The sequence below is a fragment of the Tachysurus fulvidraco genome, chromosome 4, assembly GCF_022655615.1.
Source record: "Tachysurus fulvidraco isolate hzauxx_2018 chromosome 4, HZAU_PFXX_2.0, whole genome shotgun sequence".
NCBI classification, from domain to species: Eukaryota; Metazoa; Chordata; class Actinopteri; order Siluriformes; family Bagridae; genus Tachysurus; species Tachysurus fulvidraco.
In genome coordinates, this window is record NC_062521.1 from 24,560,615 (window position 1) to 24,621,562 (window position 60,948).

Consider the following 60,948-nt stretch of genomic DNA (forward strand, 5'->3'; position numbering starts at 1 on the left):
TCCTTCTTTCCTTCTGACACGCTCACACACACTCACACTCACACTCACACTGAGACATACACACACACACACACTCACAATCTCTTCATCTCTGAAGTCAGTTTTAGTCACAGGCTGACTTCCAGTTATTTCCAATAACGTATGCTTGGTGGTCCATCGCTGTGAACACACCCGTTACTGACTTTGATGTGACTCGAAGAGCACACGCTGTTCAAAATACAACTTTCCTTTTTTTATCTTCCCCAGATTTCCGTAGGCCGACATGTGCGATCCATTTCCAGGCATATGAAGCAGGTGATTTGACACGTGTATCACAGCAGGCCACGAGTCCAAGACGTGAAGACTCAGGAAACTGGCCGAGGCATCCGCTGAATTCACAGTACTTCTCCTGGAATCAGGATGTGGTTCTGATTAAGTAAACTGGTTCGCTTCCAACGTTGATGACCAGTCCCCTAATTTATTTTCCACAAATGAGAGAAAACAGACTTGTGGCTAAAACATTCGCTTGACTTCAATAACTTATTCTTTTCATAAAGGTTCTGATAAGAATCAATGGTACTTAGATATGGGCAAATGCGAAAGAGAATTGTTTTAACTCTTGCCAAGTATAAAATAATAGCTGAAATTCAGGGCGTTTATTTGTAATTCATAAACAAAAGCATACATGTTTCAAAGAGAAGGTTTGTATTATTAACATTTCCTGCTAAGCCATTTCCTCCATGAAGTATTTTTTTTTTCTTTGTTTATTTCTCCTAAGTTACAAAATCCAACACCAGGCAATTGTAATGAATTCTGAGAATGATTTCAAGTTAATGTGAAGCACAAAAACACACCAAACAAGCCACAAATTACAGGCTGAGAAGAAGAAGACCATACAGTAACTAAGCCCAAGCGCAAATCTGAAGTCATGTTCTACAGCCCAGGGACAGCGTGTGACTATTCGGCTTTTATAAACTATGCCTTTGACATGTCTTTGGACATAGGAAGTGTGAATCAAAAGGCCATTGTTCTTTTGACATGTCAGAAACTACATACATGTCTATCCGATCTGGGGCACAGCCATTGTGGTCTTCCATTGTTAAAGCTTAAATTTGAATACGCCAGCTGGCTACTGAGGCCTGTCTGTTCCCTATTCAGTGTTGCTCATTGACTGGACTGGAAGAAGACGATGGCCCTAGAAAGGATTAGCACCTCGTGGCCTTTAATTGGTCTCGCTGTCTCAATTCCTTGAAAGATGGATCGCATACAAGTCAAGCTGCGGTCGAGGCATGAATGCCTCAAGTGACAAACCTTCTGAATGACTCAGATCATCCATGCGATAAGACTGACCTCTCTCGAGACAAGTAATGACCACATGAAAGGAGGTTTGGGGTCATCAAAGATCCCTGAAGGCGTTGTCTCGCCCCAGACTCACACTCCTGGATGGATCTGCTCTTTGTGACTGTGCCTATTCACTCAGGACGAAGACTATGGTGGGTGTTGGACATCTATTCCTCATGGTACGTGGAGCTTTGTGAACTCACTTCTCCACAAGGTGCGGTTTTACACAGCACAGTTTTTTTTCTCATCACACCTCTTGGCATCCTCCTTCAGGAATAATAGTTTGATTACTGCCAAAAGGTCACTAAAGCTTTACTTGAAGCTAAATTTAGAAATTAGAAGAAGAAATGCCAATGTTTCTTGCTTTGCCTGGGGCATGACATTTTCAAAACAACTAATTTCACAATGGTATATTTGTTAGGTGTAATACAATAACCTCGTCTGTTTTGTCATGCAAATGTCCATACCTATATTCCAGTTAAAATCTTAAGAGGGCTTGGCTTAAACTTGAAATTTAACCTAAAATGAACCTTATGTAGAAGTAGAAATACCAGTCATGTCAGCATGCTGTGTGAATTCTGGCTCTGGCAGTTAGTTCCTCGACCTCAGTTCCATCTTTCAAGTTCATAACCAGGTTTGTTAGAGATATGCCCGGGACTGTTTCTGTAAAACAGTAACATTTTGTAACTATGATATTACCTGACAAATTTACTTTACAAAAAGTCTGTCGTGAACGAGTACACTAATTTTAACCAGTATTACCCTGAATAGAAATTTACAAAAGATGATGTTAAGTGGGGGCTCGGTGGCTTAGTGGTTAGCACGTTGGCCTCACGCCTCCAGGGTTGGGGGTTCGATTCCCACCTCCGCCTTGTGTGTGTGGAGTTTGCATGTTCTCCCCGTGCCACGGGGGTTTCCTCCGAGTACTCCGGTTTCCTCCCCCGGTCCAAAGACATGCATGGTAGGTTGATTGGCATCTCTGGAAAATTGTCCGCAGTGTGTGATTGTGTGAGTGAATGAGAGTGTGTGTGTGCCCTGCAATGGGTTGGCACTCCGTCCAGGGTGTATCCTGCCTTGATGCCCGATGACGCCTGAGATAGTTCGGATAAGCGGTAGAAAACGAATGAATGAATGAATGAATGAATGAATGAATGATGTTAAGTTATCAAACAGCACTGTCCGGTCATCACACATGCTTTCTGTTCCTCACGCTTCCTGTCTGGCAACTCGCTCACTCTTTCCATTTATTTGCTGTTGCATCCCACATACTGTTATTGCTGTCCTTTGGCTGCTCCCTGTTTGGGGTCGCTACAGCAAATCACCCGATCCATACGATTTGATCTTTGCACAGGTTTTTATGCTGAATGCCCACACTGTATGCTTCCCACAGGACCCCAGTCCCGAATACAGTGCCTTCTATAGGTATTTAGAATGCATTTTCTGTGCATGCTAAATAAAGCATTGTAAGGTTTTATACTGAAATTCTCCTTCCGTTTGAAAAGATTCGCATCTGCTCATAATTGTATCTAAATTTACAATCGAGCAGCTCGGTGACACTGGGATTTGAACTCACACCCTGAAGAGAAGACACCCAAAGCCTTAACCACTAAAACACCACTTCCCAAAAACCCTTTCTATGCATCTCAAAATATACAGCATTATAATACATGCTGGTCTGACAGCCCTGTTTGATTTACTCCTAGCTTCTCTCTTGCTCTCATGATCAATGTGATTCTTGCTTAATAACTCCCCTGCATCCAAGTATAGTCGGCGATGAAGCACGATAATGCATCCCTTGTGGTATGTTAATGGCAGGTTCAAAATGTAACAGCATGCCAAGAGGGGAAGTGTAATTTTTATTTATTTATTTATTTATTTATTTTTTGCTGTGGAGGTATCATTTCAATTGTTGAGAGGATCTGACAGTCATGAGCTTTTAATGGGAGACAGGCATATAGGACGGATGAAGTTTTTAGTAATTAATGTTCACACATCAGTTTTCACATCCATTTGTAGCATTATGTGCCTCTCCAGATGTTTGCACTTGAACTATGCCTCACATTTATTAAACACATGGCTTTGGTATCTGGACACTGATTTTGTTTTATCTCCTCAAGAATGGAGAAGAGCATCAATGGTTTTGTTTGCAATCGCTCACGGTGCTACTCTTTACTTGATGACAAGGCACGGTTTAAACTGTTCCAGTTGTGTTAGCAACATGTAAAAACCCCGGTCAGACTCTGCACTCTTCTATTAAGAAATAAAATAGCTCTTTAAGAGCACATTGAATATTTAAGGGTTTTTAGCTTCATAAGGATGTACTTCTTGGTACCATCTCTGTTTCATACTGTGTTATCGGGTCCTATATATAAGTTTTATGGCTTTCCCCAGAGTGACAGCCTTATTATTAAGTCTTCCATGAAAGTACTTTATAGTCATGGGTTTTTCTAGTCACAGTGACTGAACAGTAAAGAAATGTTAGGTATTTATCATGTTCTCTGCATGTTCTCTGGTTTCCACCTAAACCATGCTGGTCGGGGGATCGGATACACAAAATTACCCCTAGGAATCCCAACCAGGGAGTATTCCTGCTCAATCCCAGTGTTCCTGAGATAAGCCCCAGGTCCACTATGCTCATGTGTTTAAATTCCCCCAAACTTCCATTTACAGCATTTAGCAGACACCCTTAACCAGAGCGACTTACATTTTTATCTAATTTTTTGTATACAACTGAGCAATTGAGGGTTAAGGGCCTTGCTCAGGGGTCCAGCAGTGGCAGCTTGGTGGACGTAGGAATCGAACTCACAACCTTCCTTTTGGTAGCTCAACACCTTATCCACTAGGCTACCACATCCAACATAAGCAGGAGACAGGGTTTTTCCTCTTGGAATGTTTACATTTACAGCATTTAGCAGACACCCTTTTCCAGAGTGACTTACATTTTTATACAACTGAGAGTTAAGGGCCTTGCTCAGGGACCCAGCTTGGTGATGTCCCCATGAACAAGACCCTTAACCCTCTCTGCTCAGTTGTATCAATGAGATAAATGTAAATCCCTCTGGATAAAGGCATCTGCTGCTAAATGTCTTAAATGTTAATGAAAATGAATGAATGATAAACAAACACTGATTTACATTAAATCATTGTAAATATTGTGGGGTTCATTTCAATGCGGTATATTTCCATTAACACTACTATTGGGTCCAGCTTGAGAAGCATGAAGTGGTAAATACAGGGCTACAATTCTCAACTGTAAATGCAAGCGTGTTGGGCACCAACGGCCCATCGATATATAAAGGGCAGTGAAGGTTATCCCTTCTGGTCTGAACCAACAGAAGGGCTACTGTGTCAGATCACAACAATCACAGGAACTTGTAATGATGGTTTCGGGAGAAATGTGTTACAAGACGATGCACCACACCCTGCTGTGTATGTATCAGAGTGCCCATAGAGCAATGCCTACAGTGGGCATGAGACTGTTGGAACTGGATCTTGGAGCAATGGACGAATTTTGTTTGATGTGATAAGTCTGATTTTCTTTTACATCATGTGAACAGCCAGGTGTATGTTCATTATTTACCTCTGTGATCTCAGTACCCTGCCACACTGCACACAAATTATGAGAATATACTTTGTGGCAAAAATCTCAGGTCTTAATTCAACCAAGCATCTGTAGGATGTGCTGGATCTGCAGCGGCTTCAGGGGCGGTTTTAGAGGCGGGGCCACAGGGGCCCTGGCCCATGCTAAAATCTGATTGCCCCCTGATTGGCCACCATTCCATCAATCGTCGACAAGAGAGCAACTGGAGAATTTTTCACAACGATCACAGATGCAATTCCACCCCCAAATAATTGGCGGCACTTGAGTATTTGAAGAAGGAACGACTGCCGAAATGTATTTGCAGCATACTGAATAAATTATTTTGTGTGCTTGAATGTACCCTGTACTTGGCCCCTGAATGTAATATGTGGCCCCTTAATGGCCCCTGTTACAGAAAAATCCTAGAACCGCCACTGAGCGGCTTCAAGATCTGCTATATATGTCCCGGTTTCAGATACCACAAGGCACCTTCAGAGGTCTTGTCGAGTCCTAGCCTGTGCAGTTTAGAGCTGTTTAGCTTGAACGTGGAGGGCCAACAGCACATTAGGCAGATGGTCATAATATTTGGACTCATTGTTGTCTTAATACTTAAATAATGCTTTCTCAATGGTGGAAAAAGCTTAGCACATCAGGAAATAATAAAGCATAAGAATAAAGACTCTGAATCTTAAATAAATAGCCATTATGCAGTAATCATAGTATATAAGTAATAACATTCTGTTAGGCTACATTTTGAACAACATTCTGTAATTTATTCTATTTGAATTAATATACATTTTTATGACACAGTATTATTAAAGATAATCAAAATGGTCTTTTTTTATATGCAGTGTAGGTTAACCACAACCGTGGCTTATATAAAAAAACTTCACATGATCCAAATCAAACCATTTAATGAGTATGGTGTTATAACATTGGGTATGATGGAGGTTAATCCTTTCATAAACGCACAGTAAGGACTGCGTTTAATAAAAGGAGTTTAAAAAAGCCCGAACTTACATTTGTCTCCGATGTGATTTTAGACCACTCCAAAGTCAAATATGCATATTTCATTTTCATTTTGAATTCATTCTGTTATGGTTTAATTTAATATTGCATGCACTGGAAATCTCAAACTTATATTACAGCCTATAATTTGGGTTAACCAAACTGATTCTTCAAAATGTAAATGATTTCCACATGAAGCCTTCATTCCGATATTTTTCTTATTGAAGAATATAATTTTATTTTTATTTATTTATTTTTTAACATTTTCAGTGAACTCAAAATATTCCTTATTTACCTTGACAAAAAAAAAAAAGGCTCTGTATAGGTGCAAGTATCACAAAAAAGGGGCCAGTATAAAACGGCAGAAGGGGCCATGGCTTCCACAGAATTTCAGTTAATATTGGAGAGTGACACATGCAGTTGGTGTATGCAGGCCCTACCCCAAAACCCCACCACCCAAACCCCCACACTTTCCTTCCTGCATATCCCAGAGTTTAAATACTCTCTCAGTTATTTTCTACCGCTTATCCGAACTACCTCGGGTCACGGGGAGCCTGTGCCTATCTCAGGCATTATTGGGCATCAAGGCAGGATACACCCTGGACGGAGTGCCAACTCATCGCAGGGCACACACACACTCTCATTCACTCACACACACACACACATTACGGACAATTTTCCAGAGATGCCAATCAACCTATCATGCATGTCTTTGGACCGGGTAAGAAAACCAGAGTGCTCAGAGGAAATCCCCGAGGCACGGGGAGAACATGCAAACTCCGCACACACAAGGTGGAGGCGGGAATCGAACCCCGACCCTGATGGTATGAGGCAAATATGGTTTAAAAGACAATATTATTAATAATCAACCATGTCCTATTCCTAGTCCTATATGTTTTATAACTTCCTGATGTAAATATTAGTAAATGTATTAATTCATCCTTAGTTAATAATAATAATAATAATAATAATAATAATAATAATAATAATAATGCCTTCTATAAATTAGAACAAATACCTCAATTCAGTAAAAGTTGTATATTTTTTTTATCTTTTCTAATCTCCCCTAAAGTCTTGAGTGATCTTACTCAATCCAGGCCCAGATCAGGTACTCCTTTGTTCATTTCTGGCTAAGCGGTTGCAGTGACATCATTATTTTTATGTGATCACTCACTGTCAAAGCTAGCGCACCACACTGGATTGAATGGCTACCACACAATGCCCCATTGTCCCCAAAGCTGTGATGTAGACACAGTGGGAAAAGTGTGGGGTGAGAGCCACATATACTGATTTCCAGTGTCAGTTTCAATCACCGTCCCTTTGCCTACCCGAAACCTCAAGACAAAGGAAGCACTTCACAGATCAAATGTATAAAGCAGAAAGTGCAAAGAAAAGCAGTTTTCAAGTCAAAAACACCTTGTGTGTCTCCAAGCCAGTGCACACGGAGATGACCCATCTCAGACACTCAGGTCAGAAGTTCACGGATTGTGTTCTCTGTGATGGGAGCCATTAGCAGATGCCTCTGGCTACATGTTGTTCGGGAATGGAAAGAGAAGTGTAAGCAACAGCCAGCTTCTGTAAGGTGCTGACATGCTGTTTAGGTGATAGCTGATTCCAAAAAGCCCTCTGGGTATTACAGGATGAACTGAGAATAAATTTCATATGTACCACATTTCAATACACCATCGGCATTAGGTGTTAGCGAGAACCATCTTGCTATTGCGCTTCTTGATCTTCTAGAATCGGTCAGGCATGGGTCTCAAGGGCTACTCGGTAAAGCTCAGAATAGTTGAGGTTTGAATGACTGGAAATATATTCCAACCTGCTGTACAATAAGCTAGTACGACAGTATCATTCACACGCCTACACATTAGCGTCTTGATGAGCAAGCATGCATTCATGAGGACAAAACATTTTTAACAGACAGTAAAACAATTATGTAGCTACTCACAAAACTTGGCAAGAGGTTCAAACAGTGAATATCCTTTCCTACAGGGTGGATTTGTGTATGCAGTGCATGTTGTGAATAATTATTTTTTCTCTTTTAAAGATTAAAAAAAAGGATTCGGTTGACTCACAGGAATCGAAGTAAAAGCGACATCATTTCGAAAGCATCTACACAGACATCAAAGGCAACTTTTCCAGAAACAGGTCTGGTTTGACGTGGATTAAATGCTCCATTTCAATTTTCTTTGGAAACTCTTTATAAAATTGTTGGACTAGGTGTAATCTTTATCCAGGAAAGCTGCTCTGTAGATTCAAACGTGATTAACAACCACATGCTTGAAACACCTGTAGCTAAATGTTGCCTAAGCCACAAAAACACCTTGGAAATAATGTAATTATTTGGACTCCAAACAATCATAACTAAAGTATCGATACAACCGCCTTTATCGCATGAATGCCAGAGCACATTGAAAACGTATCATCATATTCCATCTGAAATCCTGCTGAAAGGGAGGAACGTGGCGCAACAGAGATTATCGCAAAAACAGCCGTGTTTTGACATTTCCATTCCTTTGTTATTGTGACTCCATAAGGTTTGAGGTGTTTAGTTAAACCTTGAAAAATCTGATTTGTCTTCATTCACTCAGAGAGCCGACTTTAAAGGACTTTCAAACCGAAGTCTGCACAGGCCCAGATATGTTTTCAATTTTGCCACAGATGACTTGAAACCTAAGCAATTTGTCCGTCAGAACAGTGACGATGAAGATCAGAGAGTCCGATTGTAGATGTTTCTATAGGAACCTTTCTTCCTTTAAGGTGTAACAGGCAATCGGGTGTTCTGTGGTCACAAAAGTTGATCCAGAGTGCGGTATAAATCATAAGTGGATAAAGCAGCCATTATGTCAGGGGCTAAAACGAAAAGATGCACGATGTCATGGCATGGTTACAAAGTTGTCCTATATAGCTCCAGTTTATATTGTCAGCATTATTCATTTACAGAATAAATTACACATCCGTTTAGCAAAACTGTTGGAGTTCACTCTGGATATTGTATGACATGTGAATAATATAAATCGACTGTTTTGGTGAGTAACCTCAGTTTTCCGAAGAGATAAAAGAGACCACAGTTCCCATAGCTGTTCACTTACTTTCAGTTAAAGCCAATATGGCAGAGTGTTGTGTGACCTTGATCTTTCAGAGAGCTGATATGTCACACTGCGAGCATTTAGGCAATGTATTTTTTGGGGGGGGCTTGCGAGGTGGGAGGTGTTTGGGTTGGTGGTTGTGGTGAAAGGATAATAAATTGTACTATTCGCTACGCCAGTGGGATGTCAGCGGGATTCTTGGGACACCTTTTATACCTTTGCTAAAAGCTACAATGTGAAGAGCACCTTGAAAAGAAAACAAAGTCTACCTTTATATTGTTTGTACCTGTAGACTACCTTGGTCAGGTGTGGAGAAACTCATCAGCTAGCCCACTGGGCAAATACAAACTCTACAGTGCTGCTAGGATAAAAATGGCTAGTTATGTATTAAATACACAATGTACACGCATCGATACAGACACAAACAAGTGTTTAGGTGTCTGTGTAGTGAACAACTTGACCATGACTACATCCTTTTGTAAGAAAGTGTCTGAGGTATGGAAAAGGTACAAAAGGTGATCTTGAATCAAACATTAAAGATGGTATTTAAGTCTGGTGAGCAGCATCCTAGTGGTCCAGTGTCAGGACCCTGCAATCTTAATGCTGTGGCCTGGGATCGATTCCTGGGCAGGGAGCTACTGTAGTCCAGCCACTGTAGAGCTTGCCCCAAGTCTGGATAAAATGGAAGGGTAGCATCAGGAAGGGCTTCTGGCATAAAACCTGTGCCAAAACAAATATGCAGGCCACGTGATCTGCTGTGATGACCCTGAACAGGGAGCAGCAAAAAAGTCCAACATTCAAGTCTAAAGAGGATCTTAATTTTTGTCATCGTGCTAGCAAGAGAGTTCCTGCATATAACAGATATCTACGGTTTTGCCCTATTGTAGGTTTTTTTTAGTTTCTGATTCTGATCCATTCATGCTAGTAATAGCTAGGTAGTAAATTCCACCCAGATCACACCTAGGGTACTGTATATGTGTAGAGAATTCGAAATGAGACACTTGTGCTGCAGACAAAGTGTCAAGGTACACTGTAGACAGTGCAGTGCAGACAATAATCTGCCTGTCCCTTGTGCTCAAGTTACTGGTTTGCCCTCCCTGAAAGTTACTTAACATACATTTGATTATCAATTTTCCTTTAACTTAATCGTTTGCTTATTTTATGTTGGCCCTTTGTTACAAGCAACCATATACTAAGGGTAGATTGCTTAGGGGTAGATATCAGAACTGCCAAAACCTGGAAGAACTAACAAAGTGCTACAAACTACTGTCTACTAGTGATTTGTATTCTTTTAAATACATCTAAGGTGTAGGTTCTCAAACAGGTTGCAGGATTTTTTATTTTTTTTTTTTCAATTGTAAGCAATGATTCATTTCAAATGATTTCAGATTGTGTATACATTCGTAGTAAAATAGTAATATGTACAATAGGTTCACTGACTGATAAAAGGTTAAGATCCCATGGTCTAAGGGTAGGAGTTTTCATCAAATTCTCAAACAAAGACACAATTTTATTTTCTACCTCCAGCACAGGTAACCAATTAACACCTCCAACGTAGTTGCAGGCAGGAAAAAAAGAAAAGAAAATTACAGCACCAAATGACATGAAAGACAGACTTTACACTAGCTTCACAAAATGAAACCCATATGCACCTAGAATGCGCAGCATCACACACTGACAAGAGTTAGCAAGCCACACAGGGTTTCTATTCGATCTAATACAATCCATCTGGAGTCACATCTCGGCTGATTCTTCACACCGAAGACTGATTAGGTATAAACGGACACAGGTAGATTCACGAGACTGCCGCAAACACGCTCATGCAGAGATCTCGCCCACAACGCTGGAGCTACATACGCCAGGATTTCGTTTTCATTATCACCAGAACCACAAGCTTTCGAGGGATAAAAAAGCCTAAGCGAGGATTTGCAAAGACAGAGAAATGTGATGAGTGAAACCTGTAGTGTGGACGGATTTGCACAGCAGATGTTCCACTTCGCGGAGGTCTGAGAGCAACTTCAGGAGATCGTTTAATTGCGGTATCGACCCCACCCACAAACAAAGCAGCAATCCCCAAACAACGGCTATGGACTAGAGCGGAGGTTTAGATAACGAATACCACACAGTGGTAGGAGATGTGAAAAAGTCAGCAGAGGCCATTTATCTTCTTCTTTCAGAGGTCTGGTTCTGATGCACAGCCACATTTGTTCTGGTGGTTTACATCTCAGACACATAGAGAAAGTCTTGGAAATATCTCGGATGTCACGGCGACCGCACGTCCCAGGGGTGCGGTTAGAGGGGACAGATGAAGCACAGGGAGGATGTTCCTGCTACACACTCGCCCTGTTATAAGGCCTCGGCAGGAATTTCGCCAGCAGAAAGCGAACAAAGTGTCTGTGGTTAAGCAGGGAAGTCCAACATTCCCAGCTTCATGAAAGGGAAAGAAAGACAGAGAGGAGGCAAGAAACAAAAAGACAGGGTGAAAATCAGAAAGAAAAAGACAAGAGATTCCCTGGGGGCAGTGGCATCACTCATTCTCAGAACTTTCTAAACATTTTCCAGAAATGAAACACTTCATTATAATCTTTGTGGTCAAGAAAAGTTTAGCAGAAAGAAAAATCAAAGCAGGTATTGTATGCTCCAAGCCATGTAACACAAAACAAGAATAGTAAGGCTTGTTCTTCTGGATTGTGTAGATAACAAACTTTGGCTTTCTCCTACTAGCATACCATCTGCATATGCTTTAGTGTTGCTCTGTCCGTGACCAATTACCAGCCTTTCTGTCTGTTTCAAAAAGCAGTCAAGGTAGCACAGTACATAATGCATATGACAGTCAAACTCAACCGCAGACCAGACGCTGAGTGATACCTAGTGTCTGGACAGTGTGCCTTTGTTAGCGGAGGCCAGAACTGTCTGGCCTTGCTTCTCTCTTCTCACCGTCCCGCACTCAACACTCACTTTTTACATCGGTCACACTCCACCGAAACAATGTGCACTGTGGACGGATGTGCGAGTGCTTAACTTTTCTTTATCGTAACGTATTAACGCTAAAAGCCGTCCGTCGACGTTGCAAGAAGCGCAAAGACAGATCGAATACCAATAGTTTTCCAAGATATTCAGTTTCATTAAAATGAACCGAGGGCAGTTTGTAGGCTAAAGCAAATCCCTGATTGATGCTCCCACTGGGAATATCTTTATGAATCCATTCCTATTTTAACTTGAAACTGTTTTCCAATCTTACCGTCTTTCCAGTTCTATTTTATTGCATGGAAGCACTGATGGAAAAGCCAGGGTGCAGAATTTAATGCGTACAGAAAGTCAATAAGATAACTTCAAGTAAAACTTTGGTTTTTATATCCCAGGGTTTCACCAGTCAGTTCAACCGTATATCAAATATGTAAAAATAATCATTTATTTATCTTCAGTAGCTCAGGTCATGGGTGCAGCTCTTAGGCACGTGGAGTCTATCCTGTAGCAAAAGTGGGAATACTCCCATGATGAAGCGATCATTACTGGTCGTACATATAGTAAGGCACCATAAACACACATTAACACACTCATTTAAAAGTTGAGGGGGGAAGTTGTGGCCTAATGGTTAGAGAGTTTGACTCCTAACCCTAAGGTTATGGGTTCAAGGCAATACCACGGCTGAGGTACCCTTGAGCAAGGCACCGAACCCCACCCGACCGGCCCCCCGGGCACCGCATCATAAATGGCTGCCCACTGCTCCGGGTGTGTGTTCACGGCGTGTGTGTGTGTGTGTTCACTGCTGTGTGTGTGCATTTTGGATGGGCTAAATACAGAGAACGAATTCTGACTATGGGTCACCGTACTTAGCCGTATGTCACGTCACTGTCACTAATTTACTTCCAGTGGCAATTTAAAATCACCACTCTATCTACAGTATATGCCAGTTTTTGGGGGGTTGGAAAATCTCTGAGAAAATCCACACAAACCCAAATTCAGGATTGTACTGGCAACGTTGCAGCAACACTACACTCTCTGGAATAAATGCAGTGTTTATGTGTAGTTTAGTATCTTTATTTCTTGCACCGCTTTGACCATAATTGACACTTGACTAAGAATAAGAGCACTAAGAGCATGGCCTTGAATTAATTAAGTAATCAAGCGTTCATGGAGCACCACACATCGCTTATGTGTACATTAGCAAGAGACTCAGAACAGGATGTGCATCAAAAAGTAAACAAAGTGCGTGAGAAGGGGTGCTTATAAGGGGACCAACTGTTGGCCTACAGTATATAGAAGTTTTCAATTATATGAAATGATAAAAAAATGAATTATTCATATGCGATTTTTGACTGTTCCATTCAAAACTGATGTGTAGCGTCTACCCAGTTCCTGTAGCCTAAATCTTTTTATATGACATAAACACAATTATAGGCTTGAGAATGAGGGAAGTAATCAATAGAAAAGGTAAAAAAAAAAAAAAAACACTCATACGTGAGAGTGTGCTTTCCAATAAATGGAAAAAAAAATATTCTTGGCACATATTTGGCTATTTGATGAATAACAAATCAAAAGATCATGCACTTGCACGCTTGATCATTAGGTCTACACTAAGAGTGCTCATGCTGAACACATCTGGAGTCTCTCCTGTCTTGGCTGGATCATGCGAAAGTGAAATTGGAGATGTTTACAGGAGATGTTTAAAATATATGTAAGAAGTCTCCAGTTTTAGCATTTTGTAACAGTCAGTACCGTTATAACAGTGTGGTTCAAACTTTCTGGTTTCTCCATATAAAGACGTGATGCTACTTTTAATTTTCTTTGAAGAAATGTGGTATCTGGGGGGGCACGGTGGCTTAGTGGTTAGCACCTTCGCTTCACACCTCCAGGGTTGGGGGTTCGATTCCCGCCTCCGCCTTGCGTGTGTGGAGTTTGCATGTTCTCCCCGTGCATCGGGGGTTTCCTCCGGGTACTCCGGTTTCCTCCCCCGGTCCAAAGACATGCATGGTAGGTTGATTGGCATCTCTGGAAAATTGTCCGTAGTGTGTGATTGCGTGAGTGAATGAGTGTGTGTGTGCCTTGTGATGGGTTGGATGGCATTTGATCATCTAACCCTAAACATAGTTTTTGGTTGTTTATTTGTTTTCACAAATAGCTTAACTGTAAGATAATAAAGACTAATAGACACAAAATATAAAATCTACCTGTATGACGGTTTTGACCTTCATTATCCATCGTAGGTATGCTCTTTTTTTTTTTTTTTTGAAAGAGGGCGTTTTTCCAAGACCTCCAGAAACACACCCACTTTACATCATGGTAACGACACCCCTGGAATTTAGTGAATGCTGGCACTGCTGGGACCCTGAGTAAGGCCCTTAACCCTCAATTACTCAGCTGTATATAATGAGATAAAAATGTAAGTTGCTCAGGATAAGAGAGTCTGCCAAATGCCATAAATGATTTCTAGAGTAGCTAGAAGTGCTTCAGTAGCATAACTTCTTTAGCTGACATGATGCAAATGATACCAGGAAGTCATTTGAAGTCATGTCATGGACATTAAATATAACTACATATGAGTCGAAAGCATGAAGCCTCATTCGTTAAATACCTAACTGCAATCCTTGGCAAAACCCTTCGATGTACATAAGAACACTACATGTCACAGTACATACTGTATTCTTACCTGCCACTCTGGTAAGGATTTCCTGCCAGTATTCGGTTTGGCCCTGAAGCTTGCAAGAACACATTTAAGTGTTAAATAATAAGAGGGAAAGTGCCAATAAAGCCACAGATCATCTTTTAGCCCACAGAGCTCACTTGGTTAAACCCTGGATTACCTGAGCTCCAGGGTGGCTTTACAAGCAAAGCATGAAATAGACCCTAATGTATTTCTCATGGCAGGAATATCTTTATGAGGAGATTGGAGAAGATCCAGTCTACCGTTCAAAATCTTTAAAAATCATGAAGTCATTGATATGTGCGCCATGTGTTTGGTTTTAATAAAGATTTGGGGTCAAATTTACAAGGCGAAGCTTTTTCTTTTGGCCTTACTGTGTATATCCAACTATTTTAGGTCCTTTGAGTTCACATTAAGTGGAATACACACACACACAAAACAACAACAACAACAACAACAACAGAGATGTTCTAATTGAGCAGTTCTCTTCTTCCAACTATTGTTGCTCATGGGTCGATTAACCCTAACAGTTCATTCAGCCGAAATAAACAAAGTACAATCAAAGTACACAGAAGTTGTAAACATAAAGCATTGACTGGAAAAAACCTCCATTCATTCAGTAAATTCAGAGAGGGAAGAGTTAACCATGATTTAACCCAACTAAATGAATCATACTTGTTTTAAATCCCTAATTTCTTCCGTTTTCTCCTGAAGTTTATAAATGAACAAATCCTCCTCATTCACCTCTCAGGTGTTCTCCATCTGTTTATTTTTATTTAGTGAAGTTAGGATGAAAGGATGGAAAGGGAAGAAGGAGGGGGAAGAAAAAAAAAAGCACCCTGCTTCTATTTCACCCGATTCATTTACACATCCGGCCTCATTCACTGAGCTGAAAGAGGGAAGTACAATGCCTGCAAAGTGCATTGTTGACGAAAACCATAAAGGAGGCATTTAATTGGGCTATTTATCCTGCGCTTAGCTCCTGTGCTGTGCACTCTCTTGTTGGGGGAGTGTGTTTCACACACACACACACACACACACACACACACACACACACACACACACACACACACACACACACACACACACACACACACACACACACACACACACAGCTTCTCTTATTGCACTAGTTGTGTCCTGTGCAGTGTACAGGCTCGAATAATTACCTCAATTTACCATCAAAGCCAGAACAATGTCCAAGACAAATACAATCAAGGCATCGAATAGCGCCGTGTCTGATGATGCATGGGAATTCGAGATTGCCAACCAGGTGCCAGCCAGGTGCTCTGCCAAGAACCAGGGTTTAAGAAATACATCCGTAAATGACAGATGATATATTAGTGAACAGTTTGGATTAATTCAGATGACAAGCATTATATTGTCCAGGTGACATGAATTTGTGTGTTTGTTTTTTTTTTGATGCATTATCATGATTATCAAATATACTGTACAATAAGAACAACTTACAATGAGCTGAAACTCAAATGAGTTTCTTTTCAATGGTTAGGTCATGATTTTTCCCTCTTTCACTATTTCTTTCACTATTTCTAATATTTGGCATAACAGAAGGCAGATTGGCACAAAATTTCATTGTTTTTATTTTCTGAACAAAAAATTTCCAATACTGAAGAGACCGGATGCAAATTATTTATTTGAGCAAATAATATATTTAGCCATGTCTGTATTGGGTGTGTGTGTGTGTGTCCTGCGATGGGTTGGCACTCCGTCCAGGGTGTATCCTGCCTTGATTCCCGATGACGCCTGAGATAGGCACAGGCTCCCCGTGACCCGAGGTAGTTCGGATAAGCGGTAGAAAATGAGTGAGAGTGAGTGAGAGTGTATTGGGGGTCAAAAGACAGGCAGACATAGCATTAAACCAAGACTATCCATTATCACAATCAGAAAAGCATGCAAACACTTAAACACTAGAAACACAACGTAAGGCTTTGTTAAGATAAATTGACACAAAATGGTGTAAATAGACTCATCGAGAACTAAACACGGAACAGGTAGACACAATAGGACTACAACAGGGCAATGACAGGACTGGGGCAGAGACGGTATCAAAAGAGTAGCACAAGCACCTGACGTGTTTGCACATGTCTCTGTAAACAAAAGCACATGACGTGAAAGCAGCACTTGTCTTTCTGGGAACTAGGAAGAATTTGTGATACCCTTTATGTAAAGAAATAATACTTTCATGAACTCCAGCAATAAACATTCATTGAAGGACTTCTAAAACTTGTATTTTTTTACTTATATAGTTCATAATTAAGCTGAAAGCGTGAATATATAAGAGATTTGACAGCAGAGGGTAGAATATATACAGTACTTATCCATAACCAGTGTATAACTAGGTACAGATGTTATTGGCTCCATCCTTTTAATATTGAACCATTTTTAATGCAGATTTTATGCCTGATGCATTAATGTTGGTAGAAAATTTCCAAAATCCATCGTTAAAGGGAAATGTTTGTGTTTTGTTACATAATGGACCATATTAAGAAAAAACCCACATTTATGAGTTAAAAATAAAACGACGTGAATGTGAATTTAAGTGAATTAACGTAGTTCTAAACACGAAGAGGAGTTATGGTTTGTTTTAGTTACTCACTGCCAGTTTTAATATTTACTCAATCTAAACTCAATATACTCAATTTAAAGTATTTATCATTTTATACATAAACACCGTGTGACTCCGTGCTACAGCTGGGCATTGCTCCGGGGTCGGATAAATCGGTTGGATAAAATGACATAAAAACATCGGAGAAATATTCATGCATGTTATTCATGCATCTCAACCTAAAGCATTTACTGACTGTAATGGTTATAGTTTTAAACTTATTATATAGCTACAGATTTAAGATTTTCATTAAGGATGAAGAAAATGTCCCTTCAAAAGCTCCCGGTATGAGTAAGATTTGATTTGATCGTTAGTGTAGGTGGTAATTATGTTGCTTTGTAGAAGCCAACATTCTGTTTTCCTATTTAAGCTTAGACAAAAATTTATCAAGAGTAACTCCTCCTAGGGCTTTCGAGCCACATGCACCAAATTGGGATATGCTGTAGACCCCGGTGTGAAGTTTTTTTGCTATTACTTTTCTAAGCGATCCGAGTACCGGTACTTCTGGTACCGGGTCTCAAAGTGGCCTTTTTTCCCATAGACTCCCATTATAAACTTTGGAGGTTTATAACTCAGCAAGCTTTCGAACCATCTACACTAAACTCGGCCGGCTCCTTTAGGGTGATACTCTAATACATTGGTGTACCGACTGGCCTTTCGGTTGTGCCGCAGCCCCGCCCCCATAATATGCAAAATCAAAAAACTTTTTACAACATGGACTTGTGACTTATCAAAACACTCGGCACAATGAGGAGAATTTCCTCAAGAGTATTCGGATGACATCACATGCTCGACTCCACTTACCTCCAAATGTTTTGGCACCCTAGCTTTCTGTCTACTTGTTTCCAAAAGTAACACTGACCCTTATGTCCACTCGCCTCCAAAAAGCACCGGCCTTTGCGAATACTTGCATCGTCAAAGCCAACATCAAAGTTTGTCGCGACGAACTTTACAAATCTAGTTATGTAATAAAATAATATGTTAAAGACACTATGAACAAAGATTAGCTTTAGCTATCGGATTGAAAAGGAAAGGAAAGGAAAGGAAAGGAAAGGAAAGGAAAGGAAAGAAATCTTGTAAATGAAGACTGTCATTTTGCATCAGAAGTTTCTCCTTTGAAGCCCCAGTTCAGACAAAATAAATACAGTGTGAACCCCAGCATATGGAGGGCAGCTCCAGAATCTCCATTTCTCCCTTCATTTCCACAAGAGTTGACAATGGCGAAGGGCTTGTAAACTCCTCAGGCGGATAAAGAGGCAACATTTACTTGCAAAAATGAAGCCTAATAAAAATGTTTAAAGCAAGGCTTTAGGTTTCAGTGCTGACAGACTCGTCATACCCACTTAATAAGTAACAATATATCCGTAGAATGCCTTACTGAATATTTCATTCGGTTTCCACACTATATAAACACCAAGTCTGCCAATAGCACACTTACTAACCAGCTGATTGTGCATTAGAGTATATGCGTTCACCTCAGCATGATATGGTTAGCCATAGTTTCTACACTAAGTCTGTGTGTGTCTGAGTGTTTATGTTGAGAGACTCTCCTCGAGGGTGGTCCACAATCACTGGCCGAAAGCAAATAAACCATGGGATTAGTGAATATTGATACTCCGCAGGCTTGGAGATAGCATCGCTGCTTCCCATTTCCGTAATAACAAGATAAAAGGTATGTTTGCTTACCCTGATGTAAGAGTCACAGCCACGCAGGTTGCATTATTTGAATAGGTCAAAATGTCAGCACAATATGACGTTCCAAACTGCCTTATGTCATCAGTGGCACATTTGTCCTGACATGTGTTGAGATTTATCTCAGAGAGTGCTGACAGCCTTCTCTTAATGACGTGTGTGCATACGTGATCTGCTGGTATTTACACATACTTACAAAAGAATGATTCCTTCCTAAATTATTTTTAGATGTTGCACTGTAATACTTGCAGGCTTTACATTTAGATGGATTCATATTTTTCTAGCATGGACTGACAACAGGCCAAGGCTCCTTTGGTAGCAAGCTGCAAATGAGAGCACTGGGCTTTCTGTAAGGTTTGATTTATTTATTTATTTATTTATTTATCCACAGTAAATTGTATTCTGCTCAGAGTTTTTGTGGATCCAGAGCCTATCCCAGGAGCATGAGCCATAAGGAAATGATGATGCAGGATTAGTAGGACACCTGTCAATCTGAGTTCACCATGGGGGGGGAAGTCGCGGCATAATGGTTAGAGAGTTTGACTCCTAACCCAAAGGTTGTGGGTTTGAGTCTCGGGCCGGCAATACCAAGACTGAGGTGCCCATGAGCAAGCAAGGCACCGAACCCCCCACAACTTCTCCCCGGGCGCCGCAGCATAAATGGCTGCCCACTGCTCCGGGTGTGTGTTCACGGTGTTTGTGTTCACTGCTGGGTGTGTGCACCTTTGGGTTAAATCCAGAGAACGAATTCTGAGTATGTGTCACCGTACTTAGCTGTATGTCATGTCACTTTCACTTACATAGATTTGTAGCCATTCCACCCAATGGCATGTTTTTGGGAAGTGTGACGAAGCTCAAGAAAGGAAAGCCATGCAGACTACGGGGACCTTGGCTACCTTAGGTCAGGTTTGAACTAGAGTCTATCGGTGACTCTGCACCACTGTATCGCAATCACTACATCATTCATTCATTCATTCATTCATTCATTCATTTTCTACCGCTTATCCGAACTTCTCGGGTCACGGGGAGCCTGTGCCTACGTATCTCAGGCGACATCGGGCATCAACCTACCGTGCATGTCTTTGGTCCGGGGGAGGAAACCGGAGTACACGTAGGAAACGATCTTATTAATTATATACTTTCTGTGCATTTCATGTACACTTGCTAGCAGTGTACTAACTGAATGCATCATACACCATTTGAAATGACTACATTTGCAAATTTAATGGGTTTTCATTTTGTTCCTCTGAAAGGTTCTACCTTGCAGGAGATTTCCTTTTTATGTAAGGGCCCATGTGCAAGCCCTTTAAGAAACCAGAACCTTTTACCATGAAACCAGGAAATCCTGAGGTGCATTGCAGTTCCTTAATGCACCACATGATCATGAAATCATTTAGATCTAGGTTGACAGTTAATCACTACCCATCATACCCATTCACCATTGGGGGGAAGCCCGAATGGTTAGAGAGTCTGACTCGTAACCCTAAGGTTGTGGGTTCGAGTCTCAGGCCGGCCACGACTGAGGTGCCCTTGAGCAAGGCACCGAACCCCCCAACTGCTCCCTGGGCACCGCAGCATAAATGGCTGCCCACTGCTTCACGGTGTGTGTGTGTGTGTGTTCACTGCTGTGTGTGTGCGCACTTTGGATGGGTCAAATGCAGAGGACAAATTCTGAGTATGGGTCACTATACTTAGCCGTATGTCACGTCACTTGTCACTTGTCATCACCCACACACTTGACTATTAAAAAAGTGGTTACAGCATTAGGTGGTTGTGAATTCAAATCCCAAAACCAGGACAAAAAGCTGCTTCTGCTGGGCCTTTAACTCTCAAACGCTGAGTTTTATAAATGAGGGAAATTGTACGTTGGATGTCAGGGCCTTAAGGATCTAAAACTTCAATACAATTGTCAGAGAAGCTTAATTACTGTCACACAGGCCTTTGCAGTCTGTAAGGATAAACTTACCTTCAACTTACTTATGATTACTACTGAATATTAACGTACACCAGAATTAATTAATGTACGCTTAGATAACATGCTTAAACCTGCAAGTGAAACACTGCCTGTGCCATCGAAACAGAAGATGTCAAAAACAATCCATTCAATGATGCATAAAAAGACAAGACTTCCCTCCAGCAATGATTATGTAAGATTCTGTGACCAAGACTTGGCTGATCTAGCATGCAATCACCTAATCTTTCTTCTGGAGCTTTACCAACATGCCAAATTTTAGGCCTAACATACACCTGATCTAGTTAATCAAGGCCATTAAGACTGTCAAAAGTGATAGAAGTTGAGATTGCAACTCAACTCCACAGGGTAGAACATCCCCAGAAGCAAGCAGGGTTGGACAAGTGGGAAGATGCGCCAAGAAATCCTACCCTGCTCCAAGGAGAAACCTCACATATAACTAGCATCTATCCACAACGAGCCCTTGTAATCAAGCATCCAGGTAGGTGGCATTGTGCCGGAACACTGGCACCGTGTGATGTCACTCAAAAGGTGAGCAACTATACCCTTAAGGACCAAATCAGGAGGGGAAAAGGGTAACTGTCAGTTCCTTCAACCCTCGGGCACAAGAGAATCTGGCGTCTTCGGTCCCAGGCTTGTCACAAACCAGATGACTCTTTGATCTAAGCAGGCCTAGTTTCTGCATTTGATGTATGATACCCTTATATCCGCATGATCCCTTTATATCAGGCCCCTGTCTCGGTCTCATCTCTGTCTGATATGCAACACCTACAAAAGTGGCAGATTAAAGACAAGGGCTGTACTTGTTGGGGATTTTGACAATTTGGGAGGTCGGTCTCGAGTGTCGCTTGAAGAGGCTTGTAATATCAGGGCTAGCCGATATTTCTCAAGTCAAGATTGTATTAGCTGTATCTGGCCAGGAAGAGGATGAAAAACACTGTATGGTATAGTTGAGTAACCACTCAACCAGGGTATCACCGTATCCCAGTTTACACCGTACCTCTTTAGAATACACGAGTCGCCAAGGCGGTATGGGCTTCATTTACGACTGAGAAAGGATGACAGGTCACTCTGTATTTTTTCAAAGCCCTTGCCTCTGCTCTGCATACAATCTGATGGACACTGCTGTATTGTCTTTTTACAGACAAGAGTAGCATTCTAATGGAAGGCTTTGAATAAAAGTGAAACCAGATGGGGGAATAGAAGTTAAAAGCAGATCAAGCAGGTCATGCACTTTCAAACTCAACGCATCACAGAGGCAGATGAGGTCATTCAACATACCACACAGGGTTGATGGTCCATGTCATGGCTGTGCAATGGAGACATGCTGACAATTCTTATTTAACATGGAGAACACCTACATGATGAGACGTTTCTAAAATAGGGGTATCTCACTTCTTGTGTACAAAATTGCCCTTTTTGCCCCATAACAGCATACAGACTTCAAGCGAATCGGTGTAATCCCTTTTATACAGAGACGAGCGTAAGAAGCAAAAAACTAAACTTTGGACTTTGGATAAAGACGTGGTTCAGAAAAGGGAAATATCCTCAATTCTTCTAAGCCATTTCTATTCCTATTGTTCCTGAGGTTTAAGGTCACTTACAAAACACGTTCACGAAACGCTTTACCTGGGAACCCGCTTCCAAATAGTGATCATTTGTCAGCAATCCTATACTCAGCTAGAATAGAGATGACAGATACAGTTACAGACGAGCATGAGACATCCGTCTAAGCTGGCATAGGCATGCTAACGGGAATATCTGTGGTGGCTCAGTGGTTAAGCTAGGAGTTAAACACGCAGAACTAACAAGCTGCCATTGCTTGAAGTTTATACCCATCATCTGCTTCATCCAACTGTAAGTTGCTCCATAATTCAGGCCATAATTGAGTCAGGACACTTGGCTTTCGGTGTGTTAAGTGCGTTGTTCCCTTTTATCGGGATACACAGAATATTACTGGTTGAAGATACCTTCAAATTTTAGATGATTATGAACAAGCACTTCCGGGATTGATATGGGTTTGATAAAAAAAAAGTACGTTTGTTTGTTTGTTTGTTTGTTTATTTATTTATTTATTAATTATTATTATTATTATTATTATTATTAAATTATATAATTTGTCATGTGAATAGATCACCACTTATAAGTGGTGACACTTATTAGGACACTTATTTGTAGTTATAAAACTACAAATTGAACAATTGGGGGTTAAGGGTCGTACTCAGTGGCCCAGCAGTGGAAGACATGGGATTTGAGCTCACGGCCTTCCTATCAGTTCTTCTGCTTAAAAGACAATTTGAATCAGAAGCACTGAACTGATCAGGCACCAAGTGTGTAAAACTTCCTCTTAACATCTCAGTGAACAATAAAAATCCATTCCAAAAGACCCTGGCGCTTTGATCGGGACCTTTGGAGTAATAAATTAAACCAAACAAAAATAACCTATTACTAGGAAAACAGCTCCAGGGCCATTACAGCACGAGAAAGATACGGCTGTTATCTCCGATCCAGCCGTTTGCACATCCATTAAATCAGTCGTTATCATTTTTTTTTAAACATCTGACAATCGAGATGAGAACAGGAAACATCAACACTAAGCCCGCATCACCTACTGGTTTTTGTTTTGCATTTTCAGAGCGGTGAGGAAGACCGAAGCAAAAGATTGAGCCTGACAAGAGAGGAGGGGGAAGAAAAAGAACAAAACAGATCATACGAATACATCTAAACGTTTCCCGGGGCCAACAAAGCTGAGATTATTACCCAGGCAAATGCAAGACTTCTAAACATCCATCACATCAGAAAAGATCAAGCATGACAAGCTCTAGGTGGATTTTCTTTATAGTGAATCGCTTTAGCATAAGCTTGTCCCGCTTCATTTCGAGACTCCCCGTAAATGCTTTCATATAAAATTTACTGCTTTATTTAAATGCCCAGAGATACAGAAGATCTGATCGAAGACAGACACCAGAACCAATGTTTTTCATCCAAGATCCAAGGTATTGTTCCATAAAGAAAAGATGAAAAACAAATCCTAGGTTTAGTACTAGATAATACAAGCTTCTAAGCATTTCTTTATTTTCCTGCTGTGTTTTCAGATGTGATCCCAGGGCAAACGTTCGATTGTAATTTTGGGCTGAAAGAGATCTGATTGAGGAGAGAGAAGAGTAGGGAGAAGAAAAAAAAAGGATGCTGTTGGGTTTGTCCATGACATTGCAGAGCGGTATTCAAAAGAAAGGCGAGTCAGGAAAGGGCAGGGAATGATCTCGATGTCTTTCACTTTCACAAGGGTCCCGACTACATCTGGGAACCATCTGCTTTCAAACGTGTGTGTGTGTGTGTGTGTGTGCGCGTATGTGTGTGTTTGTGTAGATGTGCAGCAATGTCCAATATGAAGTGCCAGAGCTGTGATTCGACAGCTGTTGAACACTAGATCAAAAAAAAAAAGTGTCACATGGTGCAGTGGTTTTTCCACAGTGGTGCACACGTTAGCCGTCAGTCAAACCGAAGAGCATTTGGATTTGAACATTTCCAATAATAAATCACTGTTTGAATCAGAAAGAGAAGAGAGGGAAGAAGAAAAAAAAAAGTTACTTGACGATCACGACATCCTTTTTGGATCGAGTGTCTTGTCAGGAATAAAGTGAAGTCTGCTCAGAAAATAATTTCTTCACAGGTCAGTTTTCAAAATGGTTTATTGGAGACGATGTAGTAATAAAAGACAATGGTGAAAAGGTAAAAAAAAAAAAAAAAAGTTAAAGCGACAGATTAGAAACTAATGAGTGGTCCACATACATCACATACATACTGGACTGAAAAGAAATGAGGAAAAAAAAAAAAACCTACAGAAACTATCGATCCCAGTCGGTTAAAACGACCGTGTGTGTTACAACATGCTACAGACAATCATATCAAAAACATGAATTAATTCTGAATGAAATCGATATTAGTAAAAGTGTTTTAATCACATATTCATCTTCACATCATTAAAAGACATTATTTCACAGCTGACCCTTTTGACTATCCATCTTAGGTTTGGACACCAGAGATCTTTCCGATACCTGAATCTGAGATGCACTATATGGGTTGTGGACGCCTAGTCTCAGCCTCGAACACCATGTCTGCAAACAAACGGTCTCCTGGTGGGATTGTACATGGTTATTTATTTATTTATTTATTTTAATGGTCCACCTGGAAACGAAGCCTGTTGTTCCGCTCTACTTCCCTCGTGAAAAAAGGAAGCTGCTGTGTTTAAAACTGACAGTAAGCACTTATGAGGATTGTGATATAGACTGGTCAATTTATTTAAACGCAACTTATTTAAACGAACCATCTTTTAAACGAACCAACCATGTTTGCAGGCCGGTCTGTGTTTAAAGGGACTTTTCATGTTGCTTTACGTGTCGGTCGGATGCCCTCCTAAGCGGTCCTTGGCCAATGAAGTCCAGAACTTCAGCCATCGGTCTTAGTTAGACCATCACACCTAATAAAATTTGATTTGATTTCAGGTGGTTCTTCCTCATACAGGGGGATTGTGTTAGCTGTGTTAATGGTTAAGATGTTGGATTACAGATTGGAAGGTTATGAGCTCAAATCCAAGGTCCACCAAGCTGCCACTCCTGGTCCCCTGTGCAAGGCTCTTAACCACCAACTGCTCAAATGTATACATGAGATAAAATGCATGTTTCTCTGGATAAGATGACAGTAAAGGTAAATGTTCTTCCACAAAATGTGTCCAAATGCGCTCACTAATGCTCTCGAGCTCAGCTCTCCACAGCAACGTTACAAAATCTAGTGGAAAGCCTTCCTGGAATAGCGGAGGATATTACAACAGCACTGGGAGGTTCGACAAGGACCTATAGGTGTCCACAAACCTTTGGCTATATAGTGCACGTCACTAAAGAACATACGGTTAACGGTGCGGATGACCAAACCACATCTGCACACATCTGCACTGATGAAGTCATTATGACAAGTAACATAGTTCAGCAAACTGTTTTGACCTTCTCTGTTTCATGACCTCAGATTAGGGATGCATCGTTACAGATACCGGTATCACGTATCCGCCTCATGCTGTTCTCCTTTACTTACTCTGTAAAACGCTGGTATACAAAACATCCGATACTACATTACGTAATCCTGGTGTACGTCGTCACGCTAATGAACAGTTGACAAGAAGTATTTCGCGATTAATTACGGCAATCAAAGCGAAGCAGACTGGGATCTGTGAGAAAGAACTCTAGCAGCTTCCATATAAACAAGTATTTTGATCAATCTTGTGATGTTTAAACAGTATCGTGAGTACAGAGTGCCACACGGAGGTGTCGGCGAGTGTGAACACTGAACACTGTTGCTAGCGTGTAGAAAAACTGTCATGAGAGAGCAGATCATTTCGGTGAACACTGAGCAGTGAGACTTGCTTGGAGTCGATGCATCCCTACATCCGATAAAAGGTACTGTGTTAAGGCAAAAATAGCTGATTAATTAAAGATGTACTGTATTATTGTTTAGGTAAAAAAACCTTTATAAAAAAAAAAGCGAGATGAACTGAAATGATGAACTGAGACAATGTGAACGTTATCGTGCGTTTGGTAACGGTAAGATCAGTGTAACTGTGAAAATGAGGACGATTCATTTTGTTTTCATCACAACACATCAATGACCACACACCTTTAACCGTACAAGTGTTTTTTTCCCTCATCTTTGAAAAGTTCTTCACGTGAAGCCGTTTAAAACGCTTTTAAATTTCATTGGAGTCAATAAGTTAGGTTTTTATATAAAAAAAAAAATCCATCAAAAAACAAATATAAAGAGAGTGTGTGAGAGAGAGAGTGTGTATGAGAGAGAGAGAGAGAGAGTGAGAAAGTGTGTGAGAGAGAGAGTGTGTGTGTGAGAGAGAGAGAGAGAGAGAGAGTGTGTGTGTGAGAGAGAGAGAGAGTGTGTGTGTGAGAGAGAGAGAGAGTGTGTGTGAGAGAGAGAGAGAGTGAGAGTGTGTGTGAGAGAGAGAGAGAGAGTGAGAGAGAGAGAGAGAGAGAGAGTGTGAGAGAGTGAGAAGAGGTGTGTTAGAGAGGAGCGAGAGTGTGAGAGAGAGAGGAGAGAGGTGTGGGAGTGTGAGCGTGCGGGCGAGCGCGCGTGCGTGCTGCGCGGTGTGTGTGTGTGTGTGTGTGTGTGCGGCGAGAGTGCGCGCGCGAGTGTGGCGCGTGCGGGCGCGTGGCGAGAGAGTGTGAGAGAGAGAGAGAGTGAGAGAGTGAGAGAGAGAGAGTGTGAGAGAGAGTGAGAGTGTGAGAGAGTGTGAGAGAGTGTGTGTGTGTGTGAGAGTGAGTGAGTGAGTGAGTGAGTGAGTGAGTGAGTGAGAGAGAGAGAGAGAGAGAAACTTAAAGAACCAGAGTTTACAACAAGCATTAAGAGAACATTAAAGACAATGATTCCGTACACAAATCCTGACAGGTCTGAGTGGTGCCGTGTTGGACCGTGGTCTCCTCCCCCCTCCCTGCAGCATCATTTCCTCTCTTTACACTGTAACAGAACCACCATCAGCCCTCATCTCTCCACCCGGCTGCTGACTTAAGCCTTCTCCAGGGATTTATAATACTCCTTGAGCACAGTCCAGGCTTTCGGGGCCATGAAGCCGTCCGGCGGGTTCTCGCCCTCTCGTGCCATCTTCCTCATGCGTGTGCCTGAGATGAACTCGTAGTCCTGGTGGCTGTGAGAAACAAGAGCACAAGAGGAGATTAGAACAAAACGGCATGGTGATAAAGACCGAACAAGACGAGCAGGAGAACAAACGCCTTAATAAAACAGATTGACAGAATAACCGTCCCAGTCCCTGGTTAAAACTTTAACTGCGTCGTCATTATATTGTCCTCGGTAATATATTTTACATTAAGGTTCCTGTAACAAACATGAAGCATGTTATAGTACAATAATCAATGAGGCAGTGGAACGATGCTGTACAACATGAAATGGAGTTACTATTACCACCATAAAGCTGATTAGTTTCCTAAACAGCCTCGAGCTTCGTTCCTTTTTACAAGTAACACCTCGAGATACGAGTTTCACTCGTTCCCTTGACCTTGCTCGTATCTCAAAGCAATTAGCATTTAAATGAATTGAGATCCCATTAATCCGTTCCAGCTCGCAAAATTCCAGTCCAGTTGTTTTATGTGTTTTGAATATGAAAAATGTTCAGTACCTGTATTTATAAATGACAAATATTGTATAAAAATATACGGTAATAAAAAACAATGTTTAAAAAATAAACTGGTTTTTACTATAAAGTGGATTATTTACCTTGGAGGTCAGACGACTTGTGCTAACGGAAGATGCGCACGGAGGTCGAGGGAAGAGTAAACAGGCGGAGGAGTTAGGAGGAATTTTGTCTCGTACGTACACTTTCACTAAAATGAATGAACTTAACTGAACTTAATTGCTACAATTTCTGTTTTCTCCCTTTTAAAATGTTTCACAAATGTGTAAGGCAAGTGTCATTAAACAACGCTGATGCATGACCAGTTGCAGCTATTTCTGGGATGTTCGTATCTCACACGTGGTTGTTGGGGATCTTTGTTTCGGCGGCGGTGGCTCGGATGCTCGTATCTCACGAATCTGTTCGTATCTCAAAGCAAAAATTTGTTCGAATCACAGCTCGTATCTCCAAAAATTCATATGTTGATGCAGTCGTATCTCGAGGTATCACTGTATTTCCATTTTCAAATAGGGTTTCCTTCCAATCATAGTTACTGATCGTTATTGAGCCTAATCAAGAAGCCAATTACAAAACGTTACTTAAACGGTGATAACGTACTAAACCGTTCAGGTGTAAACCTCTCATACGAAAGCAAACGAATATAGCACAAGTATTTCACTGTATATATTAATAGATGTATACAGAAAGCGGTCTTTATGCACGTGACATTAAACTTAAAAGCTTTTCAGCTGACAACTGCAAAAACGTGGCTTATTTGATTTATGATGCGACAACACAAGCGATAGCTCATGGTTTTTCTAATAATTCACACATTAAAGGTGAGGTGCACGATGTTTGAAAGCCAATGTTGACATTTGAAATCACCAAAACAAACACACCCTTAATCCAAATGGGTGTCACCCTTGTTTTGATAGCTCCGCCCACACATACATACTGCTGGGGCAGCTGACCGAGGGGATATTTTTTATCAATAAATGAACTCGATGAGTAATACTATGGTAATACAAGTGTGTTTTTATAGTACTGTGTGTTGCACCGTGAAAGGTTTAGCTCCGTTTCACGCGGAAGACGTTCAGTTCTCTCCAGCTCTGGAAAACTGATCCTATATTAACACGTCCTACTTCTTGCCTTATCGTAAGCCTTTCTTCGCTTTTCGTTTTTATCAGTCATGTCAATGTTTCAGCTTTCCAGCGCTGGAGAGAACTGAACTGAGAGCTAAACACTGTTACTACACAAAACGCGGTTGTAGCTGCCTCTCTACATTACTACGATAGAAAACAGGTGTTATTTGTGTAGTAACAGCGTTTAGCTCAGGAGTTATTGACTCGGGAAACTCCAATCTGTGAATATGTGGCCAACTTCCTGCTCCTTCAGTTCTCTCCAGAGCTGGAAAGCTGATCCTATATTAACACGTCCTACTTCTTACCTTATCGTAAGCCTTTCTTCTCTTTCTTTCTTTTTATCCTCCATGTCAATGTTAAAACCGCTTTCTGCTAATGTCGCACACGGGCACTGAACACTCTCTCCGACGCATATTGACAAGCCCCGCCCCTTTCTGCTCATTGGCTACACGTTTGTTTAGTTAGTCGGCCCGACTCCATTTTCTGAAGCATTTCTCAAACATCGTGCACCGCACCTTTAATGGAAATCTACTCTGTCCACTTGATGATACACTGACTTTTGTACTGTAGAATATTTCCAACATCAATAAGTGAGTAACAAATCAACTAAAGCGGGATGCAATAACACGGCATTCGGCAGACACGTTTATCCAGCTAAAAGTTGCATGGGCTGGGATTTAAACTCATGACCTTTTGATTTGTTATCCAACATCTCAATCATTTCCGTAAGTTTACCGTCTTTATATTCGTCCCCATGTTACTGATTACTTAGTAATCACACTTTCCAAGATACGGTTGCAAAACTATGTGAAACACCACGTCACTGAGTCGCAGTTTGTGTCCTGTACAACATCTGTTCTGGGGCAAACGGACACGGCTTCGTGCAATAAAAACGGCAGTGAAAACGACGACGCTGATCCGATCCTGACTTTCAGACTGGTATCAGAAATCCTTTATACAACAAACTTTATAATCGTTTACAACTTTTAAGGAACTCCAAGTCCTCCTGGAACCGAATCATTCCAGAGTTAACACCGAGCAACAAAGAGTAGAGGGAGATCTCTAAACACGATTTAAAGACACTTTCTCTGTTTAAACAAATGCTACAAAGAAATAAACAGGGGTTCAGATATCTGGTAAATAAAACCCCAATGTAAACAGAATCTCCTGTGGCATGTGCGCTGAACCGAGGACGTGAACAAGATGCTTGTGACAGATTAGAGATTCTTATATTTACAGAAAGATGTTAGGAACACAAACAGACCGTGCCGTGCGCTCCTTCTGCACTGGAGTTACGTGGATTTTTCCCCCCACCGTAATCACATTTGTAAAATGTGGTTTGGGTTTTTTTTTTTTTTGCTGCGGCTCTGCTCGGATGTCGCTTGTCCACGCGTGTGAAGCGTTTCATATGGCTTCGTAGTCAGTAACTGAAACACGTCAAACATTCGGAGCCACCAAGGAGAGGAAACAAAACAAAACACAACACAAACACAAACCTGGGATTTAAACCAGTCTTGTGTAAACGGTCACAGATTTATTTCATTTGTTTTTTTTGTTTTTTTTTACTGCTCCAAAACACGACCATCTATTTTATTCCGTTCCATGTTTATGGGAGTTCACATTAACTCTCGCTGAGAAAGCAGAATGTTTTGTGAAAAGGCTGACCTGCAGGTCACGCTGGATATCCTACAAGGGGGGAAAAAACCTCTTTAAGCTGATATAGTGACATAGCTTCCTGTCATCTGGATGAGGGAAGAGCTACGAGTTATACTTCATTAAGAGTCACTGTACCAGGAACGAGAAGTCTGCAACGATGCTGCTGAAAACAATACTGTGTGTGAGTGTGTGTGTGTGTGTGTGTGTGTGTGTGTGATGCTTTTCACTCTGTACTTAACCCAGGTTACTGTCTTCTAAACCCTGATTTAGAGAAAAGTTTCACGTGTGATTTAGAAGCAAAATTAGCACCCATTTTTACCCTTTGTGACTAAACCCTGCACAGCTTCAGAGCAGGACATGTTTACACAACGTTACACAATCTTACAAGTACATGCTTAGCAACAGAAACTGAACAGGGTTTAGACAGAGATATAATAATGAGATCGGATACATGAGATAAATACAGAGACAGACATGAGAGATAGATAAATGGAGAGACAGAGATAGACAGACATGAGAGATAGATAAATGGAGAGACATGAGACACAGACAGGAGAGACAGACAGACATGAGAGATAGATAAATGGAGAGACAGACATGAGAGATACAGTTGATAAATGGAAAGACAGAGACAGACATGAGCGAGAGACAGACCGGAGAGACAGACAGAGAGAGACAGAGACACAGACAGACATAAGAGAGAGACAGAGAGACACGAGAGAGAAAGACGGAGAAGCAGACAGACAGTGAGACAGACAGGAGACAGACAGAGACACAGACAGACATGAGAGAGAGAGAGAGAGAGAGAGAGAGAGAGAGAGAGACAGACAGACGAGATAGATAAATGGAGAGACAGAGAGACCGACATGAGAGATAGTGAGAGAGACAGACAGACAGGCATGTGATCGAGAGACACGAGATAGAGAGGCAGGCAGACACTTTTTTCATCCCAGAGGAAATTCAAGAAAATAAGAATTTGACAGACGCTCAGTGTCTCCAGCAGACAAAACATGGAACATAATTCGAGACACCGTCTCGTGGTTGCACGGATATCGAACTTCAGCTAATTTTTCAAACCTTAAAGAGCCAAAAAGAGTGTAAAGCTGTGAAAGAGAACACCTGCTGGGTTGCAGAGCAGCAGACCTTTACTTTCTTTCCCTCGCTTGGGTGAAAGCACGAGACGAGCCTCAATCTAAATGTGTCACGTGCTGCATTTATCCAGGGGTGTAGAAACCATGAAGACGCAAATAAGAAGGTTAAAGCAGGCTTTTGGAATAAAGTGTGTGTGAAACGTCATTACAGAGAGCCAGGATTTCTTGGTAACCCTGAGTAAAAGTAGGAACGGTGTGAAACGTCAGATAGCACACACCAGGATTCTGTGAACACAGACTTTACACACCCAGGGGAGCTGCTCTGTGTACAAAGCCGTAGACGGACTTGCATAAACAAGTCAAATTAAACCTGAATCTAATCAGTAACGTAGATGACATGGGGGAGGTGGAGTAACAGGCACAAACTCGGACCCCGGCAAGAAAGTTAAAATACAGTAAAATGAGAACCAGCTTGGCTTGAACACGTCTTTCAGGGAGATCGCAGGCAATTAAGCGTAGCGTCCGCGCCGGTCTCTGATTTGGGCCGGCGCAGCGTCGCCGTGTTCAGGAACAGACAGAGCGCCATAAATTTGCAAAGGCGCCAAGTGAGGCCCTTTGAAATTCAGATGCTGCTCTCTTGGCTCCCCTCCCCAATCACTCGCTCGCTCCAGGACGGAAGACAGAGCAACAGAGGAGGAGGGAGGGAGGGAGGGAGGGAGAAGGGAATGTCAGACAGAGTCCAGTGTGTGATAGATCTAGTGTTGGTGTGAAACTCGTCCGTCACAATCTGTGCACACTTTAGGAGATTGTTTTGCTCGGTTACTTGAAAGAAAAAGAGATCCCTTATCGGTTTGACAGAAGCACGTGAAACGCAGAAAAGAAAGAGAGGAAGTAGTAAGAAGTAAAGAAAATTGTTTGCAGAAGTGCACCAAAAAAAAAAGTAATTAAATTATATATTTATATACAATATATTAATAAAATATATAATAGAATCATATATTTAAAAATATATTCATAAAATAAAAAGTATATAAAAAAATTAAAAATTTTCATGACTATGAAAATTGTAGATTCACACTGAAGGCGTCAAAACTATGAATTAACACGTGTGGAATTATATACGTACATAACAAAGTGACATAAAAATATGTCATATTCTCGGTTCTTCAAAGTAGCCACCTTTTGCTTTGATTACTGCTTTGCACACTCTTGGCATTCTCTTGATGAGCTTCAAGAGGTCGTCACTTGAAATGGTCTTCCAACTGTCTTGAAGGAGTTCCCAGAGATGCTTAGCACTTGTTGGCCCTTTTGCCTTCACTCTGCGGTCCAGCTCACCCCAAACCATCTCGATTAGGTTCAAGTCCGGTGACTGTGGAGGCCAGGTCATCTGGCGCAGCACCCCATCACTCTCTTTCATGGTCAAATAGCCCTTACACAGCCTGGAGGTGTGTTTGGGGTCATTGTCCTGTTGAAAAGGTGGTGTGTCCAAACTTTTGGAAGGTGTGTCCAAACCTTTGGTCTGTACTATATATATAAATTTCCTTTGTAATTTTTTTTGCCTGAGGACTTGATAATGAGATCTTTGCATTTTTTCCCCTTTTGCATCACCAAGGCTTATAAATCCACAGGTGAAAAGGTCTTCTTGAAGCTGCAGCAATGCGAATGCAACTTTGAACAGGAACCAGTGCATCTTTAAAGTCCTGCCTTCTTTCTGCTGCAGTCGATCACGTTTTCTAATAAATGATGTTTTGATCTCAGAAATCAAACCGTATTTATTCCAACTAAAAAAAAAAAAAATCGCATTTTTAAAACCGTTACACATTTACAGCATTTGGCAGACACCCGGAATACAAATACAAAGGAATACAAATTTCTGATGTATTCCTTTGTGAAATGTCTTGACCTCGTTGAAACTGAAATTGTTTCACGGGGCTGATAATTTTTAACTGTTGCTTATATTATAAAACATTGTTATATATTGTAACATTGTTATATTAACATTGTTAAACATTGGTTATAATTGGGGCACCGGGTGCATCTTAATGCTGCTCAGTCAAACAAACTACATGGTCAAAAGTATCCAAAGACAATCTAGACAATCTGTATGTGCGTCTCCAACAGTGTCACAACCATTTCTGGGTCTTCCTGTTGCCACAATCAGGTCAGCACAAACTTCTGGCTTTATAGCGTACATCGGCAGGGCCGGTGTTGAGTGAAGCTTTTCGTTCCCATCGAGCACTGGATTCCAGCTGTTTACTCAGATGTGGCTTCGTTCCTTAATTCCGTACGTTTTTATCTCGACGCCGCACTCACACCAGCCCTTCCTGGAAAAACCTGGACAACCCAGAACCGGAACAACTCAAAACCTTTGTGCTTCCGCCATGACGGAAAGTGACGCTGCCGTGTCGGTGACTTTCGATCGAGATCGGTCGAGACGTCTCCGGAAGTTTTTCCTCGCTGCCGTCGCCGCTGGCTTTTTTAAGGATACATCTAAGATTTTGCATGGATTTCCTGAATGTGTATATTTCTGTAAACCTGCTTGTCCATTATCTGCTGTTCTGAGCTCTAAACAAATAAAAATGAATTGAATTGAAGGTGAGAGCACTGGCTATATCACTATATTACTAATGTGAGGTAGGTGGAAGAGGCGGGGCTGCTAGGGGTTGAGATACAATCAGAAAGTTCAAAAACACTGAAAAGCTGTCAATCACTTTAGGCTCATATGATGATTGGATAAACTGAGGCAGTGGTGGTGTTGGAGGTGGTGCTCTTTATTTATTTATTTATTTATTTATTTAACAGGTAACATGGAGGTACTAAACTGTAAATATTGGCACCTAAGGACTGCAACAGTACAGATCGCATGAAGACAATTTTGCCGTTTAAAAATTCCACCATTCCAAACAAATATCTGTTTTTTTGTTTGTTTTTTTTTAAGTTGTTTAATGCATTTACATTTACAGCATTTAGCAGACGCCCTTATCCAGAGCGACTTGCATTTTATCACATTTGTTTTTTTTTTATACAACTGAGTAATTGAGGGTTAAGGGCCTAGCTCGGGGACGCAGAAGTAGCAGCTAGGAATCGAACTCACAACCTTCCGATTGATAGCCCAACACCTTAACCACTAGGCTACCACATCCCTGATCCCTAATGCATTTAAAACACAGAAGAATATGAGATATGCGTATTTATTCTAGCCCTGGATAGACATCAACGTGAAGGATTGTCAGAACATGTAGATTTGAGCGAGGTGACCTGGCATTCCCAAGAAGCGCATGTCGAGCATCAAAGACGGCGCACTCCAACAGATTGCGACTGTTGTGTTTCCAGAACGTTCAGACGATTAGAGCTGCGCCTAATTTCTAACAGTTGTGCCAATATGAATTCAAACTAATTATGATCAGAAACATCTTTCGGCGCACTTTGAACGGTAAATAACGCTCCGTCGTCGTGCTCGTGCCGTCATTCTCTCACATCCTCCACGATACGATTCGGTCAGCGTGGTTTCTGGCACAAAAAGGCGGTTCGCTTAACAGCGAAGAACGCTATTAATTACACAGCACAATTTCTGTTAGTCATCGTCCGCAGCACCCGTCCAGAGCACCGTAATTAGTGGCAGCTCTGATTCTTAGAGGACTTCAAAGTACCGGAGAAAAGTTTCCTGTTATTCTTGGAGCTACGACTGGGTGTAAATAAATGAAGATGCCAAACGCACATGGAAGTTACGGCGGGATTTAAAAGTGAGATCCGGTTTCGAACACTAAAGGAAAGCACACGGATCCCCTTCTTCGGTTGGTCAAAGATCAGAGTTTTACAAACCTCTTATGAGATCCCTGACTGAGTAAATGCATAAAGTACACCCATGTGAATTACATCCATGTGCCACGATGAAGAGACTTAAAGGAGCAGGTTGTCATATTAAAGCCTTCTTTAGTTAGAAAATCACCAACAAACCTCCCTCTCAACAAGATATAAATGCCTTAACATGTGGGTTGATAATGTTGACCTGTTTCAGCTTTGGGTGGAGCTCATATCACATATCGTATCCTGCCAGTTAGCACTTCTAAGTCATACAAGACCCAACAACCAGGGAAGGTAAATCCTCCGAGTCGGATAAAACCAACCACTGCAACTTCAGGGTTTCCTGCAGCACTTTGCAGTTCGGGCGGCCCGCCTAAGCCGGGAAACCCTACCGCCTTAACTAGGTCATCCAAAAAAAAAAATTAATTCCGCTGCACAAAAGGCCGTCAGGTGCATCTCGGAGAATAGCGCGGACGAGCTTCACACCGCGAGCGGGCACGCGCGCCACACGGCCAAAATGAGAGAAAGACGCGGTCCGTCACTGTCTGGAGGATAACTAGCCAGTTGATAAAACGCGTGTCCGTGAGAACTGTAAGTGGACTTATGTCTTGGGTTTATTTAAGCCTGTTATTGTATTAGTCTATAGTTCTTGCAAATTTAAAGTAAGTTAGCTGGTGATTTTGTTGTTTGAGTTCTTCACCTGCTAGCTAGGTTGCACATGCCAGTTTTTAATAATTGTTAAAAGTAGTACAGAGTCTGTGGTCTATCTCACAAAGAAGCCGTAATCTGTAGCAACGTTTTCTGAAAATAAAATAATGCAACGCTGAGCGATCTTACTTTTTGGAGTCATAAAAGTCCATGGCCTTCTTGACTTTGTTGTAGGCTGCCACTCTGAAGGGAACGATTTCCAGAGAGATGAGCCCGGGTGCCATGGTGAGGACCTTGGCACCGTGAGTAGGGTCGTACAAGTCCTTGCCCGTGGCTGGGTGAGGCATTCCGGCTGGATCTCGGCCGACTATGTAGAAGTTGGCCCCGGCTACCATTCGGGCTCTGCAGTGCCACTGCACCTGAGGAGAAAAAGGTCCAGAGAAACCATCATTAAACAAGTGGATCATTTAGAAAAAGCAGATGGATTACAAACAAGAACACAGAGAGCAAAAACAAAAAAAGACATTATATTAGACAGTGGTTGAGGAGACCACTAATACCTTTAAAAGGTGGTTAAGTACCAGTAAGGAAACAGGGAGAAATTATCCTTCACTTTCTCTCTTTTTTTTAGCAACCAGAGAGCTCAGACTTCCAGCCACTCGGTTTGTGTTGGCTCGGGAGACTGAGGTTTGTGAAGTGACAGAAGAATTTGCTGTGAAGCAAAAATAACCACTAATAGAAGAGAATTTGTGTCTTTCGTAGCTCAAGGGCTTTTATGCTCAGTGAATTTGTGGAAGGAAAAAAAAAAAAAATAATAAAAAAATCAGGTGTCAGTCATTTCACCATAGCAAGACAGAAATGCTACAGCTAAATTGTACGCTGTTGGCACACGTCACTGATTTGAAGTTTGTTGGAGAAAAAAAGCAGCAGAAGCAGACCATAAGTAGCTTTGAGAAAGACCAGTGGAGGCAAGAAGCACAGCCAGAAGTACAAACAGGAATCTTGTGAGGCAGCGTGTCCAGGCACCTGCCAGAACAAACCCAGAAACTGATCAGTGCTGCTCTGTATCAGACGAGATACGCTGTGGTGTGAGCTGGAGGATCTCTCGTGTGTGTGTGACTCCTAACTCATGCTGAGTGTATCGGCTGTTTCCTGTGTTTCGGAGCTCCAGATCCCGGTCTGCTCTTAATAAAGCCTTAATGTCCCCAGCCGGATGATTAAAGGACAGCGCACTTAAAAACAAAGAGACTTCGTTCCATCACAGTCGATTTGTGGAGTCTTGTGCTCTCTGACTGAAAAGTGAGTGAGTGAGTGAGTGTGTGTGTGTGAGAGTGTGTGTGTGTGTGTGTGTGTGTGTGTGTGTGTGAGAGAGAGTATGTGTGTGTGTGTGAGAGAGAGTATGTGTGTGTGTGTGAGAGAGAGTATGTGTGAGTGTGTGTGTGATCAAAAGAGCCAGGGTCTGCTCAGAGACTATGCACATCAGGATGCTGCTGAGGAGGAGGAGGCTGATGATGATGACGCGACATGGGAAAAAATGTACTTTTGCACTAAAAGGAACACCTCACTGATAACGTTTTAGTAATTCAGGTAAGCAGCACTAGCAGGCAGTAAACATCACCTCTTCGTGTTACTTTTCTCACCTCGGTGGGTCCGGCGTACATCATCGGCGAAGGGAAGATGGCCACCACTGTGGAGGCAGGGTCGAGGACGCCCTCCTCGAGCACGGCAGCGTGCTGCCTCATGCGCCATGACAGCGGCACGTCGTCATCTTTGGTCCAGCCGCCCAGCGGATGCAGCAGAAGTACGGGTCGGCGATAACCGCGGTCCATCAGGCGTCTGCGTGTGTCCTGCATGAGCAGGGCGTGACCGTTATGGACCGGGTTCCTCAGCTGGAACGCAAACACCGCATCTGGTGCGGAAAGAGAGTTATGTTGCGCAAAAACGCAGTTATGATCGTGTGCATCATGTTGGAGTTAAAAGGTGAAACATTTATAATAAGCCCTTCTTGCTAATCTTGAACTTCAGCTGGTCATGATGGTGATCGACGACAGGTCGTTTGTCTTCTACGTACACTTTACTATAAGAAGCCAGAAGCTTTGCAACACTCTGTTGCACCGTGTACGTTTTTATTAAGAATTGACCAAAATAGATCTGGTTAGCTGAAGAGCAAATGATAGCAGTGCACATGAACACACCTAAAGTCCTGAAGTTAACAAAAAAAAACATGATGTTACCTGCGTTCAGTTCTTTGAACTTCTGTTTGAGCTCGTTAGGGGTGAGGCGGTAGTTGTCCAGGCCGTCGTTCCAGTAGATTCGATCTAGAACCTGCAGATCTCCGCCTACTAACCAGTCGCCACTCTCCATCACCATCTGAACACACACAGACACACACACTTTTCAAACAACCTGCAGACGGTGGATGCAACTAGGGCTGGGCGATATGGCTAAAAACTGTATCACGATATCAGTGTTTCATATCGGTCGATATCGATAATTACTGATATTCTTTATGACCCGTTTAAAATAAGGTCCAGGAGGAAAAATATATTACATTTAAACATTTATTTTAAACGTAACCTTCCTCTGATCAGAATCCCCTCAGTTATTAAGACAGACATGTCAACAAGCAGGAAAACTCAAATAATTATAATGTAAACATAAGTCTAAAGTCACAATGAACACTTAACGATTATGTCTTAACATTTAAGGTGCAAAATGAAAGCAAATGTAAGAAATGCTTTATAAAGTGTAATAAAATAGTGCAAAGTGTTAAATATAAACAGAGAAACCTGAGAATTTAGTGCAAGTTTAGTGCTAGGGAGTTCACTAGCTGTTCACCTTCTGGTGAATAAAGTGTGTAAAATCTGTGCAGTGTTTTGTAAACAGAAATAAAACTGAGGTAGACTGAGATACATCTGTAATAGAAAACACAAACCCGATACACTACAGTAACATTGTTTGTACAGTTAAACTTTCTGCTTATCAGTCGACATGGCGCAACCAAACACGATACTGTTACGTGATTGGCTGTTGGCGTGTCACTCGCTAAGTTGCTAGGTTACCACAGAGTGAGTGCCTTAGTTAATGCAACCAAACTTACTTCGCAACCTCCGTTTTCTTCCGACAGAGAATTAAAAATATCGACCGATTAATCGAACACTTTTTTTTATTGACATCAATCACGGCTACGCGATACGTATCGTTATCGTTTTATCGCCCAGCCCTAGATGCAACAATGACATCACACATTTCCAGAACAGCAGCTCAAACATGGAACAATACAACAGATGACATTTTGCAACGTCTGGCTTGCAGAATCATATTTACAAGTCGTTAGATTAACGTAGAAGACTAAGGGACACGATTAACACTGGTAGCTTGTTGAATGATTCCTAAACTGCAAAACCACATGCTTTAAATACCGGGTTTACGATGAAAAAAATAAATAAATAAAAATCTCAGCAAAATCTGAACACGGTTTGTTTCCACACGTCCGACAGGATCTGATGATGTCCTGCGTGCTCTCCTGAACTGAGCCGATGCTACGTTAGCTTTGTGCCGTTTTAGCACACGTGTACGAATCAGACTCATTTCATCCTATAATTATAGTTCCAGTTAATAGCAACATCCGCAGTGAGATGACGCTCATTCAAAGTAATTTCATTTTCTAATTAGGGACTTGTACGAACAATGAAATCGTGTTAAGGTGAGATTAACAGCAAAGGTGCTTCCTTGTTTTGAGACGTACATCGTGCTCACGGAAGTGTTTTGCTGGTATAATGACAGAGAATCACATTCTAGATCCTATATTTTTTATTTTTTTATTAGAACATAATAAAACCGAACCATCGTACAGAAAAGAGAGAGAACCCAAAACAAGCCAGGATCTAGACCTGGACCCTTCTCATGCATGGTAGGCTCCAAGGACGTGGAGAAAAAGATCAAATTGTTGAAGAAGAAAAAAAAAAAGGTTTCTTAAGAAAAGAACAAAAGCAGCATGTCAGATGTCCAAGGCATGTCAAAGATTGAGTCTTGTGTGTATGAGTTTCATAACATCTGTTTTCCAGAGAAGACAATGATAAACTCCTTTACAGAAATCATTCAGAAAGAAGAAGCCTGGTGTCAGAACTAAGACGACGTGAGAGAAAATCATCAAAAAAACACTTCCATCACCCCACACTACCATTTACAAAAAGGTTTCTCATCCAATCAATCAAATTTTATTTATAGAGCACCTTACAACAGCCAAAAGGAGCAAACAACAATAAAAAACAATCAATAAGAACACAATGGTGGGAGAGAGAACCAGAGGAGAGAACCCCCCCCCCCCATTTCTCTCCTTCGAAAAAAAGCAACCTGAAATATGTGCAAACTGATATTAATCTTTAAAAAGGCTGTAAACAACACACATGCTGTACGGTATCACCCATCATCTCGTCTGAAACGGTCACATGACTACGACTGCGTCGTCGTTCCCGAAAGCCTCTGATTTCGCAGGAGAGTGTTTACTGACTGAATGTCGTATACGGAGAGAATTAAAATAGCTTGATTTGAAAGGGAAACAGGAAGATGTCAGGTGATGGGTAAACTATGATGGCAGGGATGCTGTAAAACACACAGAACTAAAAAAAAAAACAGAACAAGATCGAGAGCATGCTGCGAGCGAGGGAACTGGGCTGGATGGGAAATGTGTGAAAATCGGTGCACGTTGGAGATCGGAGAAAAGCTGGCCGACTACATGCCAAACTTAAAGAGCAAAAAGATTCTGAAGCTTTGTAGCCTGCGCATCACGGTTAGAATCTAAAGAGTTTGAACAGATGATGGTTTCTTCGAAATGTAGAGGTATCACTATAGCAATATACATGTAGATCATTTATAAGCGCACGTGTAGAGCAGGAACCCTGTTAAAACCACAAAGCCACTAGATATAGGAAGTACATTTACATTTACAGCATTTAGCAGACGCCCTTATCCAGAGCGACTTACATTTTCTCTCATTTTTACACAACTGCGCAATTGAGGGTTAAGGGCTTTGCTCAGGGGCCCAACAGTGGCAGCTTGGTGGAGGTAGGAATCAAACTCACAACCTTCCGATTGGTAGCCCAACACCTTAACCACTAGGCTTAATCACATCCCAATACTCTAAGTACGAAGTACTCTAATTAAAGGTAAGTGACTTCAGCAGAATTAAGATAGTAAAGCGAGTTAGGTTACTCTCGGGTAAACAAACTGCTTGATCTGTTTAAATGTTTTCTCGAATAAACCATGCGGTTTTCAGTACTTCTGTCGTCTCGAACGTCACGTGAACCTGCTGAACTCTCCTGTTTCTTTGTGCTCGAGTTCCAGTGTGTCTTTATACGATGTTCTAGCGTCTGGACTTCTCAGGCTCAGCTCGGTGGAACCTCTGGCAAGCTGCTGTCAGTCACACAAGCGATGGGAATAAACAAGAAAGTGAATTTACCACATGCAATTCAATCCAGGTTATCCAGGCCTGGTCTTGTTGACAGACACGCTTCAGCCACGGGAATTCGACCAACACGCATACACAGGGTCCTATAACCGTCGCTATAGCCATGCATCATGTCGAACAGATCTACAGCATGTCTAACAGTAAGGCGTGTACGCATTCCTCTGCCAAACCACAGAACCGTGATACAGTTCGACCGCAGATCGTTAAACCCCCGGCCAAGCTTTAGAACTACAATCTGCACTAATTTAATTGGGAGATATTAACAAACGATCGCCATCATTTAAACAGGAGGAGAGTGAGGCGGTGCCAGAGCTGCCCTCTCGGTGCCAAGGAAATTCAGCAGAGCCAAACTCTGTGCTCTGGCATCTAAATCACCTCCATGCTCACTCCAGGGCAGTTACATGGTGCCAGAGCAAAGCTTTGGGGCTGAAAAATCATTATGGTTTCACTAGTTTAACAGATTCTGCTGTTTATATAAAATCTAGCTGGTCGTGAGAACGACACTGATGTAGTAGGCAGAACTGCTGTTGTTCTGGGTTGTTGTTTTTTTTTTTTTGCTCGAGAAGCTTTCGAATCTACCTGAGTCGCTTGTTCTCGCCCACAGATGGAAATAATTGTTGGGTATTTAGTCAGCTACATTATACAGAGGAGGAAGGTGAGAGGGGTGAACAGGGAGGAGTGAGGAGTGGATCTGGCTTAGTGTTGTGTAAATAGAATGCTGAGTGAGATTTCCGAGCAAAACAGATGCGTGAAATGGAGGAAGGTAGAAGAGGATTACGAGTGAAAACGATCCTTACGGAAACGTGTCATTACGGGCTACGGGAAATTCTTACTGTAAACATGACAACGACTCGTTGATCACTGAAAGACGAGAGACTTGAACAGTGGCTCTGGAACCAGGTCGTGACCCCATACATCACGCCTGGAGCCGCCTTACTATAGCGACTAAATTAATATCTGAAGAAAAAGACACGCGCATTGAACAGGAAGCCATTAAGGCTTTTCACGGTGTGCGTTAGTGTCCTTCTTAGCCCTGATTTTAGTCCTGGGTAGAGGAACGTTTCACACTAGAAGCTGGAGCAATGGAACTTTTTATTCGCGGTTATGAAACACAGGTTAAAAAGCACTGCGTTGTCGAATATATGAAGTGTAAAACGATGCGATGTTGCAGCGCTACGGTTAGACGCTTAGCAACAGACAGCCAATCAGAAACTGGCCTCATGTCATGCTCTTTTACCCCTTTTCCACCAAAAAAGAACCGAGTGCTGGTTCAGAGCTAGTGCTGGTGCTGGTTCAAAGTTGGTTCCACTGGCAAACCTTCTAAGAACCAGTTTGCCTTTCCATCGGGCTAGGGAGCAGTCACAGAGCAGTGTGTGACGTCACTGTATACAGCAACGTTAGCGCAGCAGCAGCAAACAAACTCGACAATGGTGGATGTTGCTTTACTGTTAATGCTCATGGCTTTGTGAACCTACATTAACATCCAAACGCGGTGAATCCGACGTGTACGTGCAGCTCCATGTAATCTGTATAAACGGAGTTTGTAATCGAGAAAGTACAAAACGTTATTTTATCATTAACACAGAAAAATGTTAGCCTTAGCATGTAGCTACCTACTATCATGTGTGCTGGTAATGTATCATATTGCGGTAAAGTAAAAGTGTATTAAACATTAGTAAACTTTAGGTACATTATCAAATGCGCTAACAGTAACCCCGCCCACAGCCCCGCCCACAGCCCCTGACGGAAGCGGTTCTTAAGTCTAGACCAGCAGCAACGTTTTGGTGCTACTTAAGAACTTTTCCTGCTTCAGAGCCGGTGCTTTGGCTGTCGAAAAAGAAAGAACTGGTTCTAAATTAGGCTCCGAACCAGCACTCAAACTGCCTGGGTGGAAAAGGGGCATTTGTACAATCACAGAAACCCTGTCTGTTGCACGAACAGTAGCGGTGTTTAAGAAAATAAAAATGATGTCAAACAGTGAGGAAAAACACACGAGGGGAATGAAAGTTGTGGTCTTTACTAAATGGAGGTCAGAAATAACTGAGTATTTAATGAACTGACCAAAAATATTACAAAGCTGTGAAGAAGATTACAACGCCTGATTAAATACAGACCCACAAGACCGTCCTTTTTCCGAGCCGATTCATAAAGATTGCCTGTTTTGGTCACTGATGTGAAAGCGTGAGACGTGTTCGTTGTTGACGATGCAAATAAGAGCGTTAATCCAAGGTTTAGGAATGTGTAAAATGTCAGATTATGAATGCCCAGGATTAAGTGGTAACCCTGAGTAAAGTAGGAACCTTGTGACCCATGAAACAACAGAACCCCAGAATTCTCTCTACTCAGGTGTTTTCAACCACCCAGAGTGAAGTGTGAAAAGCTCTAATGAACGAGTGTTAGAAGCTCAGTATGTCCTTTAACGTTTGATTCCTTCCAGCTGTCCGGTTTAGGTGCGTCTGTGCTCGCTGTAGCCTCAGATTCCAGGTCTTGGCTGACTGAGATGATCCTGATGTGCTCTTGCTCTCATGATCCTCCAGGTTTCAGTGCGAATTCGAATGCTTTTCTGCTCAGCATGGATGTAAAAAGTAGTCGTCTATCTGGCTGTTATGTTTATTATTCATTCATTCAGTCATTCACTACCGCTTATCCGAACTTCTGGGGTCACGGGGAGCCTGTGCCTATCTCAGGCGTCATGGGACATCAAGGCAGGATACACCCTGGACGGAGTGCTAAACCATCGCAGGGCACATACACACTCCCATTCACTCACACACTCACACACTATGGACAATTTTCCAGAGATGCCAATCAACCTACCATGCATGTCTTTGGATCGGGGGAGGAAACCAGAGTAGCCAGAGGAAACCCCAGAGGCACGGGGAGAACATGCAAACTCCACACACACAAGGCGGAGGCGGGAATCAAACCCCAACCCTGGAGGTGTGAGGCGAACGTGCTAACCACTAAGCCACCGTGCCCCCACATTATTACTCATTTAAACATTATTTTTAATTCTGGTCGTTCTACTCTGAGCTCTCGCACCAGGAAAGCATTTTCACCTGCAGAACTGCTGCACATGAGATGTTTTTTTCCTCCCCAATTTTCTGCCTAAACTCCAGAGACAGTTGTGGGTGAAAATCCCAGAAACTCCCCAGGAAATACTCAAAGCAGCCCATCTGGCACTGACAGCCACGCCACGGTAAAAGTCACAGAGATCACATTTCTTCCCTGTTCTGAGGTTTTACATGTGAACAGTAAAACTGAAACGAAGCTCGTGACCTGCGCCGGAGTAATTTTACGCGTTGCACTTCTGCCACATGATTGACTGATTGCATAATTGCAGGAATGAGCAGGTATCACTATTACAGTGGCCTGTGAGGCAAAATGTACATTTTTACAAAAACACTACAGCATACTGTATGTCCAACAACTGTCCACTGTATCTGTGTATAGGTTTACTCCCTCATCCATGTCCTACACAATGATGCTGTAATTTTCATTTTAGCTGATCAGCTCCAATTACTCCAATTCCTTCGAGTGTACGCCTGATTGTTATTATCTACGAATGCACGAGAGCTGAAGTGCCGTGCGAGCCTTCCTGACCTTGATATATGGGTGGTCCTTGCAGGTGGTGCCCCACTGGCGGGCACAACGCTCCTCCTTGCGGTGCTCATAGAACTCGGGATTGCGCAGGATGGCCACACGCCGCCCGCTGTAGACCAGCGCCACCGCCGTGCAGCCGTCTAGACGCTCCGTGTCTGCGCTCGAGACGGGCAGGACCACCGGCACGGACAAGTTAATAACTCCTCCTGTGGAAAGAGGGTAAAGGTCAAGCGTTCGCCTCATACATCAGCAGCAGCACACAAAGTTCCAGTGCTGTGGAAAAAAGCCCCAAGAGTCAAAGGTAGGTACGGTTACGGATATACGAGGAGACAACGAGGAGGAGGAGGAGGAGGGGATTATATCTTTATTTAAGGATTGAAAGTGAAAGCTATGTCAGCTTATTTGAAGGTCTGTTATGCTAATATTTTGGCTGATTCGTCGACTTATGCGCCTCAAATAAATCAGCGTGAGCTGGGGACTTTTTAAATTGGCCCTCAGGATCGTCAGCAGAGCTGCCCTCTGGCTTACTGCTTCACAAAGTAGCTAAAGCAGCTGGTTCCTATAAGACAAAAGCTTCTGTGCATAACAGAACTGGCCAGGCAACATACATACACACATGCACACGCATGCACACGCATGCACACGCACGCACACACATGCACACACATGCACACACGCGCACGCATGCACACGCACGCACACATTCCAAAAGCTCAGTCAGAAAGCAGGCTAAAATCCTAAATACCAAGCAAAGAACGATCAGACATGAAGCTAGAGGGACTGTGAAGAAGGAACTGCAGAGAATAAACTCGTGGAAAAGAGAAAAAGATGTTGATGATAATGTTGCTGCTAATGGAGATAGAAACTTGGACCATTTCAACTTTTCCATGAGATTTTGCACAACAGTGATAAGAAATTACAGTTCATACAGGATTCAACAGAATAATATATAGGGATAATCAAGTTCAAACTTCCCCTTTGGGATTAAAAGTTCTCTACTCTATAGAGTAATATAATATCACAGGATAAAATATTACAAAACAACCTATTCTGAGCATTATGAATATTAGCACTTCTACATCAATCAAAGTAAGAAGCACTCAATAGGAACGTTGAAGGTGTGTGCGATCGCGTGTAGTTTCCTGTAGCTGGGACGCATCTTCATACCTTCAGCAAACCTAAACATCATAATATATAACATGTGTGTGTGGTCAGCGCTTCAGTACCTTGTGTGATCTGATGGCTTTACCATACAGGCCACTCATGAATATAAGGATAAAGATATTACAATCCTAAAAAGAAATTTATATCCTAAGGTAAGCGTGTGTCTGTATTAGTGGCGCATGCTGGAACACTTGCAGACCTGATGCACAGCAAGGTCAATGTTCTGTGGGGCAATAAAATTAAATTGACTCTTTTTTGGAAACTCAAACTCAACGTGAGAAATTGTTGTAATTACACAACTTTAGAAACGAAAGAAGCAGATTACGGCTAAAAGCCCCTCAGCATATCTGCTGTTTCCATAACGGGGTGGGGGGGGAGGAAGAAATAAATAAATAAATAAATAAAAAAGGCACACAATGTTCCATTTTGTTTCGGCTCGAATAAGTTGAGAGAGCGTTCACAAAGCTCCGGATGCAACAGATCGATGTGAAGCAGGCCTGAAGGGGAAAGAATGCGAGACTTGAGTTTCCAGCCCTAATTCACTTTTATACCGCATTTAATGCAATTTGCTTCGTGTTGTTCACTTCCCTCACCGCCTCAGCTCTGACCACTCCACATAAGAGTGAAGATGAGGCTACTGGGTGTATACTGCTTAACAACAGCGCCCTCTAGTGCTAGGCTTCAGTCACCCACACTGAAAAATAAATCGTTTTATAATCAGGTTGTTCCTGGTCTGAAATTCTAACTATCCAAGTTCGGGTTTTGCCGGACAACAACATTTGCTATTATAGAAGTTGATACCAAAAATACAAATAATTCATCCCACCAACTAAATCACAGCTGTGCTGATATTCAGTATACACCAACTGAGACTGTAATATTGCTTTTATAAAACAATGCTATAAACAAGAAATTAATACTGAGTGAGTAACATTTCGGACATACGATAAATAACTAACGTCTAAATGTTTTGCTTACATTAAAACTGTCGTGTCTTCCTTTTCAATCTTAAACTCTTGATTACTTTTGGACGTGACAGTTCAGTGGTTAAGGCTTTGGGTTACTGATCAGAAGATCGGGGGTTCAAGCCCACAAGCTGCTGAGACACCAACGTTGGGTCCTTGAGCCAGGCCCTTAACCTCACCTGCTCCAGGGGTGCCGCACAATGGCCGACCCTGCGCTCTGACCCCAGGGCTCATAATAACCTGGCATATGTGAAGACTTTAAGCATCTCACTGCATGTTTGTGTATGTGACAAATAAAAGTTGAATTTGATGAGGTTAGATATTTCAACCCGTAACTTACATTCCTGAGAGGAAACACATGCATGTCTGCTGATTAACTCGCTAACACTGTTGCTACGGTAACCATTTCTAACTAATTTGAATTCTATGGGAATTCTATTCGAGCGGAGTGATACACAGAGTTAAACGTCCCAGGGCGCTAACGGAAAATATCGGAACGCCACGCGGCCAAACAAATTAGTGGATCGGAAAAATTTGTTTAAAGGTGCCCTTCCACACAAAACCGTTTTTACTTGTATTTTTTGATACGTGTTCGGTCCATACGTGTTTGTGTTGTGTCGTGAATTTGATAACGAACTGTTACCTCCCCGGTCAGTTCTAGCCACTTAAAAGAAATAAGGGGAGAAATCAGGTCAGTTGGAAAAGCTGGTCAGTCTGACGTCGTAATGATCGAGCTCATTACTATTCATGAGCTCTCCCACTTGAGACCGCGCCCCCAGGATTCGTGTAGCTCAGTGAGTTTCCTATACAGCAAGGATGGCTGAACGTCAACGGGCTTGTGAAGAAGCCGTTCTGCCGCAACTCAAGGTGATTGTAAACAAATTTCCTCTAGCCTAGGCGCTGGGTGAATGAATAGTCATGCTCTCATATCCTAGCGGTTAGCCAATCGGAGCCAAGCAGCATAGCTCATTTGAATATTCATGAGAACTGGCGCAAATCGAGCTGAGTCTTCCTGCAGGTTTTCTATACCAGACTAGAATGGCTTGAAACAAGGTAACCAAGGCATTTTACAGAGTCCAGGGTAAACTTCAGACATTACCACAAAAGTAATGAAATACGTGTGGCAGGGCATCTTTAACCCTCTGGGGTCTAAGGGTATTTTTGGGCCTGGAGAAGTTGTGTCGTACCCTGACATTTGTGCTTTTTTCAGTTGCTTATGAAGATATAAATGGCTAAAGTCTAATATCACTGTAATCAGCACAAACTGGACTACTTTTGAGAACTGGATCTTGTATCCTAGTGTTTTTGCTTCAAAATTATGTGAAAATCATCTTGTTTACTCGCTCACAGAAAACAATATATTGCTTTAAATTTTCTACGACACTTTGTTTGTAAAGGGCATATGCGAGTAGGCGTCAACTATCATGCATATTAATGTAATTCACACCTGAGAAGACAAAGGCCCGCATAATGAGCTGCATAATGAGCCTTTCAGGTAAGTGTGTGACTGAAAGAATGTGAAGACAAAATAAATGTGTATATTTTGTGTTTGTAGTTTATTTAGAATATTTAACTAGTGCAAACAATGCCAGACGAGATAAGTACTAAAAAAATCCTAAAATCCACATAAAGTGCATGTGTACAACCTAGTGCAAACAGTGCCAGACAAGAGACCTAACAAACAGACACTACTAAAGTAAAAGACAGATGCTTAAAATAAATAATAAAGTAACAATATGTATACAAGTAACAATATTGTATATGACCAATACAATATGGCTTTGTTAAAATCTTTAATGGAATCTGTTAAAACTTGGTGCTTCTTACAGCATTGTTTGGGGGCGTTGTTCTTGTTTGCATAGCCCGCGTCAGGTAATTTCCATATGAATGGCGCGCATGCGGTAGTTGGGATCACATTAGCGCTAATGAGGTCGAGCCAGAAAAACTGTACCTCTCTTTACTTACATGCAGATTACACAAAGACAATATTTGCTTTCGGTTTTAATTACCTCATTTAAAAGTAGACATTTCAGGCTTTCATTAGACATATGTATCAGGTTCGTGTGAAGTATTGGCGGAGTTATCAGTTCATATTTGTAACGTGTTTCAGGAAGACGGTCAAGGAGACAGATGTCTGAATGCACACCCTGGTTATTTTCTTTATTTGCCAAAAGACCAGCGTTTTGTTGTTATTATGAAGGCAGTCAAATAAAAGTAGACACTTCACAGTTTCGAATGATGTATTACATGTATGTGTATGGTTATGAATGACGGAGTATTTTAAGTGGATTTCATGTTGAAGAGGAAAAAAATGCCCCAAAAGACGTGATGGCGCGCCTTTGGGCCCCTGCGGGTTAAACAATTATATTACAGTGAATTCTCAAATCTGATTGGTGCTCTGAGATTTCTTGGTAGTCGCGTTGTGTTTTTTTTTTTTAAATGTTAGCTTTAAAGGAGAGAGAAAAGCAGCCTGGTGAGGGATCTGATGATTATAGCATCCGTAACGTAATGTGATATTACACCACCGTGCCACTGACACATGGGCCTGCAACAGCCACCCAATACAGCAGGAACCACAAGCAGATGACGGTAAAGGGAAGTTCAATTCAAATGACAGGCTTACCGTCGAGAAGGCAGTCGAAATGCAGGCACTGGAGGTACTCTCTCTCTCGCATGAAACCGTTGAGTGGAGTCGCCCAGCCCTCGGCCAGCACCTGGACCCACTGCATGTCCACCTGAAAGCAGAACAAGGTCAACTTCCCATTTGTTACGACATGTTTTGAATGTGGTGTTTAAGCAGTAAACTGACCCCCAATTGATAGATCCTCAAACTTGACACATGTTTCATGTCTGATGTCAGCAACAGCTCATTTTTCAGTGAGAGAAGCAAGGAGTCCAATGTATAGTAGCTAGTGAGTACATTTTTTAATTTGCTTTAAGTTTCATGACAATGGAGTTAGACATTAAATATACATGTAAGAAAAAAAAAAACTCAAGTCCGATAGACTTCCATTAATTCTTTGTATCCTGGTTGTGTAGTGGATAAGGATCCTGTGCTCTCGGAGTTTGATTCCCAGGCAGGGAATAAACAAGTCAGTTCTGATCCCAAGCCCAAAGAGTGCTTCTGGCATAAAACCTGTGCCAAAGTCAAATATGCAGCTCAGATGATCTGCTGTTGGGACATCTAAGGGGACCAGCCAAAAGGATTTCCGTTAGTCCTTAACCACGTAAAACTCGTATATTTAATGCAGTCTGGAAAAACCGGACATCATATATTCGATTTTTCTGCGAGCGTGAGAAGCTGTGACCTGGCCACTTACAAGATTCTCAAAATATCGGATGGTCAAACATCAGCATGAAGTTACTCAATGGATCAGATGTCATCGATCGGTGCTCTCGGCAAAGTATCACAGTGGATCGGAGTATTTAACTAATAAAAATAAGGAGATACGATAGCATGTAAAGAGCTTTCACTGTTTGATGTATTTGTGCAATGATGTACGAGTGTGTGTGAGTGAGTGTGTGTGTGTGTGCGCGTGTGTGTGAGAGTGTGTGAGAGAGAGAGAGAGAGAGAAACCTTTCCAATCTCAATAGCAGGCAGAGTCTCTGCATCAGCTTTAGCCAAGTCCAGCTTGTTCTCAGGCACGTAGAGCTCCTTCACTTCATAGGAAGCATCTACAGGTACAATGTCCTTAAAGAAGACAGTCAGTTATTGGAAAAGATTGCCAAGGTTTTTTTTTATTATCACTATTATTATTTCATTTCATGTAGAAATGCTAGCTTCGCTATCCGCAATGACAAAATACATGGCACATAGTGTGACAGATGTTAGTCATGCACATCATGAGTATTTCTGTAGAGAACAAACAACATTATCTGTAATGATCTTACACACCCAACCAGCATGAGCAAACTTTGTGTTTACCCCACACAAACTTACACACACATCAGACCTTCATACTTCTTTGACTGAGCTGTACTACATTAGAATATGTTGGGTCTGACGTTTCATAATGACCTTGGGTATGATATTTTCCGGAAAGAAGCATTCGAGTTTTGTTGTTGTCCAATTACAGTGTGAATCGTTCTATTCTTATTAAATGTACTATTTATTACATGGTGAGCTCACCCTCTCCTGCAGAAGATCCAGCAGCTGCTGAATACTCTCATTCACACTGCACGAGTCGGTCTTCAGCACCAGCTCAGGAGCCTCGGGCTTCTCATACTCAGAGTCAATTCCTGTGAACCCTACACAGTAAAGATAGACATTAGTAGGTAATTAAAATAAATAGTCAATCAGTGGTGGATATGGATCTACCAATAACCACTATAAGTCAACTGTGAATCATTCAGTGATGGAATAATCGATTGGTGACGGGTATGACGGCCGTGAATCACACCTACACAGCATGGGAACGTATGTGAGCTGCACTTTATAAATTGGTGTAAATACAGCATTAAATAGGTTGAGATTTCAAGCTGGACAACCAAGCTGCCCCTTCTGGGCCCCCGAACGAGGCCCTTATCTTCTCCGTTGTGAAAATGTAATAAATATAATATATCTGCTAAAATGAGGTAAACATAATGATTCAATCGCTGATTAATACGAATCAATTGGTGAAGGCTGAAGGACGACATAGAGAATGTGAAGGCTATGAATCAGTCGATGACTGCTAACAAAATTAACAGGTAACAATCAACTGACGAATCAGTAACGAATATGAATCAGTTGGTGATGCAAATGACTCACTCGATCAATGAATCAAATAAATCAATCAGTAACAGCTATGAATCAATCGGTGATGGGCACAAATCAAACTGTTGGCCTATTTAGCACCAGCTCAGCAACCAAAGTCGGTGAAGCCTATAAATACTCTATTAAAGCATATTATCTCAGTCACAGTTAAGAGAGTGTGTCAGCGATGATTATGAATCAGCCACAGGTTCAAAAGTATTAACCGTATTCAACTAAATATAAAATATTAAAATATTGAATACAAATCCACTACGAACGAATCGGTGATGGTTATGAATCAGGTTGTGATGGCGGATTCATAGTTCACCGATCGATTCTTACAGATTCATTTGTAGTGGACACCGAATGATTCGTCACTATTACTCATGAGTATGAACCGACTGTCGATGGGTGAAGACAGGAATCAAACTGTGATTATTGCAAAATAATCACTAATGCATTGCATGCAAATCGACAAATCAGTAACGAAATCAAAGGAAGAGAACAAAAACATTTCCTGTGACGCAAGTAGTAGCTGAACAAGTTCAGGTCTCATTAAAAAGGATCAAGAGAACATACGAAAGACATCTGGCAAAAACACCTTTCAGTTAAAAACATATGGCAGGAAAGGAAGCGATTCAAACTCCTGCAAATGAACAAACTGGCCGGAAAAAAAAAAAGAAGAAAAAAAAGAGAAAAAAGTACTTCCTCTAACATTGCAAAGATAGCATCGACAGTCTACTTCCCTTTCACTAAGTGTTACCACACAACACTGGAAACTGCTCACCTTTCAATTTCACACACTGCATAAAAAAGCGGGGGATAAATTCTTGCTTCAACATGTTAACAACTCCCTTTAGGTACCTTTAGCCATGACAGCATTTCAATATCTAAACACATCAGCTGGATGTAGCTAAAACTAGGATTTGACTTTGCTTTAATTTTAAGTGCACTTGAGCACAGACACACACAGTATAAAAATATAGGTCATTAGGATGAAATGCAGCAGAAAGACCAAAAATATGCACGTCAGCGATAAGAGCTGCATGCTGCAGTCACTCCAAAGATGCGCCTACGGATTACATCTGACTGTAAGGAGCTGTTCGTTACCTCTGATCTCTCCAGCTCTGGCTCTCTTGTAAAGGCCTTTAACATCTCTTTGTTCGCACACGTCGAGCGGCGCATCCACAAAAACTTCGAAGAAAGGGAGGCCCGCTGCTTCGTGAATCTTTCTCGCGTTCAGCCGGTCCTGCACAGAAAGTCCACAAAAATATATATATATAACTCCGATTCAAAAAGAATAAGAAAGCGTATAGTAAAAAACAACAGGATATTTTTTTTTGTTTTAAACTTTTAAAAGCTTTACATTGTTGTACAAGCGTAGTCAAGCTTTCTAAGACTTGAAATATGTTGTCAAACAAGGACGTGCTTAGGTCCCATTTGTCTCTCCTATTATATGCAGCTCAATGGACATGCAATGCAGTTCAGGTACATGCAATGGAAGACTTCTCAAATACATAAAAGTGAGGATCCGTGGAGAACGAGGATCTGGTTTGAGGGTCTGAGGTCGTGGTGGATTCCGCAGCAACAACCGAAGTGGAGGAAGAGGAGGTGGGAGAAGAGGAGGTGCTCAAAAAAGAAACTTCAGCCAGGCTTTTGACTAGTAAACATCACACACTTGCAGAACTTACACCATACACTACCCACTCTATGTTTGTGATCATTTACCATCGACTGGGAAACTATGTCACATGCACATAACGAATGGGGGGCAGAATCGGCCTTTGTGAGACACCACGTCGGTCATCTTGAATTTTTTTTCTCGTCCAGCGTCAGCACCTGTTTCAGTTGAATAAATGCATCATCCAGGTACCTGAAGTGCACTTCTTTTTTGTTGACTTTCACTGTAAATGCACTACTCGGGTCACCTCGTCTCCTAAATTCTGATTTCAAACTAGTGCTTGATAGCTATGAAAAAACTCTAAAGGTAACATTAAAAACCTCACCTGCTCACTTCCTGACCACTGGCTAAATCTACCTAATGCTTTACAAATAGCAGAGATCAGTTCCCTGATTAAAACCTGTGCTTGTCCCTGGCTGTCCGAGTACAGACCGATAATCAAACCTGTCCTTTATCCCCAATATCCTAGGACGGACAGAACGGACCTTCTTGGGCTGCTCACACAGCTGTCAGTTCGAGAATAGACTGCGTTTAATCTAGACTTGAGACTTTCCACTTTTTCGAGATTTCATGAAGCATTGAATATGACCGAGTGTGTCGAGCGAAATCTGAAGCAACTTACTACGCTGGCTGAAAAAATGTCTAGAGCAAAAGATTGAACATGAAGCATACAGTATGTTGTAATAATACATAACAACGAACCATGTTAGGTTTGTAGGACTGTGTGTGATATGCCATTATACTTTTTTTTTTTTTACCCCCTGACAAAGGGTGAATAAAGGGTGTGGTCTGGTATGCAGCCAACAAAAATGCTCCGAATTCAGACAAGTTATTAAGGTTCATATAGAGTACAAAACAAACTTGAAGGAAACTAAGATTGAGACACATTGAACTGAATGTGTTCACATTTTCTGCTGTACGATTAAAATATTTGTCACAACTCCTGCACTCTCTTACCCTGCTGTATGGGGAGATGAAGCTGGCAATACACACGAGACCGGCGTCGGCGAACAGCTTGGCCACCTCGGCTATACGGCGGATGTTCTCTTCTCGGTCTTCAGGACTGAAGCCCAGGTTTTTGTTCAGGCCCTGTCTGATGTTGTCTCCATCCAAAGTATAGCAGGGGATACCGTGACACACCAGGTGCTCCTCCAGAGCCATGCTCACCGTCGTCTTGCCCGCTCCGGACAGGCCTTTGGATAGACAGGGAGAGAACGGTTACTGCAGCGCTGACAACCAAGAGCTTCTGGATACATGCAGAGATGCCATCATGTGCTATTTTTCTCCCTGTAACAATATCTTATTTGTCAAACATTATAAAGACCTTTAGAACTAAACAAAAATTAAGATTTTCCATTATAACCAAATAAATAAATAAAAAGGAAAACAGGACCCTTACATCTCGCTGTATGAATACATCATTAACCTCTTTAATTGTTATATATATATATATATATATATATATATATATATATATATATATATATTTATTACAAGAACCAATCAAGTCATAAAACTCTCCAAATTTACCAAAATAGGCTCACGTGTTCCAGAATCGCCTGTTGGACTGCACGATGTTCACAACAATAATAATTGGATGATAATATGGACATGAAATTGAATGCAGTCTAATCTCAGCAATGATGAAGCTCATAAGCTTCATACCACATCCTTAAACATCTGGTAGAACCAATAACTTGACCTGTCTATACAGGATGTGCTTGATGAATTCCCTCGTCAGCGCTGAAACGCGCTGCTTTTCAAGATAATACCACAAGGCAAAATGCTGAATGTTTTTTTTTTAAACCTTAACTTAAAATGTATAAAATTACCTACAGGTGCATCACAGCAAATGAAAAACTAGATTTGTAAAGTTCATCGCAACAAACTTTAAGATGTTGGCTTTGACGATGCAAGTATTCGCAAAGGCCGGTGCTTTTTGGAGGCGAGTGGACATAAGGGTCAGTGTTACATTTGGAAGCAAGTAAACAGAAAGCTAGGTTGCCAAAACATTTGGAGGTTAATGGAGAGGAGCATGTGACGTCATCAGAATACCTGTAAGGGAGTTCCCTTCATTGTTCTGAATGTTTTGATATGTCACATGTCCATGTTGTAAAAAGTTTTTTGATTTTGCATATTTTGGGGGCGGGGCTGCGGGACAACAAAAAGGCCAGTCGGTACACCAATTTAAACCTTTGTTCAGAGCTGGCAGAGTTTGCTGTAGATAGTTCGAAAGCTTGCCGAGTTATAAACCTCCAAAGATTATAATGGGAGCCTATGGGAAAAAGGGCCAATTTGAGGCCCGGTACCGGAAGTACCGGTACTCGGATCGCTTAGAAAAGAGCAACAAACTTCAGACCAGGATCTACAACATATCCGAATTTGGTCCATGTGGCTCGAAAGCCCTAGGAGGAGTTACTCTTGATAAATATTTGTCTAAGCTTAAACAGGAAACCAGAATGTTGGCTTCTACAAAGTGACAATTATTAGCGCTTTGTTACAGAGCATTTTGAAGGAAGCTTTATTTAAACCTCAGATATTTAGTTCAGTTTGGTTCACAATGGTGAGATCCAAAGAGCTCTCTGAGGCCTTCAGAAAGAAGATTGTTGGTGCTGAAGAGTCTGGTACTGGATATAAATGATCTCAAAAAAATTTGTAATCAGCCATTCCACTGTGAGGAAAATCATTGAAGAACAAGTGGAGAACATTTAAAACTTCCATCATAGCCATCATAGGGCAGGACATCCAAGCAATTTGAAATATCATCACGAGACCTACAGCAAGCTCTTGCTACAGTTGATGTCAAAGTGCATGAATCTACAATGAGAAAGAGACTGAATAACTATCATGGGAGGCGTGCAAGAAGAAAAACATGAGGGCAAGACTGAAGATTTACAAAAGACCACAGAGACAAAGTCCGAGACTTCTGGAATAATGTGCTTTGGACAGATGAGCCTAAAATGAAATTATTTAGACACCATAACAGAGAGCATGTTTGACGTAAACCAAATACAGCATTTGAGGAAAAGAACCTCGTACCAACTTTGAAACATGGAGGTGGAAGTGTTATGGTTCGTGGACGCTGTGCTGTAGCAGGACCTGGCCATCATCACAGAGACCAATATGAGCTCTACATTGTACCAGAAGGTGGTTGAGGAACATGTGAGACCATCAAAATATTAAAGCTGAAGCGGAACTGGACCCTCGAATCATGACAAAAAACATTCCAGTAAAAGAACTGGGTGAGGAAAAAAGGAGACTTCTGGAAAGGCAAAGTCAAACATCACACAGCTGAAAGCTATCTATCTATCTATCTATCTATCAACAGTAAAAATTACATGTACTCTTCTATGCAGTATAATAATAAGTAGAATCCCATAATGACTGTACTAATGAAATGAAAACATGCAAACCCTCAGTAGTCACTTTTGTCCAAAAGTATTGGCACCCCACCGGGTATACTGGTGACGTCACGTGTAGCCCAGCCCCCACAATAAGCGAAATCACAAATTTTGCACCACATGGAAATGTCATATATCAAAACACTCAGCCTGATGAGTGGAAGTGCCTCACGTGTATTCTGGTCAAGTCACGTGACGTCAGGTGAAAATCAAAAATTAGCACAACATGGACATGTGACATATCAAAACACTCAGCACAATGAGGGGAACTACCTCACGTGTATGCTGGTCACGTCAAGCTTTCTGCCCACCTGCCTCAAAAAGTCACACATACTCATATGTCGCTTCCAAAAAGCACCGGACTTTGCAAATACTTGCACCGTCAAAGCCAACATCAAAGTTTGTTGCCACGAACTTTACAAATCTAGTTTTACTTTTAATTTTTTTAAAGTGATTTCAGTTGTTTACATGCTGTTACATCACTTTCATTTACAGGTATAAATTAAAACAAAATCACAAATTCTTGACATTTCTTGATAAAGAACTGAATATTTAATTGGAGCGTCCTAATTATTTCACATGACTTTATATTCCTTCCTAGCTGTTGGGCTACAGGCTTGAAAAAAGCAAAGCCCATTGTTGTAATACCTGTGAGCCACACGGTGCATCCCCGGAAGCCTCCTCTTGTCCCGACAGCTTGTCCGCGTTTGTTTCGGCTCACATGATGAGCTTGGTAGGTGACATTGGTAGCACGTTGCATTCCCTGAAAGAAAGACACAATTTCCTATTTCCTTTAACGTAAAGCTTCCAGACACTGCATATATAATGGGGGGGATTTTAACAACAGCCTATCAATCCTATATTAGACATATGCAACACAAAATTCATTCCATCTTGATTGCCCATTGATGGATTATTTGTTAAAGGTATATTTTCACTTAAAGTTTATGACTGACATCTTATTTATGAACTTTTCTTGCACAGTTAAAAAACCAAACATGGCCATCACATGTATATGTAGTTCTTTCCCAAATTGTTGCTACTGTATGCTGTTACAATTTCCCTTTATCAGGAGAACCAAACCTGTTCCAGCATAATAGCACTGCTCTAAACACAGCCAGCTCCATGGAGACATGGTCCACCAGGATTTCAGTCATAGTAATCAGATTACTCTCAGATTATTTTTCCCACCTGCATTTGTTAATGACTACAAGATTAATTAATTTTTACCATCGTTTCAGTTTACGTACGTCCGTGTTTGCTGTTCCTTTGGTCATGATGTTCTGCCCTTGCTCAAGTTTTCCTCCCATCCTAGCCTATATGTTCTTTTTGTGCACACACAGGCCAGATTAAAACCCTGCTGTCTTGTTAGGACTAAAGAATGCACCAGGTTGTCTTCATGCATGCAATGAACCTTCTCTCATTATAACCAGTCTCTTGGTATCCTGATTTAGTAGTTTATTAAGTCTAGTAGTTTAGTAAGTTTATTTAGTATTTTAAAAAAGGTCATCCAGAAAGACCACAATGCTACAAAACACCTTCATGATGAATTGGGACACCAACTGAACCTCAGACCTCCACAATAATATCAGCAACTGCTGTCATTCATTCATTTATTCATTTTCTACGACTTATCCGAACTTCCTCGGGTCACCGGGAGCCTGTGCCTCTCTCAGGCGTTATGAGACATCAAGGCAGGATACACCCTGGACGAAGTGCCAACCCATCGCAAGGCACACACACACACACACACGACGGACAGTTTTCCAGAGATGCCAATCAACCTACCATGCATGTCTTTGGACCGGGGGAGGAAACCGGAGTACCCGGAGGAAACCCCAGAGGCACGGGGAGAACATGCAAACTTCACACACACAAGGCAGAGGTGGGAATCGAACGCCCAACCCTGGAGGTGTGAGGCAAATGTGCTAAGCACTAAGCCACCGTGTCCCCCACAACTGCTGTCACTAATGCTGAATTATAACAAATCGCTACAGCCGCTCTCTAAAAACTAGCGGAAAGCCTTCATAGAAAAGAGGAGATTAAATCTGAAATGGTTGGTTCAAAGAGCATGAATGTGATGACATATAGTGTATCGCTGTGGGGGTGGAAACAAGGCATTGACGAGCACCAGTTGGCGTTTAAAGGGCGGGGCCAGGACCAGGACCAGGGGAAATGGAAATTGTGACCACGAGTCAACAGTCAATGCATGTGACACAAATTTTGGACAGTTTCTCATTCCATTGATAGAAAATAGGTTTGTTGATGATGATGATGATGTCATCCTTCAGGATGAGAATGCATCTTGTAAAGAAAAATACAGTTTGAAGTTTGACAACGGTTATTCAACTCTAAAATCCCTGCCTCAAAGCATTAGAGACAATTTAGAGCTTTTCAGACTCACAACTCACAAGTAGAGCACGATCCTGTATGACATGGACAAACCGGTACATCCTCTAACAATGCTGGGACAAGCAGCTGTTTAAAGTAGTCGAGAGCTGTATTTACCCAATCGGTGCTAATATGCAAATCAGAATTGTTACGTCAGAGTTTTTGGATGTAGCGTTTAAAACGGCGAAATGATGAAAACACAGGATCCATTAGCAATCGTAGTAGTGAGTAAAAGTAGTGAGAAACCAGATACACCAGGATTCTGTTTAAATGGAGTTTATTCGGTTTAAAAAGCCTTATTGTGTACTAACTGTGTTTGTTTGTTTGTTTGTTTGTTTATTTATCACCCTGTACTTACATCCTGAATAAATGTAAACAGACATTTATGGTGTCCTGGCTGTTATTTGTTTATACGCTACGAGGTAAACAATAGTAAACTAAGTGTATTATATGTACAGAGGTTATAACCAGTGTTTCTAACGTGTATTTAGTTTGTTGTTATCGTGTATCACTGCTACAGTCAGTTTACTCACCCAGTTCTGAACTGCGTTACTCAACTTCTGTTTCTTGTGCGAGGTCGCAGAAGTCTCCATATCTGCCATTTATCGCGCTACAAGTTAAGAGAATAAAGTCTCTCTCTCTCTCACACAGCCGGCTTGCTAATGGATGGCCGACACCAACCCCAACAGCAGGCTAGCGTCACACGTTTGCAGGAAGTGACGCTCTTATGCCGAGCCACGTGTCCTCCCGCCACCTAGTGAGAGGAAATAGTACTGTGCTCGAGTAGTCATAGATATCTGTGGAGTACAGAACTGTATATTTTCTTTAGAGAGAGAGAGAGAGAGAGAGAGAGAGAGAGAGAGAGAGAGAGAGAGAGAGAGAGAGAGAGAGAGAGAGAGAGATTCTTGTCATTGCACATGGTACAACAATTACATGGTCAAAAAGAAAAATATACACATAAATATAATAAGTATAAATATAATCCTAAGTGATAAAAAAAACTATTTAGTTGAAGCAGTTAGTTTAGATAGATAGATAGATAGATAGATAGATAGATAGATAGATAGATAGATAGATAGA

At 41.6% G+C, this 60,948-nt stretch overlaps 1 protein-coding gene across 1 annotated transcript; it reads right to left on the reverse strand.

The window, feature by feature from the left end:
• Nucleotides 1-27,190: 27,190 nt before the first annotated feature.
• Nucleotides 27,191-60,601, reverse strand: papss1 (3'-phosphoadenosine 5'-phosphosulfate synthase 1). The gene is made up of 12 exons (XM_027146067.2): nt 60,402-60,601; nt 58,126-58,240; nt 55,034-55,269; nt 53,506-53,644; nt 51,790-51,908; nt 51,238-51,351; nt 50,284-50,395; nt 45,532-45,737; nt 38,693-38,828; nt 38,099-38,367; nt 36,648-36,877; nt 27,191-27,634 (listed from the first exon to the last, which is right to left on the reverse strand). The coding sequence occupies exons 1-12, from the start codon at nt 60,468-60,470 to the stop codon at nt 27,496-27,498; spliced, it is 1,884 nt and encodes a 627-aa protein (XP_027001868.1). The 5' UTR covers nt 60,471-60,601; the 3' UTR covers nt 27,191-27,495.
• Nucleotides 60,602-60,948: the final 347 nt, after the last annotated feature.

Bases quoted from the DNA above. Each gene is read 5' to 3' on its own strand.
- papss1 (XM_027146067.2), bottom strand. From the start codon at position 60,470: ATGGCAGATATGGAGACTTCTGCGACCTCGCACAAGAAACAGAAGTTG. The intron at 55,270-58,125 runs GTATTACAACAA...GTCTATCCAAAG, and splicing joins ATGCACCGTGTGGCTCACAG to GCCTGTCCGGAGCGGGCAAG. The intron at 51,909-53,505 runs GTAACGAACAGC...TTTACTGTGTAG, and splicing joins CAGAGCTGGAGAGATCAGAG to GGTTCACAGGAATTGACTCT.